The sequence below is a fragment of the Ostrinia furnacalis genome, unplaced genomic scaffold (assembly GCF_004193835.3).
Source record: "Ostrinia furnacalis isolate ACB-3 unplaced genomic scaffold, ASM419383v2 OfSCF3798, whole genome shotgun sequence".
Lineage (NCBI taxonomy): Eukaryota > Metazoa > Arthropoda > Insecta > Lepidoptera > Crambidae > Ostrinia > Ostrinia furnacalis.
In genome coordinates, this window is record NW_021134037.1 from 150914 (window position 1) to 215353 (window position 64440).

General features: G+C 37.3%; 3 protein-coding genes across 3 annotated transcripts; all 3 read left to right on the forward strand.

The window, feature by feature from the left end:
• Nucleotides 1-7810: 7810 nt before the first annotated feature.
• LOC114358237 (aristaless-related homeobox protein-like) lies at nucleotides 7811-16086 on the forward strand. Its single transcript, XM_028312129.1, has 4 exons — nucleotides 7811-7816; nucleotides 10713-10800; nucleotides 15023-15167; nucleotides 15820-16086. The coding sequence occupies exons 1-4, from the start codon at nucleotides 7811-7813 to the stop codon at nucleotides 16010-16012; spliced, it is 432 nt and encodes a 143-aa protein (XP_028167930.1). The 3' UTR covers nucleotides 16013-16086.
• An 18672-nt stretch (nucleotides 16087-34758) lies between these two features.
• On the forward strand, nucleotides 34759-37762 carry LOC114358238 (uncharacterized). The gene is made up of 4 exons (XM_028312130.1): nucleotides 34759-34816; nucleotides 35656-35758; nucleotides 36821-37029; nucleotides 37596-37762. The coding sequence occupies exons 1-4, from the start codon at nucleotides 34759-34761 to the stop codon at nucleotides 37760-37762; spliced, it is 537 nt and encodes a 178-aa protein (XP_028167931.1).
• Nucleotides 37763-37878: 116 nt separating this feature from the next.
• On the forward strand, nucleotides 37879-40537 carry LOC114358239 (uncharacterized). Its single transcript, XM_028312131.1, has 4 exons — nucleotides 37879-37927; nucleotides 38204-38306; nucleotides 38677-38885; nucleotides 40371-40537. The coding sequence occupies exons 1-4, from the start codon at nucleotides 37879-37881 to the stop codon at nucleotides 40535-40537; spliced, it is 528 nt and encodes a 175-aa protein (XP_028167932.1).
• The last annotated feature ends 23903 nt before the right edge of the window (nucleotides 40538-64440 follow it).

The window sequence follows — 64440 nt, forward strand, 5'->3', positions numbered from 1 at the left end:
CGCTACACAATAACAGAAAGGTGCATACGTAATTTGGACTTACAATAACAGCAAGGTGCGCACGTAATATGGAATTTAATGGGATAAAATATATAGATCATAGAATCGCGCTACTCTAAGGACGGGTCGCGCTAGTCTAAGACCGAGTCGCGCTACACAATAACAGCAAGGTGCACAGGCATTATGGACTTTAATGGGATAAATATAGAGCATAGAATCGCGCTACTCTAAGGACGGGTCGCGCTAGTTTAAGACCGAGTCGCGCTACACAATAACAGCAAGGTGCACACGTAATATGGACTTTAATGGGATAAATATAGGTCTTAAAATTGCGCTACACCAATACCAAGTAGCGCTACACAATAACAGCAAAGTGCATACGTAATGGACTTTGTGCGAACAGCATAGAGCACAGATTAGCGCGTGCATAGCATGTGTTCGATTATACATTAGAACTGATAATTGTGTATGTGTGGAATCGAATACAGTCTAGTCCTAGTCTAAAAAGAACAAGTATTTTTTTTGTATTACAATATTTAGATCATTCTGCAGAAAAGTGCATAATAAAATCGCAACGCAATCAATAAAATGTAAGCATAATTAAGATTGTTTAAAACTTTTTAAAGAACCAACAGTCACGAGATCTCCAAGCTCTGTAAAATAAAAAAATAATTAAATTGACAACATTATAGAAATAGATTTAGTAACATTGCTTTTGGAATCAAAAGAAAAATGAGAAATTCAATAATATCGATTTAAACCTTCGCCAAACAAATCGCTTGACAACGCACTATAGCACCACGTTCTGCCTAATCGCTGTAGCGTTGGCGTTCTGCCACATCTCTGTAACGTAACTTTAAAGTTCTGCCATCATGAAATAGCACTTTCTCACACTGCACCGCGCTCCTCATTATAACGAATCCCGCGCGTATACGCGTTTTCAGTGTGTTGTGCCGCGCGTGTTTTCTATACAAACTGAGGTACTTGCATATAATTATTAAATCTGTCGTCCCGCGTACCGCGGCGGAGCGCGGTGCAGTGTGATAATCGCCTAACTCTTGAAGATGTATTGATAATTATAGCGCTTATTCGAAACGTTCTGTTTGGACAAGGTTTTAATATAGAAAATATTATTAAAATTAGAATCAAATAACGGATAGGTGGTAGGATGAAAATTGGTGTGCGTATTAAAATAAGATGTGTGCCTTACTATTCTGCATTATTTTTCTGTTTATTTATAATGAATTGATAATTTTAAACTGCTTTCTTTTTTAATAATCACTTCTTTCGAAAGATAAGAAATATAATATTTTGTTACCAAAAAATACAGTTTGATTTTTTGTCGATGCTTGGAACGAATTGTGTGGAGTTTATAATAATTATGTACTTACCTAGTTAAGGATTTGTAAAATAACGCTGACTTAATCATTCCTTTAAACAAAGATTTGTTATTAAACATTCCTACTTAATCATTCCATTCCTTGCATAACTATATTTTATCCAATTGTACTTATTTTGTTTTAAATAATTTTATTCTTATGATATTTCTAGTTTTTAAAGTTTACATAGTTTATTATTTACAAAATTTACCATCAAAGCGCACTGTCTGTAAATATTTACTTAAATTAATGTAAATAGTGTATATTAAAGTAATAGAATTCACCATATGTAAGCAATTTACGATAAGTTACATTCATAAAATTTTACAGAATGTCAAGGTTGAGTAACTTTATTGTTGTGAAAAATATATATTTTGACAGTGAATTATTATTTCAAGAACGCTGACATTCTGTATAATGATGACGTAGTTAATATTATTTATTTATTGAAATAGATGTAGTAGTTTGCAATAACTTATCAGTGTACTAAAATAATAAACATGTGATGAATTTAAAAAAGAATATTATTTTTCTTCCCCTTCCTATAGTTTTCCTTTTTTTTTAATCAGATACTCATAAAACTTTTGAAAGAACTTTTACACGTCCCAGTATTAACCCTACCACTGCTTCGGGACAATAAATGGGCCAGTGCTGAGAAGAAGCAGCGCAAGAAACGAACGCCAGTATTCACAAACATTACTATGAGGTCTCACAGCGCGTGTGGACACACAGGGTGACACATGAACCAATCACAGAGCTCTATTCAACGCTGTGTGTTCGATTTGCTGCTTTACTTAATGATAGATCGCCCGGAGTCCTGCCAGCAGGACTTAAAGTACTTCCGGTAGGACGCAAAATTAAAAGATCACAGTTTCGTAAGTATACATTGTACAAATTTCAAATTTACACGAAAAAATAGAGTGTTTCTCTCTCTTTCACCCAATAGTGCCCAAGATCGAAAAACGCGACTAACCGTTAGTCGGAGCCCGATGGCGCACGAGCATACACGGGGGCAGCGCGTTCGCGCTCGCGCGACACATTTTGACGCGCCGGGCGTGGAGTCGGCAACATTTTGGCGATAATATTATAATGAATGTGAAGTATTCCAGCCTAATCAAACATTTATAATTTATTTCTTGTTTTTGTTTTTAATTTGTAGTGTATTTGTAAGTGATAGGTGTAATTTCTAATACAAAGTGACGTACCAAAGTAATTAATTTAAAGTTCCTTATTATAGTTCCTATTAGTTAAGTTGAAAGAAGATAAACAAGTTTATAATATATTAAGAAAAGTAAAATACTGGTTAAACAAAATGATTCTACGACATGACTTTTTATTTAATAAACACTAACCAAGTGTTTACTACTTCTGGTGAGGATGAGTTCAAATTTGAAGGTCACCGTACTGCTGGAAGGACCAGCAAGCAAACACGTACAAATTGCGTACTGCGGGCAGGACTTGCGATAATCTTCTGGCAGGACGTTTAGAACAAAAAAAAAAGGAGGTTGAACAGAAATCATGAAGATGAAACACTATCGAGAAAATGTTTGCGCACATGAAATTTAAAGGTGGACTTGCTGGGAGCCTGCCTGACGTTTTCAGGGAGACCGTTCCAAAGACGAATGGAATGTAGAAGAAAAGAGTTGGAAAGAAAACCAGTACGGTGAGAAGGAGTGGAAAGAAGAAGCGTATTAGAGGAACGAAGTTGACGAGAGTGAGTTGAACTGAGGAGCGTATATTGGGATTTTAGGTAAGAAGGAGAATTTGGATTGTTTAAGATTGAAAAAAGTGTTAAAAGGATTCTGACTTTTCGTCGAAAAGGTATAGGTAACCATTGAAGCTTAGACCGGAATGAGGAAATGTGGTAACACCTATACAGGGTGTTAGGTAAATGGGTATATGAGCCGACATTAGCCCATGTTAACATGGTCAGATAAATGGTATGGTGAAGTCAGAAAATTGATATCTTCATTTTAATTATTTTAATTTTCATACAAATCGGATTTTATAAAATTTATTTTGTATGAAAATTTAAAAAATTAAAATGATGATATTTAATTTCTGACTTCACCATACCATTTATATGACCATGTTAACATGGGCTAGTGTTGGCTCATATACCCATTTACCTAACACCCTGTATAAATAAAAATGAATTGATGTTCGTTAGTCTGATTAAAACTCGAGAACGGCTGGGCCGATTGAGCTGAATTTGGTTTTAAAATGTTTGTCGTAGTCCAGGGTAGGTCTAAACGGTGAGCAAATACGCGCGCGATATTGTTTTTCTGTGATAGACAAAATTCCACGCGAGCGAAGCCGCGGGCGGAAAGCTAGTTTTATATACAAATCATACTCATTGGTTGTTAACTATAACTATTGGACATAATAAATAAAGGCAAAGACTTTAAATTTGGACAGTGAAACTATCTTGAAAACAGTGACTTTTATTACCTAAGGTCAATCGTTAGTTCTGCATGGGTTACCTAGTACGTGAGTGCGACAAAGGTTACATCGAATTTTGTTTCTTCGAAAACCTTTCTGCGAAGTTCTGTACCTTTAACAATCGAGGATATTTCATACGGAATCGCAATCTGTAGTAGTATCCCAATCAGTGTTTTCTACCAAAACCTCTCAACACTCCCATCTCTCTTGCTCCCGCTACAATCATCTCACGCGTAAAAGAGACATGTAGAGTCGAAACAGAATACGTTTTGCGTAGTAAACCCTGGAAGATTAAATTTGCTCCTCTCTCGATAGCTCCACAAAGAACTTAAGTGTTTGAAGGAAGATTAATTTCGCTGAAATTTTGGGTAGTAATCCGCTGGGTGAAATTTTTGTGTATGCTATAAAGTGCGTAGTCGGATTATCATTTGGGGGTGGCAGATGGGACTAAGCCCCGTTATGAAGCGACACTTAAGTACGGTTTTACACTCAAGAATAGGTTTGAATACAGTAATTGAACGTAATATTAAAGTTCAACTAAACACAGGTTTCAATTCTACTTCTATAATATTATACATGCGAAAGTTTGTGAGGATGTAACATTTGCATCTGTTTCAACAATAATATTGTTTAAACCGATAAGGTGGACCGACGACCTCATAAGGTAGCGGGAAGGTGCTGGATGCAGGCCGCCACCAACCGGCCATTGTGGAAATCATTGGGGGAGGCATATGTTCAGCAATGGACGTCCTATGGCTGAAAATGATGATGATGATAATTAATTGTTAAAACACCAGAACTATACAGGGTGGAAACGATAAGTGATCTCACTCGATTATTTCTAAACTATACAAGATATCCAAAAACTGATTACTGATCCTGAAAGTGCTTCACGAGCTCTATTCAACGGTACATTACACATTAATAAGTTATAAAATAAACTGTATCTATCTGAAAATTCAATGTTTCCAGCTTCCATACATTTAGTACTGCCACAGTCATGACACTCATGTCTTGATAATAATATTATAGCAAGTAAAGCCTAAAACCAATGTTTTCCATGAATAATTTTATTTATTTGTTTATTTATTTATTTACATACACACACATTTACTATTGTTACAGGCTAACCCAATATAATAGTAGTGCCAATATTTTACCATAATTCAAATAATAATAATTAGATTACCTACATCATACATTTTCAGAATAAAATAAAAATAAATAGAATAAGAATATTAGAATGCCATTTACGAGTTAGTTTTAAGTGTTTATAATTTAAAATAAAAAAAATACACTTCTAATATTGTGTGGCTGGCATAGTGGCAAACATTTAGTATGGAGGCTGAAAACATTGAATTATTTTCGAATAGATCCAGTTAATTTTGTAACCTATTACTAATATCGTTTGAAAGAGCTCGTGAAGCACTTTCAGGATCAGTAATAAATTTTTCGATATCTTGTATAGTTTAGAAATAATCGAGTGAGATCACTTATCGTTTCCACCCTGTATACATATAGGCTATTAGCTACATTACAAGTTTGAAAACAGTGTCATCAAGGAATTCATTATTTCTGTGAAAAACTGAATTTCACGACTCTGCGGAAAAAAGCTGGTAAGTAAAAAAAATAAATTTTTTTTGACTTAGGAAATTTTTAAAAGAACTCAAGGACTATTAAATCCAAGAAAAAAAGCTTAAAAAAAGCGACTAAACAATAATTTGAACTAAAAGATCCAACTATGAAACACCATACCTACCACAAGAAAAGTAGGTAAAACAGCAGCGAATAGGAAAGTGCGTTGGAAAATACCAACTCATTGGATAAAGGGACCGTGTACAGAGCAGAGCGGAGCTATCTTGGCTATCTTGCTCTTTATGCTGGTGCTATTAAGGGTCAGAATAGCTGTGCTCTTGTGCCGGTTGTATCGAAACCTTAATTCAATTATCGACTGGGCGTGTTGGGAGGCGTTGGGAGGGACTCCAAGGTCGGTCACTTATGTTCTGGAGTAATTGGATAAGTGGTTTACATTGGGTCGAGTTTTCATGCTTTTTTTTCATTTAGGTACCTATAGTTCTTGCTACTCACAAAGGCGAGTGAGGTTTACTTTTATGTGTACGTGTACATGCACATAATGATAGTGTAATCAAAACTTTTGTAAAGAACAGTAGCGAGCCGCCACACATGTAAAGCTCACTCGTCTTCGTGGATTGCAACAACTATAGGAATTTTTGATACCTAATTGATATAGCGACATTGTGAATCATACATAGTGTAGTTCACCACTAATTTTAATTGAGTCATCTTAACCCTTAACTGGTATCGTGGGGGCCGCGCGGCCCCTCACGCATGACGTTTTCTTTGATTTCTAAGAAGCTACGCATCGTGGGCAGTCAAAATTTTTGGTATTCTCATTTCGGCGCTACTCGCGTCTGGTGCAGGCGTTTCAGCACTGTATCATTCACCAGGACGAAGATATGCACGTGTTGGGGTCCGCGCGGCCCCCACAATACCAGTTACGTTAGTTTTTTTTTCATGGCAATTTTTATTTGTTTTTTGTTTTCTTGCAGTATTGATGGCTTATTAGTGATAAAACAATAGAAGATACCTAGAACGAAGTTTTTGATTCCAAATTAGTGATTAGTAGCATGTCAGAAGAAGGATATAGTGATAATAAAATTATAGGCCATTGTGAAGACCCAATAACCAATATTCGGTCGATAATGAGGATATTGATTCTGATTTTCAAGTTTTTTCTTCAGAGAGTGAAAATGAAGATGTTGTAGGACCTAGTCAATCCAGCTACTATGAAAAAATAAATACAAGTGGTCTGAAAATCCACCAGCACCTGCTAATGTTTGTCAACATAATATTTATGTTTTTATTTTTATAAAATGCTTATTATTTTTATTAAACATTACATTAAAACTTTATTTATTATTAAGTTCACATTATTATGGATTCATTAAAATAATAATATTTATGATTATAGCTTTCTAAACGTAGGTTTCATAGATATTTGTAACGTTAAAAAAATATTACGTAAAAAGTTGTTACTATTATGTAATGTCTTGAAGTAAGAAGATTAATTACAATAAAAACTAAATGATTACATAGAAAAAGCCTGATATATATCATTTATGAGCATTTATTCAAGTATATAGGTAAAACATGCTTGCTAGAAGCAAACATAGTATGGGGGCCGCGCGGCCCCCACGATACCAGTTACGTTTGTCCAATTTACGATACCAGTTAAGGGTTAATATGAGCTGTCAAAATGCGACTCTCGCGTCCATTCTGTACGCCAAAGATGTCATATGACGTCACAAATTGTCGTGTCGGGTTTGTACTGTAATCACTTAAATTCTTAAGTAATTGGATAAATACTTTACACTTTCGAGTTTTCATGTTATTTTTTTCGTTGAGGTACCTGCGTCCAGCGCCTTCCTGCTTTATGAGATCGTTGGTTCACACCTTGTGGGTGGACATCCTACGCTGAGCTTTCCGGTACGTGGCCTCTACTCCAGAACCTTGCTGCCTTATCGGCCGTCAGTTCTGCATACTGCCCTGTCCATTGCCACTCCGTCGTGCTACGTCAGCGACTATAGTTCGTTTAAGTAAAGAGCTTTATTAAGGTTAAATTTATAAATAAAGGGGTTAAACATCGCTCCACAGAACCCTAAACCGAAGCACAAATCAATACAGTCGCTAAGCGCTCCACTCGAACGCTTCGACATGCATTACGCGCCATTATTCGATGAAAATCTTTTAAGATGAATAAAACTCTATCGAAAAACGCGTCAAGCATTCGCCAATTACACTCTCCAAGACATTTCCTCTACAATGAACGGCAATCCCCCCCGATTTCCCATTTGCCACCCTAGGGGGGCATCTGGGAACAATAAGTAACAGTTTAAGAAGATTACGGGGGCTGTATGGCGTTAAGGAGATCGGCGAAACAGTATTAAGGCTGGAGTTTGATGCGGACAATGCTGGTCAGTTGGATAGCTTTGAAGTTGTATTACATTATGGATTGTATTTAGGTATGTAGTGGAAAGATTGGCAAGGTATTTTAGAGTTGAACTACTTAAGAGCAACTTTTGCCCGCGGCTGCGCCCGCATGAAATTTAGTTTGTCACAAATTGTTATAAATCTCAACCTGTATGTTATCTATCTAAATATATTAGACTTATTACTATACCGTTTATGTGAATGATGAAACTTTAGTTACATTAAAATCCGTCCAGTAATTTTTGGATGATAGATCAACAAAAGGCATCCGTCCTCACAAACCTTCACGTTTATATTATTAGTAAGATTAGATTCTATAAGGGTTTCCCTTGCGATGATTTCTATAAATCGCTTGTTTGCTATTCTGACGTATAAAAGAGTAAAATCTATCCATTTATCACAAACTATCTGTTGATTATGACCATGTTACCTAGATATTCAGATTAAGCTTGGTTGCACACATAATAATTTCTAAACTCACCCTGTATAAGCAGTTTAATCTCTTATTAAGTTCCTAACCGGTTTAGCCCACCCCGCCCACTACCCGCCTACGGTTAACTAAGTTACCAAGTTAAACTTAACTTGTTTACTTGCTGGGGAACATGACCAAGATTAAAGGTAATATTGNGGAGGCCTGCCCACGCTACGTCTTCCGGCTCGTAGTCGCCACTCAAGAACTTAGGTAGTAGGAATCAATCTTCTACTTTGAACTTGAGAAGGGTAAGCGGAAACATGGCGGTCAACTCCTCAGATTACAAAAGTACAAAAATGTCCAGAAGCAGCATACGAAAAGATGCAAAATGGGCCCTCTCAAATCACAATGGGAAGGTTTGGCAGCACAGCACCTAGAATGGCGGGAGATTGTGTTGTGTAGAGGCGAGTCCGCGAATTTAAGGAGCAGCGCACAACTGAACTCGACGCAAAACGCGATGATATAAATCCCGTCCATCTGCCGCCATTCACTATAATTATGTTGGCGGCGGGTACTCTCAATGTGCGAGGAGTTTGCCGCGAAGATGGGCTATGTAAGCCATCTTCGGGCGCACCAGCGCCGCTAAGATAGCTAAGTCACCATGACCGAAATCGGTCGGATGAATCATCGTCATCAGTAGGAATCAAAGGCAGGCATAGCTGCAAGTCTCGGATCAAGTCCAATGCTTGATCTTATTTTTTGATTGAATTATGGATTTTTTGGATTATCCGTGTCAATGGGTTTAAATAAACCGGTTTGTCATGTAGCAAAGGTCTGAGATTTTTCTTATCAGTTCACATTCATGTATTACCGGACCTTATAAGCGGAGAACACTTTGAGGGAGGTACTTTGTTGCCTTCCAGAGGTTGTGGTTCCCATTTGCATTCCGAGACATATTTGCCAATCTCTGTGTGAGTGATTCGCTTAAAGTATAGTCCAATCGTGTGGGTTGTCTGCCAGACGAAGGCGGGTATTTTTTTCTTGACAGCTAGAGGGACCGGCGCCTCTCGCGATCAATTATTTACTAGACCAAGCAGCAACTGGAATAATGTACTTAATTAACTGTTACTACTGCGAAAAAATTATGACAACCACATAATTTACATTAACTCAGACAGTCAGGCCGCGCTGATGGCCTTAAACTCCAACTTAATCACCTCAAAGTTGGTAGAAAACTGCATGAGTCGACTGAATACCCTAGAACGTAACAGAGTAACGCTGAGATGGGTTCCAGGCCCAAGTCACGTGGGAATCGTGGGCAATAAAAATGCCGACGAACTCGCCAGAGCGGGAGCGGAGAGAACACAATATGGTCCAGAACCCTTTTGTGGCATTCCCAAAAGTCTCGCTCGAATGACCCTGGAGAACATCTATTTAAACAAATTCTTTAAGGCATGGTCAGACACGCCAGGATTAACTCATTCCAAAGCTCTCATAAAAGCCTATGACCCAAAATGCTCTAAGCAGATCATAGGACTGAGTAGGATCAAAATGCGCATCTTAGTTCGACCCCTAACTGGACACTGCAGCTTAAACAAGCACTTGTCCATTATGGGGCTGTCCGAATCAAGAACGTGCAGGATGTGCCAAGAGGCAGATGAAACGCCACTACACATTCTCACGGACTGCGGTCCTTTGATGCGCAAGCGGAGCTTACACCTGGGCAAACACATCCTAAGCCCACAAGATGTAAAACATATCGCCCCCCAAAACATACTGCAATTCCTAATGGATGCAGGACTCGGAGGCGAACTGTAAGGAAAATAGCGCCGATCACAATAGATCGGTACCGGTCGCAGTGATACTAGGACTTTATTGAAATAGAATAGCCGCTCAACTCAATAAAAAAATAGTTCTTCTGCGTTCGAAACACAAATTAGTACAGTATAGAAGAGGAATAAATTGCAAATAGTTGGTACAGTATCAGTATCGGCGCGCCGACAGCTGGTCGTCGGCGGCGGCGGCGTGAAAAAATTCGCGGCGGCGGCGGCGCGCCGGCGTGGCGCCCACCTCTAAATTAAATGCATTAATGATGTAAGAAATATTTTTACATAATAAAACTTCCCTTGATTTACGGTTTCAATTTATCATATTATTAAGTTCAGGCTTACGTAGCAAGTTTTAAGCTTTTACAAATGTGACTGTACAATATTTGCGTCAGTTTTTCTTCAAAAAATATCTTAAAAGACTATTCCCACCTCTCGTTCTCACCGCTGCACCTCCTGTGTAGCCAGGATCTACAGCTTGACCGCCAATAAAAACCAAACTAGCGAAGGTAAAGATTTTCCCACGGGGAGCTAAAAATTGAACTGAAAATCATATGATTCTTGCAAGCAGTCTTTTAAAAAGCACTTGATAAGGAGGTTATTTTGCCAAAGCACGATTACTAACAACAATTTCTTTTGCAGGTGTGGTTCCAAAACCGACGGGCAAAATGGCGCAAGCGGGAAAAGGCTTTAGGCAGGGACCACGCTCCCTTCATGCACCATGACCATGGTAAGATGCCCTTTTATGGACGTAGCACTTGTCAATCCGGAAAGGGATCGTAACCGTATCAACTCGAGGCGATCAGTATTCTTTGTATGAAACTCCATACTGCAACGCACACTTATCCGCACCGTAACGTAAACGCCTCGCCTCGCGGTTGACAGCTCGCGAAAGGCGATACGGTGTTGATCCCTTTCCGAGTTGATAAGTCTGATATGACCTTTACACGTTTAAGCTATCATCATTATACAGGGTGGAATTTTGTAATGCCACCTGTAGGGAAAGTACTCTTAATACTGTAGATAGAAAATTTTACTCGAAGGAAACATTCCTTTATTTTTGAAAAGAAATAGAACTGCATTCAAAGAATTCTAAAAATTTGTTTGCCACACCCGGGAATCCAACTACTAAAATTTGTTAAAAATTACACCCTGTATTTTTATTGCATTGATCGTTAGGGTTTAGTATAAGAATGAAATCTCTCTAACAAACTTGATAAATCAAATGAAAGGAAAACCATGAAATCTTGAGTTATTTTCATTATGTACAGAAAATTGTATGGTAGTATATGATGGATAGTAGAGAATTTTCTAAAAAAATTCAAAAATCTTTGAATGTAGTTCTCTTTCTTTTCAAAAATAAAGGAATGTTTTCTTTCAGTAAAATTTTCTATCTACAGTATTAAGAGTACTTTCCCTCCAGGTGGCATTACAAAATTCCACCCTGTATATTTTATTTAGCCTCCACTTCAGAAGCACGATACCCTCTCTAATTTAGTTGAGGCTAATGCAGGATTTCTGCGCTGCTAAAGCAGAATGCACATCAAACAGAGAACGGGCAGCAGCGCTCACTAAATTATTAGTCTTTTAAACTGCGATTTCCAACCCGCCTGCCAAGCGTGGAGATTATGGCAAAACCCTCCACTATAGTGGAGGAGGCTCATAGTCCAGTGGACTGTTAAGGGCTGTTGATGATGATGATGAATGCAGGATTTGGCGTACACTACCCATGCTGACAAGACTCGTTAGGGAGGACTGATGTTCGCTTATTTGTCACTTATGCCCGTTTTCCCAATGAAAATAAAATTCCTGTTATAAGTTACCATAGTACTACTTAAAAGTTATTGATTGGTGGTGAAAATGGGCATTAGTCGCCTTTTCCCACACCTGTGGGAAAAGTTAGGTGGAGTAACTAGTCCTACTCTAGGCTAAACAATGCTATTTTTTATTAATTTCCTTGTGGTGTCTTTTCAATGGAATTGACTTAGTTTTGACGGGTTGAATTTCATCACGATCATGTAATGTCTAGCTTACTCGTTATAGTAACCACAAAAAAAGTGATTTCAGACGAAGCGTTTCCATTTAAACCAAAAATAAAATAAGTTTCGTAATAACTTACTCCCACTAAAACAATTAAAGGCTGTCGCTAACTATACGTCATTAGTGATATCCCACAAAAATCACGTCACCTATCGTATAATTACAGTGACACAAAATACTTTTAACGTGTTTAGTTCGCCGTTATTGGTGTTATTTTGAGCGTTCATAAATATCGGATTATACGTTATAATATTTGGAGTAGAGATGGGACGTTCGGATTTCGGTATCACCTAAACTGCTTTTTATAGCACTTTGATTTAAAAAGATCGTGTGTTCTGAACTCGAGTTTGTGTCGCCGACTGTTTGTCTTAAAAGGACATTAATTACACTTTAGTATTATAGCAATTTATCATTATAAAAATAAGTAAATTTAAAATTAAAATTCGCCCTTAAATAAACGTGGATGGTGTATTACTTCTCTTTTAGTTCAAGCAGAGACTTATTTATGTAGAGAATTGTATCTAAGGGTGATTTAGTAAGCTCAAAAAATATAAAAACTACAAAATTTATAAATACAATTTATGTCTTGCTGGTAGTTTATGACCATTTTTATGGAATTCGGTCACAAATAGACCTTTGTCCCATCACTACCATCTAATTCGTTTCTCCTGTAACGGAGGTGGTAATGAAACACGGCGGTGTTTACCGGTCATTACCGGTTATTACCGGTTATTTACCGATCGGTATCGCATCAAAATGTGCGTATATCATTGCGCTTTTAGGGCTACCGCCTTTTGTTTATTCTATGTTTATTTTTTAACAGGAAACGTATTTTAGGAAAAGAAACCTCTTTAAATACCCTCTATTAATTAGAGAGAGCCATGTTCCTGCAATGGAGACTAAACATAGGTACTTACGGGACTATTCCCACCTCTCGTTCCCACCGCTGCAACTCCTGTGTAACCAGGATCTAAACATACAATGTAGTTACTTAGTTCGTAATAATCTGAATTTGCATGATGAATTAGTAATATATTTTCTCATTAAAAAAGGTTTTCTTGTATGTCTTCCATTTTTACCCAAATATCTTTTTGACAGAGATAAATCCACTTAATATTCGGGCCAGTTCCTACAGACCATTTAATAAAATAAACGCAATTATGAATCAATTTCGAAGCAGCCCTAACCAACTACTATTGTAGACACCACGTGACAATATCGATAGTTAATAATCACCCTAATAGCGCTAATCGGCCGGCACCCTAGCGCTTAACGATGTCGCGCCTTGTCACAACGATTGGGGGTAGTTTATTTTTATTTTGGGGTTATTAAAATTACATTAAAAGTGTTTGTTAAAGGTTTTGATTGAATATGGGCCGTGAGTCATGATGATATTTCAAAAAGAAGTAATATAAAATTGAAATTTAATTAGATGACAATTTTATTATAATTTCTAGCAACCCGTCCTTGGTATTATCTGGTGTAACGTAGATATTTAGCTTATTAAATGCATTAATTGGAGGATTCAAGGGGTTGAATCTCTCTATCTTATTATTGAAAACCAGATGAAATCCGTTGCGTAGTTTAAAAGGTAAGCGTACAGAAAAACGGAGCGATATCTTAGATTTCAACAAAGATACCCAACGCTAAAAATGCCCGTCATTTTGAAGTATAAGTTACCTATGTGTATTATTAGGTTGTGTAACTTGATGAACTCTACAAATAGGCCTTTAAAAGCCTTTATTCAGAAAATAAATGACTTTTATGACTCATTAACTAGTTTTTCATCGGTTTGAATAAGAAATTATCACCCATCCTTCATACGCCCGTATTCACAAACGATGCTTGTTTATGTGAAGCAGAAAATCGAGCGCACGGCGTTGAATAGAGCTCTGTGATTGTTCATGCGTCACCCTGTGCGTCCACGCGCACTGTGAGACCTCATAGTAATGTTTGTGAATAAAACTCATTTATTTTTGCAAATAGGCTTTTAAAAAGCACTTTTACACGTCCCTATATTAACCCTACCACTGCTTCGGGACAATTAATGGGCCAGTGCTGAGAATAATACGGGCGTAAGTTAATTTCCCCCCAAAAGTGCTAAGTATCATTCACCCCAGCAGGTGTCTACATTGACAACTGTAACCGATACTGCGAACAATCGCTCGTTGTGCTATACCACCTGCGCGCGCACCTTTACAGACCTAACGTTTGTTTGGCTAGAATTACCCTTTAAACTAACATTTTGAACTTTACTTGGCGTTAGTGATGGGCCAACACGGGTGAAAGAAACTTGAGTCTAGAAATTTTAGTAAAATTTACGTTATTTAGGTAGCTATTATTCACCGTCCCGTTTGTCTGCAATCTTTATTTAGTTAAGTAGAGGATTGATTGAAACAGATAAGTGATATTATCTGTCTTTTTACCCTTTATTAAGAGATCTTTTAAAGGCAAGCATAGTCATTATCACCACAGGAGCACGACCTACTATAGTCTATGGGCAACTAGAGGATTTCGCCTTAACTACTTTCGCTGTCCAGACGAACTGGGGAGGCTGGTGTTCGCATGTTTGTCCTTTACGCGCCTTTTACGACATACTTGGGAAGAGTGGTGATCCTATTCTACTCTGCTGGACCAACATGACTAAAAGTGCTTTCCTCAATGCTTAAAGAAATTATTTGTAGTATGTGTATTTAAAAAAAACCTAAGGTTCTCGAGTGGCGACCATGGGCCGAAAGACCTACCACAAGGTGGTCCGACGGTCTAGTGAAGGTTGCAGGAAGAGCCTGGATGCGGGCAGCGCAGGACCGCTCGTTATGGAAATCCTTGGGGAGGCCTTTGTCAGTGGACGTCATTTGGTTGAAATAAACGAAAGTTCCAGGACAATTTTCAAATAGCCCCTTTTGTTACAGTGGTCGGCGAGTGGGGAGGCGGTGGCCCCCCCGGGGGGGAGTGGTGGGCCCTGGGCCTGGGGGCAGGGCTGGGGGCTCTCGGGGTCCCCGCGCCCTTGTGGCATGAGGCTGAGCCGGCTGCTGCTTTCAGAGCGTTACTGCATAGGTAAGAACACTTTTTAGTACCATAGGAATTTTCTTGTAATGAAAAAAAAAAGATGCCTACAAGGTGGACAGATGACATCGTAAAGGTAGCAGGGAAGCGCTGGACGCAGGCCGCTACCAATCGATTAACGTGGAAAGCATTGGGGGAGGCCTATGTTCAGCAGTGGACGTCCTATGGCTGAAATGATGATGAAAAAAAAATATTTTTGTTATAATAATAACCGAAAGTTTTGAGGAAATTAAAAATATTTTGGTAACATTTACACAAGGGTTTTCCAGATTGGGATGACTTTAAATCTTGACTTTATAGAGACATACTCAGTGGCGTAACTATAGGGTGGCAGGGCTGGCAAAATGCCACGGCCGGCCCACGATTCGAAGGGCCCCAGACTCTAATCGCACCCATAACCCTAGATACGTCAAGGGCCCCATGCACAGAATTTGCTACCTCGGATGGTATTATAGTTACGCCACTGGACATACACAAGGCGGATAAGCAATAATAACCATGTCAGACAGAGCGAACATTCGTTTTTTTTTGTTCTCAAATTTTTAATTTTGAAGCATAAAAATCTGGTTCTACATTGTAATAGAGAATTATAATATCGACTAACGTAAAAATCTGGTATTCTAAATATTTTTCTTACCCCCAGGTACGTCCTAGCCCTCCCCCCTCCAGCGCTGCGCCCCCCAGAACCAGAACCAGCGGCCTCCCCCCCTTCCCCTCCGTCACCATCGTCGTCACTAGCGCGTCTCGCCAGCGCCGAGGCGCTACGGCTGCGCGCTCACGACGCGCTACTCCAAGACCGGGTCACGCTACACAGTAACAGCAAGGTGCACACGTAATATGGACTTTAGTCGGATAAATATAGATCATAGAATCGTGCTACTCTAAGATCGAGTCGCGCTAGTCTAAGACCGAGTCGCGCTAGTCTAAGACCGGGTCGCGCTACACAGTAACAGCAAGGTGCACACGTAATATGGACTTTATGTAAGGAGCTTAGAGCGTAGAATCGCGCTACACATAACAGCAAGGAAATTGACTTTAATGGAATAAATATTTAATAGAATCGCACTAATCCAAGACCGACTGGCGCTACATAATAACAGAAATGTAAATGGACTTCAATGGAATAAATATAGATCATAGAATCACGCTACTCTAAGACCGGGTCGGGCTACACAATAACAGAAAGGTGCATACGTAATTTGGACTTACAATAACAGCAAGGTGCACACGTAATATGGACTTTAATGGGATAAATATAGATCATAGAATCGTGCGTGACATTCCTTTCTCTGCAAGCGAGGTGAACATGGTAAATGGAATAAATATAGAACATAGAATCGCGGTATTCTAAGACCGAGTCGCGCTAGTCTAAGACCGAGTCGCACTACACAATAACAGCAAGGTGCACACGTAATATGGACTTTAGTGGGATAAATATAGATCATAAAATCGCGCTACACAATAACAGTAAGGAAATTGACTTTAATGGAATTTTAGAGCATAGAATCGCGCTACACAATAAAAGCAAGGAAATTGACTTTAATGAGATAAATATAGATCACAGAATTGCGCAACTCCAATTTATGGTTGCGCTACACAATAACAGCAAGGTGCACACGTAATTTGGACTTTAATGGGATAAATATAGATCATAGAATCGTGCACTTTAAAACCGAGTCGCGCTACTCCAAGACCTGGTCGCGCTACACAATAACAGCAAAGTGCATACGTAATGGACTCTGTGCGAACAGCATAGAGCTCAGATTAGCGCGTGCATAGATTGTGTTCGATTATACATTAGCTGACTTGTGTATTGTGGATTCAAATACTGAAGTCTAGTCCTAGTCTAAAAACCACAAATATTTTTTTTGTATTACAATATTTAGATCATTCTGCATCAGAAAAGTGCATAATAAAATCGCAACACAATCAATAAAATGTAACCATATTTAATTTTGCTTAAAACTTTTTAAGGAACCAACAGTCACGATTCACCCAAGCTCTGTAAAATAAAAAACAAATTGAACTGTCAACATTATAGAAATAGATTTAGTACATTGATTTTGGAAACAAAACAATAATGAGAAATTCAATAATATTGACTCAAATCTTTGCCAAACAGATCGCTTGATAACGCACACGTTCTGCCTTATCGCTATAGCGTTGGCGTTCTGCCATATCTCTGTAACGTAACGTAACGTAACTGTAACGTTCTGCCACCATGAAATAGCACTTTCTCACACTGCACCGCGCTCTGATGCGGTCCGCGTGGCGACATTATAACGAATCCCGCGCGTAAACGCGTTTTATCAGAGTGTTGTGCCGCGCGTGTTTTCTATACAAACTAAGGTACTTGCATATAATGATTAAATCTGTCGTCCTCGTCCCGCGTACCGCGGCGGAGCGCGGTGCAGTGTGATAATCGCCTAACTCTTGAAGATGTATTGATAATTATAGCGCTTATTCGAAACGCGTTCTGTTTGGACAAGGTTTTAATATAGAAAAGATTATTAATAATTAGAATCAAATAACGGATAAGTGGTAGGATGAAAATTGGTGTGCGTATTAAAATAAGATGTGTGCCTTACTATTCTGCATTATTTTTCTGTTTATTTAAAATGAATTGATAATTTTAAACTGCTTTCTTTTTTAATAATCACTTCTTTCGAAAGATAAGAAATATAACATTTTGTTACCAAAACACAGTTTGATTTTTTTTCATGCTTGGATCGAATTGTATGGAGTTATTATAATAATATAACTTAGTTAAGAATATGATAAATTAATGATCTATCTGATTTATAAATACATTCCTTTATTAAAAAAATAAATATGACTATTTAATCATTCCATTTGCATTCCTTGCATAACTATATGTTATCCACTTATTTTGTTTTAAATAATTTTATTCTTATGATATTTCTAGTTTTTAAAGTTTACATAGTTTATTATTTACAAAAAATACCATCAAAGCGCACTGTCTGTAAATATTTACTTAAATTAATGTAAATAGTGTATATTATAGTCATAGAATTCACCATATGTAAGCAATTTACGATAAGTTACATTCATAAAATTTTACAGAATGTCAAGGTTGAGTAACTTTATTATTGTGAAAAATATATTTTAACAGTGAATTATTATTTCAAGAACGTTGACATTCTGTATAATGATGACGTAGTTAATATTATTTATTTATTGAAATAGATGTAGTAGTTTGCAATAAGTTATCAGTGTAGTAAAATAATAAACATGTGATGAATTTAAAAAGGAATATTATTTTTCTTCCCCTTCCTATAGTTTTCCTTTTTTTTTTAATCAGATACTCATAAAACTTTTGAAAGAACTTTTACACGTCCCAGTATTAACCCTACCACTGCTTCGGGACAATAAATGGGCCAGTGCTGAGAAGAAGCAGCGCAAGAAACTCAGTTACTATCAGCCTCTTTTTTAAGGGCTATATTTCACCGGGACACCATGGCGGCGCAACCACTCGCCGGCTACCAACAAAACGTATACAGCTCCATAGAGAGTTACTCACTGGTGTCCGTTTGGTTGCGCAAAGCTCGATACATTTTGTTTGTAGCGGCGACTGGTTGCGCCGCCATGGTGTCCCGGTGAAATAGAGCCCAAGGGTTTACAAAATCTTTAAGTTTACAGAATTATAAATATTGATGCGAGCTAAGCAAAATTGAAGAAACCCTTAATAGCAGCTTTAAAATCTTCAATCACACGCAATGAAATCGCTTATGGCACTCGTTTCGCTTGCGAAATACCGATTCTTGTTCCTCTTACCGATTCGTATTGAATCGCTTAAGTTTCTAAAGTTTGTACTTGTAGCAACCCTTGTTTTAATGTTTTACGCCCGTATTCACAAACATTACTATGAGGTCTCACAGTGCGCGTGGACGCACAGGGTGACACACGAACCAATCACAGAGCTCTATTCAACGCTGTGCGTTCGATTTGCTGCTTGACTTAAGCAAGCATCGTTTGTGAATAAGGGCGTGAGAAACCAATATGCAGAACTAAATACATAATTTTGGTCTGACTCGTATTTCCAATGAGCTTTCTACAAAAAGCTTGCAAGCTTCCATCTCTCTCACTCCCACTACAATCATCTCACGCGTAAAAGAGACATGTAGAGTCGAAACAGAATACGTTTTGCATAGTAAACCCCATGAAGATTAAATTTGCTCCTCTCTCGATAGCTCCACAAAGAACTTAAGTGTTTGAAGGAAGATTAATTTCGCTGAAATTTTAGGTAGTAATCCAGTGGGTGAAATTTTTGTGTATGCTATAAACTGCGTAGTCGGATTATGATTTGGGGGTGGCAGATGGGACTAAGCCCCGTTATGAAGCGACACTTAAGTACGGCTTTACACTCAAGAATAGGTTTCAATACAGTAATTGAACGTAATATTAAAGTTCAACGAAACACAGGTGTCAATCCTACTTCCATAATATTATAGATGCGAAAGTTTGTGAGGATGTAATGTTAGTTACTCTATCTATAAATTAATTGTTTATATATCAGAACAACGTAAAGACTTTATGACGATGATTAACTAAAATTTGAAACATAATCATTCATCCAATTATGTAAAAATATTGTAAATAATTTAAAAGAATACAATAGTACGTAAGTTAAAATTTTGTGCAATAAATGTAAGTGTACATAAAGTATATATGAACGGTATTTAAATTTATGTATATATTAAAACAAAAAAAAAACAATAAAAGGAAAAAACAAAAAATACAATAATATACCTAAAAAAAAAATGTTAAGTTCATTTTTAAATTTAAAACCTTGTACATAAATAAATAAATAAAAAATAAAAAAACCTCTAAAGTATGGAGACTACAAGTTTGCTCGTAGACATTAGCGAGAAACTACCACCACTTGCTCTTAAAAAAAAATACATTATTGATTTAATATTCAACAAATTGTTTTGTCTGTAACCGAACTCCGGCAATTTCAGCCGGAGATTAAAAAAAAAATAAAAATAAATAAGCTCTTTTTTTTGCGGGGTCCAATAATGCAGGATCCCGCAAAATTGGATTGTTGTGTGTTTGAAAGTCAAATTACAAATTAGAAGTAGAACGCATTGTTTTTGCAAAAACGTTATTAAAATCGTATCCTAGTTACTAAAGAGGTTCTTGCAAGAAACTGGATCCCTCCATGGAAACAAACCCTAAGTATTTTTTTCTGTGACAAACCGAAGGTAAGTAGGTAATAATAAAAAAAATTCGATTCTCATTCAACAATTTTTCGACCATGTGCCAGGCATTTTATGCTGATGTTTTTTGATTTATAGGCAATTTTAAAACAAGGACTATTGAATCTAAGAAAAGTATTAAATTTTTAAAAAATACTTTATACATTACTTTTCCCAACTATGAAACGCCGTACCTACCACAAGAAAAGTAGGTAAAACAGCAGCGAATAGGAAAGTGCGTTGGAAAATACCAACTCATTGGATAAAGGGACCGTGTACAGTGCGGAGCGGAGCTATCTTGGCTGTTCTTTATGCTGATGCTATTAAGGGTCGGAATAGCTGTGCTCTTGTGCCGGTTGTATCGAAACCTTAATTCAATTATCGACTGGGCGTGTTGGGAGGCGTTGGGAGGGACTCCAAGGTCGGTCACTTATGTTTTGGAGTAATTGGATAAGTGGTTTACATTGGGTCGAGTTTTCATGCTTTTTTTTCCATTTAGGTATAGTACTTGCAACTCACGAAGGCGAGTGAGCTTTACTTTTGTGTGTACGTGTACATGCACATAATGATAGTGTAATCAAAACTTTTGTAAAACGAAGAGTAGCGAGCCACTACACATGTAAAGCTCACTCACCTTCGTGGATTACAACAACTATAGGAGTTTTTGATACCTAATCGATATAGCAACATTATGATTCGTTTAACATAGTGTAGTTCACCGCTAGTTAATTGAGTCATCTTATGAGCTGTCAAAATGCGACTCTCGTGTCCATTTTGTACGCCAAAGATGTTCTATGCGTCACAAATTGTCGGGTCTGTACTGTAGTCACTTAAATTCAAGTACTTTACATTGTTTCGAGTTTACATGTATAATTTCGTTTTTCGTTGAGGTACCTGCGTACAGCGCCTTCCTGCTACCTTTATGAGATCGTCGGTCCACCTTGTGGGTGGACGTCCTACGCTGAGCTTTCCGGTACGTGGCCTCTACTCCAGAACCTTGCTGCCCTATCGGCCGTCAGCTCTGCATATTGCCCTGTCCATTGCCACTCCGTCGTGCTACGTCAGCGACTATAGTTCGTTTAAGTATAGAGCTTTATTAAGGTTAAATTTATAAATAAAGGGGTTAAATATCGCTCCACAGAACCCTAAACCGAAGCACAAATCAATACAGTCGCTAAGCGCTCCACTTGAACGCTTCGACATGCATTACGCGCCATTATTCGATGAAAATCTTTTAAGATGAATAAAACTCTATCGAAAAACGCGTCAAGCATTCGCCAATTACACTCTCCAAGACATTTCCTCTACAATGAACGGCAATCCCCCCCGTTTTCCCATTTGCCACCCTAGGGGGGCATCTGGGAACAATAAGTAACAGTTTAAGAAGATTACGGGGGCTGTATGGCGTTAAGGAGATCGGCGAAACAGTATTAAGGCTGGAGTTTGATGCGGACAATGCTGGTCAGTTGGATAGCTTTGAAGTTCTATTACATTATGGATTGATATTTAGGTATGTAGTGGAAAGATTGACAAGGTAACATTTTAGGATTGAACTATTTAAGACTAGTTTTTTCTCGCGATTTTGTCCACATGATATTTAGTTTGTCACAGATAATAATATTATTGTCAATCTAACCTGTAGGTTTGTAATTAAATTACTACACTGTTTATGTGGATGAAAGAATCTTAGTTCCAACAAAAGCAGTTCAGTAATTTTTGCGTGAAAGAGTAACAAACGTGCATCCATCAACACAAACTTTAACATTCAAATTCAAATTCTTTATTGCTCCAATGTTGGTATACATTAGTTTCTGTTGCGACGATTTTTATAGTAAATTGTTTGTTTGCTATTCTGACGTATGAAGTGTTAGGCTGAGTTGCACCATCTTACTTTAACTTTGACAAACGTCAAAAATCTGTCAAACTACATACAAAAAGCCCCGGTTATTGTAATTGTTACGGTTAAAATAAGGTGGTGCAACTGAGCCTTAATGTTTTTGTGTAAAAAATAAAATCAATCTATTTATCACAAACTGTTTATTATGACCATGTTACCTAGATATTCAGATTAAGCTTGGTTGCACACATAATAATTTCTCAACTCACCCTGTATAAGCAGTTTAATCTCTTATTAAGTTCCTAACCGGTTTAGCCCACCCACCGCCCACTACCCGCCCACGGTTAACTAAGTTACCAAGTTAAACTTAACTTGTTTACTTGCTCGGGAACATGACCAAGATTAAAGGTAATATTACTTACGTGGCTAGCCAGCGTGGGGAATGTAGGCCGAATAATATATTTGCTTCTGGTAGTGGTAATTACAGAAGCTCAAGGTTGCACAGCGTGCTATGGAGAGGGCTATGCTCGGTGTTTCTTTGCGAGATCGAATCAGAAATGACGAAATCCGTAAACAAACTAAAGTCGCTGACATAGCCCGACGGATTAGCAAGCTGAAGTAGCAATGGGCAGGGCACATTATAGTACGCAGAACTGACGGCCGATGGGGCGGCAAGGTTCTGGAGTGGAGGCCGCGTACCGGAAAACGCAGCGTGTGATGTCCACCCACAAGGTGGACCGACGACATCATAAAGATAAAGCCGACATCAACCGGGCAACATGGAAAGAATTGAGGGAGGCCTATGTTCAGCAGTGGACGTCCTATGGCTGAAATGATGACGACGATGATGATGAAATTAGAGGGCCGTGCTACTTAGTTGAGACTAGATGATTTGGTGATGATGATGAATACCAAATCTGAAGGTCTTCCAAGTTCGTTCGTTCGTTTCAGCCGAAAGACGTCCACTGCTGGACAAAGGCCTCCCCCAAGGATTTCCACAAATACCGGTCCTGCGCCGCTTGCTTCCAAGTTCATGCTCATAATATTACAAATGCTAAGGTAATTACCCCTGTTTTCTTTTTGTTACTTCTTAACCAATCGCACTTTATTTTGTTGCAGAGCAAGATTTTTATAGCGCAAAAATAAATTGAAAGATCATGTTCTCACCGAAAATACTTAATTAGTAGAACTTTCAAATTGTTTTTACCAATACGGGGAAGTTCTTGGCCTGTTGCATCTGATAGAAAGTCATAATCAGGCCAAGGGCTGATCTCACCATGAGCCCTCGATCATAGAGGAACTGTTTTAGGTAAAAGACTTTATTATCATAACAAAACTAGTTTATTTAAAATTAGGCGACTGTTACATGGGGCATGTAATGGGGCAGCAAGGTTCTTCAAGGCAAGTGGAGGCCACGTACTGGAAAACGCAGCGTGGGACGTCCACCCACAAGGTGGACCAACGACCTGAATAATAGCAGGAAGGCGCTGGATGCAGGCCGCTACCAACCGTGCGATGTGGAAGTCATTGGGGGAGCCCTATGTTCACGTTCAGCCGTGGACGTCCTATGGCTGAAATGATGTATGTTACATTATTTGATTACTACACTAATATAATAGTCTGGTATTTATTTTTATGGCGATTGACAATTTGGTGATTTTGTGAACGAGATTCGAACTCTGAACCAATCACGCTATCATTTCCAATCCTTTCCATCCATAAGACACAAAATCTGTATTAAATCCAAATAACAAATATCAATTTAAACTGCAACCTGATCTTATAATTGCGGACGCACAATAGCTCCCGTCCGGAGCTGAACCCGGCATTGTCTCGCTGTCACGGACAGGACCCATTGTTTAGTGGTTTAATAGCACGCTAATGAGATAGGGTAGGAAAGGGTGATTAGCTTTCGTAATTAATTTTTAGCATTGATATTTACTGTAAAACTTTTAGCTTATAATTCTGGTAAAGGCGATTTTTTTTCTTACTATAAGAAATGTACGTCCCTTTTAAGTTTTAGGACCTTAAAAACTGCAAAAAAAATAATTAATTAAAGCTTATTACTGTCCTGTAGTCTGAGACTATAACAACAATAATATTATTATTAAAGTCCTTTTGCCTCGTGCGCGTGTTCCCCTTAAAAACCGGGATAAAAACTGTTCTAAGTTTTNTACATTAATTTCCTTATTTCATTCTTTGTATCGAAATTTCCAAATGATTCAATAACAATATAGGTGATTCTAGGGTGATTCTAGTTGATTAAGGGTCACTGTTCTAACCTAACCTAACCTACTATTGTGAAAACCATGATCATGTGCCTTATGCTTTGATTTGTGGGTAACGGTGGGTAAGTATGTGAAGTGTCAGTTTGACCAAACAAATTATTTGGGATATATAATATTTGGCAACATAAAACATTTGCTGTATAAACATTTGCCAAGTAAAATTTGGCCAAATGATAATTTGACCAAATTAATTAGTTGCGAAAAGTACAGTTGCTAAAAGTTCATTTGGGAAATGAAACTTTGGCGATAAGTTGTTTGCGAAGTGAAATTTGGCGTAAAGTAATTTGGCCAAACGGAAGGATACCGGTAATATTACTTACTTGGCTGGCCAGCGTGGGGAATGTAGGCCGACTAATAGATTTGAATCTGGTAAATTAGCGGGCCGTGCTACTTAGTTGAGACTAGATGATTTGATGATGATGATGATGAATACCAAATCTCAAGGTCTTTTATGTATTGTTTTTACTATACTTCTTAGTGAAGTTCTTGGCCTGTATCTCACTTGATAGACAGTGATAATCAGGCTAAGGGCTGAGCTCACCCTGAGTCCTCGATCATAGAGGAACTGATTTAGGTTTAAAGACTTTATTTATTATGGTACAGCAACAGAATACAAATTATTTTTATCATAAAAAATAGTTCATTTAAAATTAGACGAATGTTACATTATTTGATTACTACACTACAATAGAATATTATGGTGTATTTTTAATGCGATTGTCATTTGGGATTTTGTGGTAGGTGTATAGAATAACTGTTGATTGAACTATGGTATGGCTGTAATAGCCCTTTATGTTTCGAACCTGAAACCAATCACATTTCCAGTCATTCACTCTAGAAGATTGTAATATTCAATGGGGATTCTTGAATGGCTCAAACTTGGAGTGCAAGTGTTGATGAAGCCCAAACAACTGCACGCAGGAAGATTTAATGAATGCTACTGACAACGCCACTCTTGTGGCGGAGTTTTGGGCTGACACTGTATAGGTTTGTTGTCGACACGACAAGAAGAAGACTATATCAGAAGATACACAAAATAATAGTGAATCCGCCATCTGTATTAAATCCAAATAACAAATATCAATTTAAACTGCAACCTGATCTTATAATTGCGGACGCACAATAGCTCCCGTCCGGAGCTGAACCCGGCATTGTCTCGCTGTCACGGACAGGACCCATTGTTTAGTGGTTTAATAGCACGCTAATGAGATAGGGTAGGAAAGGGTGATTAGCTTTCGTAATTAATTTTTAGCATTGATATTTACTGTAAAACTTTTGCTTATAATTCTGGTAAAGGCGATTTTTAGCTTGAAAATTTTTTTTACTTGTCGAGGAGGAGGGAGGAGTTGAATTCTCGTAAAGTTTATTTTATTGGATTTTGGTTTAACAAATAAACAGAATTTAAGAAAGTGACCTAGGTAAACCGAGGAGAGTGACATTGGAAACCTATTAACCATCAGCGAGCTCGCAAAAGCGCGCATTTGTAAGCTCGAGAATTGAACTAAAAACGCACACTTTAACGGAATTCGTAAGCGGTTAATAAGTTCCAAAATGTCACAACTCTCCTCTCTCCCTTACTATAAGAATTGTACGTCCCTTTTAAGTTTTAGGACCTTAAAAACTGCAAAAAAAAAATTAATTAAAGCTTATTACTGTCCTGTAATCTGAGACTATAACAACAATAATATTATTATTAAAGTCCTTTTGCCTCGTGCGCGTGTTCCCCTTAAAAACCGGGATAAAAATTGTTTTAAGTTTTTTCCTGAGTCTTATGCTGTCTCTAAACTAATCCATTCTGTATTTTTGCGTGAAAGAGTAACAAACATCCTCACAAACGTACACATTTACAATATTAGTAGGATTACCTATCCATGTTGTTTAACGAAGGACTGCATCAAAAGCTAGCCTAAAGCCATATTTATCAGCTAACCAATAACCGGGAACCGATCAAATTATCTCCGGCTTATGACCGGATACCGGGATCAATACGGGCAATAAAACCGGGATGTTTGAACTACCCGCGCGGCAGCAATTTAGATGATATTAAGTTTATACAGCGATTTGTACCCTTACACCGCGGCGGTGGCCCCGAGCGGTGTGGCAGAGAGAGGGAGAAACGCTGGTTTTGTTGATCTATCTNAACTATTTCATTTTTTTACTAATTTTATTGGCGATTTGGTAGGTGTGTCGATGTTTCCTCCCCAGCCCTTCTGACCATGGCCCCGATTGCGCTAAAAAATTTTCAGCTGCAACGCGACTGGACGACGAACGAAACACAGCTTTTTGACAAATCCGTATCGCGGTATCATTTTGACAGCTAGTTAAAACGGAAGCTGAAACGTAAACGGAACCAGTTGCGTAAACGTAAACGGAACGTAAAAGCTGACCGAAAGCAACTTAACTTTTTAAACGCAAGTTAAACGCTTCACGAACATTATTTTGCTCTGTTTTAGTAATTTTAGTTTGAGAGAAAGAAATAAAAAAGTATTTATTCGATGAAAGTTTCAAAATTAAGGTGTTCGGACTTTTAATGGAAATAATAATAAATACTCTTTATTGCACACCAAAGAACAGAACAGAAAGAAAAGGAACACACATAAATCTGTTGTTTCGTCTTTGTTAATGCGTGAACTTTATCGTGATACCGAATTTCACTGATTGCACATCAGCTGGAATGAAAATGGAGCGGAGATAAAGTGCGAATGAATTGGAACACTACAAATTAGCGCAATCTGGGGCCAGTGCATGTGGGGAGTGTAAGCAAAAGCCATTTGCCTCTGGTGATTTAAAGGGTAGTCCTCCTGCAACGGAGACTACATGACATTGATTCAAATATTACAGCGGTAATAGCGTTGGCCCATGACACAATACAACACTGTCGGATTTTTTCACATTCACATCTTTGCCGCACATTTCAAACGCAGCGTCTATCCGCCGCGTTTTCCACCGCCACTGTGCGCTGCTACCATCGGCGTCCGTTATTATTGGGTCAATTGATCCCCACCCCCTCTCGATATTACTTCCCTGGTCGCTTACCGGGATTATCGAGCTTCCGATTCCGACAGAAGTTGTCTATGTAATTAAAAATGTCCAAGCTTTTTGCGATTTGTAACGCAAGTCATTTGTGATGACACTTTTAGGAGTTAATTCGTTACCTAATAAATGTACATTTACTTCGCCCGTGTGGATTTTGATAGAGATGCGTTAAATGATATTAACTTTATGCCGAGTTGCATCACCTTAACTTTAACCGTAACTATAACCGGGGTTTTTTGTATGGAGTTTGACAGACTTTGGACATTTGTTATAAGTTAGGTATATAGTAAGATGGTGCAACCCAGGGTTAGTGAAGTTCAATCAAAATAACAACTTTATTTTTGTTGGTAAGTAACATTGAAGCTTGGACGAACTTCGTCCAAGCATTGAAGTCATATTCGTTGATCTGGCATAACACCGTAAAGTTCGAACAAAATCAGTCGCATAGGTTTTAGTGTGTAACTGTATAATATTACATAGTAATAAAGTAAAGTTAAATTACTTTAATCAATGAAACATTTTTTTTTATTAGTATGACCCACCGAAATTCAGACGAAGCCGCGGTCATAACCTAGTTTACTCTATAAATTAAATTCCAATTACCATGATAAAGGGTTTAATTCGATCCAAATATTCCGAATCGACCCGAATATTCTCACGAGTCAATATTCACTGGTTTGGCGATAATGCGCGAATATTCGCCGGTCCAATGAGCATTCGGTTGTGAAAGGCATACGTGGGAAAGGGGGTTTTGTTGATGATTGCGAATTAGTCATTATTAAGAGTTTATTGGAGTAAGTAAACATTATTGTAGTGTGTCTTTACGGTGCTTGTAAAGCTAGTGGAGTCTGCGTTTATTTTTACTGCGAAAATACTCAGCAACTCTGGTATTAATAAACTTAAAAATACATCAAGCAAGGTGCTAAAGGTGGAATAGGATATTTCCCTTGAAATTATTAGTTACAAGCTTCCCTGCGTGTATTTCGTTATTTAAAACACAATATTAGATTAGAACACAACTGGAATCAGATGATTCTGAAGTTAACTCCAAAATAAAATTCACCAAAGCCATATGTTGAGTGTGTTTATTTTATTTAGAAACAGAAAAGAATAATGTAACATATTTATAAACTACCATAAGCTATTATTTTAATCATATTTGAATATTTTAAGTTGTAGTTGTTTATTTGACTCAAAAGAATCGTCATTTTCCATACAAAATCTATGGGTTTTTGGAAGGGACACGCGTTTTTTTTTGATAGACTGAAATTCTCAGAGGTGAAGCTGCGGCTAAAAGTTAGTTAAAAATAACCATCAAATAAAAACATTATTACCTAAAAGTTATATTATTAAGCAACGATGACGACAATTACCCTATTAAGCTCTTCAAAGCTCGTCTGATAACAGCCAATATTCCCTTATCAGCACTCGAAGCCCGAAGCTCTGGGCCACGTGCCAAACAAGTGTTGGTATTACTAATCAATTCACAATTATTATTGTATTTGTATAATACACCTGCATATTGATTTGAAAGTGGTAGGCAAATAGGGGAGACCGGGGTAAAGCCGTATAGCTAAGAATAAATACCCATAGAATAGAAACAAAGAAAACTACGTATTTGTAATTTACTTCTTTATTAAAGGTTCTCATTAGCTAGAAAAATCATCAATGAAATAACACTTAAATTTAACAGAAATATTATTTTTTAAACAAAAACAAAACCTCTAGTATTTCCGGTTTTGACCCGGGTACTGGACAAAACCGTATACATATATACGATATCCTCAGATGATGAAAATACGGGTTTGAAATGCCCTAATCCTTTGTTTGTAGAAAGATTTTCACCAGATGACCTGAACTTATTTACGCGGTTTTGCAAAGTAGAGTTTGGGATGCCATATGTAGTCGACGCTTTTAAATATCCCATTCCTCCTTCGATAACACTTTTCACAGCTTTTTTCATTGTTTCGGCATCCCAGCTTTTTCAAATTTGTAAATTCAGCCAATTGCGCGGCAAATTTGTAAATTCTGTAAACAAAGTCAAAACCGTATATTGGCCGATTTTACCCCGTACGCTTTTACCCCTATGCACACAGTAAAGACATTTATCAAATACTGCACACACACACACGATACTTGCCGGTAAAAATATTGCAACAAATTCGTAAATACACACAATTCAATATAAAATAAAGCACACTTACTTGTTACTTATATTCATTTCACTATTTAAACTCCTATTTTCCAAAAAAATAGATCAAACAACCAAAAAAACAAATACATTTTTATAATGAGTTAACGTTCGTGCCTGCAGCAGCAAGTGTCTGTTGACAGATTGATCATATTGGTTACTAGCTGTGAGTAGTAAATGCGCGGCATATTTCGAAATAATAACGGAGAAATCTATACAGTACGGTTTTACCCCGGTATACGGTTTTGTACAGGTCTCCCCTAGTTATTTTTCGGTAGAATGGACGGCTTGTCGGTTTTGTTTAGCTCTGTGGTTTAGTGGTAAGACCACCTGCTTCAGACGCAGAGGTCTCGGGTTCGATTCCCAGTGGGGGCATATTTTTCTGTTCGGTTTGGTTGGTGGTAGGGCTTGTCCTAAGTCCGCCTGGCTAGCTACCACCATCTTACCTAAGTCTGTCGCCATTACAACAATGTGAACAGCATTGTTGTGTTCCGGCAGTTGGAGTTCCTCCGTGGTTGAGGATTCCGGGTGAAGCTCTCGCTACCACCTTCGGCCTTGATCGTCACTTACCATCAGGTGAGATAGAGGCCAAGAGCTTCCTCGATGTGGATAAAAAAAGGTCGGTTTTAAGTTTTTTTTAAGTATAAAACGTCCACCCACATGGTGAACCGACGACCTCATAAAGGTAGCAGGAAGGCGTTGGATGCAGGCCGTTACCAACCGAGCGATATGAAAATCATTGGGGAAGGCCTATGTTCAGCAGTGGACGTCCTATGTTTGAGATGATGATGGTAGTTTAAAGTGCCTCCCATTATTGGAATCACAGTTTTCAATCAATCAAGTTTAACTAACCTGCCTACAAATCAAAACATTTTTCTTGTTCATATTGGTTAACGTGTCCACAATACACCAAAGATAATGTATTAATATTACATCAACAGATTTTAAGCTCTTAATAAGCCAATATCATTACAGCCAAAAAGCTACTCAAACAAATATTATTAAAATCGCATAATCATAAAAAATAACATTAAATATTTACCCTCCAGAGGGTTAATATTTATTTTGCCACAGCCCCTTATTATAGACCTATTAAATATAATGATGTTACAATCATTTTACCAATTTATGATGGAAAATCGCACCTTATTCCGTCTACTTAAGATGCAACCATGTAAAGCTGGATGTGCAGTCATCTTTACTTTTGTATTATAAGTTTTTGTAGTACAATAAGCCGGTGGGCGGTCTTGCACATTTAATGCTGGGTGTGCAGTGTGGTTTGGTTTCATTCAATAGCGAAACATTGAATGTGTTTTGCTGGATGTGACACGGTAGTTAAATTGGAATATAGCTTCTAGAGTCTACAATTTAGACAAAGTAACATTCGTCATGAAATAAGTGAAGTGATCTCGTATCGATATTTATTACATACAGCAAGTAAATGTAAAATATCATACTTAATCTTAAACTACATAGTTAAATTAATATAATTTATATTACAAAACAAATACATTTAAAATCCTAAGGGTGAGTTGCATGGAGTTTGACAGATTTTTGACGTATGTTATTAAAATAAGATGGTGCAACTTAGCCTTAAACTTTTATTTATTTAAAGAACGAAAGACAGAAAATGACGTTTTTGGTGTTAATTTATTTCACTGACCTGCAATACTACGTGGATTGAAATTAGAGTCAAATGAAATGAAATAAGTGAGTAGGTAGGTTTTATTAATTATTAATAAAACCTACCTACTCACTTATTTCATTTCATTTGACTCTAGGTAAACAGGTATTATGTAAAACGAAATTCGTGAGAAGATACAAAAATATACAAGCACTTCTTGTTACTTTAAGTCGGTGTGCCATCTTAATTGTAACATCTGAAAGTCCGCAGATCGATTCAATCGAGGCCATTACAAACCTTTTGACACACTCGCACAATTCCGCACTTCCGACCGCTTTGTCGCGTTCAGGGTTGTCAAAATTGGTAACAGTACCGGTACGAATCTAAATATATTAACTCAAAGGTGACTGACTGACATAGTGATCTATCAATGCACAGCCCAAACCACTGAACTGATCGGGCTGAAATTTGGCATGCAGGTAGATGTTATATGACATAGGCATCCGCTAAGAAAGGATTTTACGAAACTCCACCCCTAAGGGGGTAAAACGGGATCCACGCGTACGAAGTCGCGGGCGGCCGCTAGTTAAGAAATAATATTACCAAGTCTCTATGCAGTTAGGAAACTCTTAATATGAAGAATATGTATTTTTGATGAGTTGTTAAATGAAGCTGATTTTTTACTTATGATAGAGTTACAAATAGAACTGTAACACTAGTGTGGTTTAAAGGTAGCTAGCAATTTAGGTACATGAACGTTAAAGTCCCATCAGAATATATTTTTTAAGAGTTTACCACACAGCATGTATTTATTTACCTCTTTTTAAACGCAACACTTTTGATTAACTAATAAAATAAATTATAGAAGAAGATGTGCTATACTTAATTTATTTGCTAAAATTACGGTATGTGTCTTTAGCAAATATATTAAGTATAGCACAGCGGGTGATTTTAATTTGATGTCCAAAAAAATCCTATTGAAACTTAATAAAAGTTTAAAAAAGTAATTTGATTTAAGTTTGCAAATACGTAACTTGCCAGCCCTACAAACCTGCAACTTTTTACCTCCATTCTTAAACGTGTAATAGAAACCTTATTTGGTGTCATTTCGTAAGCTCTGTGGTGTAAGCCCGCCATTATGTGATTGATACCATGCTTTATACCATAATGTGCGTGAAACGGAAACGGTACGAGATACGGATCAAAATATACCATAAATGGGTCACATTACAAAGGATATAACATTGTAATTTTGTAAAGAGGTATTTAATTGCTTGTGTATTATATGTTTGGGCGATAAAAAATACTGTAGGTATGTTTATACGGTTAAAAAAGTATATGGAATTAGTTACCTATATTGAAGACATAAATCTAGGCTTTATACATTTTTGTTCGGTCAAAATTTTCTCTACAATATAGTACCTTATAGAAGTAGCGTTATGATAGCACTGATATTACCTAAGAAGTCTCTAAGTATCCATACCGAAATTTTAACACATTTCATGGATCAAGTTATGAAATATATTTCTTACTTATAACCTACTTATATTCAGTTTTAATGTATTTATGATAATAAGCACAGTAAGGTAAAACATGACCTTAGTAATACATATTTGACTTGGATTTGTAACAACTCCTCAAAAATTAACTTCGAAACTTGAGTCACGAGCACGACCTAAATCATATTACTATCTCAACCTCTTTGTTACTGCCAAAAAAACTCAATTACTTAGCGCTTTGTTAAGCAATTTCAAGAAATTCCCAGACTAAACAGTAGCAGACCATTGTGGTTCTAATCCTGACCACCCAGAACGCTTTCATTTTTAATCTTAAACTCCAAAAGCTTAATTTCAACCTTAAGTTCATATAACTAAAGCTCACTAACAGGTAGGATCGTAATTCCATTCTAGGATACACGATTGAGTGATTTCACTCGGAACTTTAGTAAATATTTATCAATTAACGAGTATTCATGACAAATTGTCGAGCTTTTAAAAGCTTTGAAGTTCCGGCAAGCGGTGACTTCAAGCGAAGGGATAATGAATGTGTTGTTGTATGGGATTGAAATTGTATGGGAGTAGGAAATACTTCCTTCAAGAAATACACCTGGGTGAAATTTTTATTTAGAATTAACTCGTTCCCATGATCATTTCAATCTATACTAATATTATAAAGAGCAGAGATTTGTATGTTTGTGTATTGAAGAGGCTCCGAAACGACTGGATCGATTTGATGAATTCTTTCATAATTAGAATCCTAATTTTGGAAGTTGTCAACCAACTCTGTATTAAAAGAAAAATCGTTACTATAGTTTAAACTAGGGAATCTATTTCTTTAAGATAGGCACATAAAATAGGCACATTCCTGACTTCGGCGCTGGGGGTGAAATATTTTTTATTTTGTAAATAGTTTTATCACTTTTAAATATTTAGATACGCATGATTTAAAAGGTAAAATAAAAAAGTCTATGTTGGCACATAATCAAGTAATTAATGAAGTGACTTGAAAAGTTGACGGTCAAAGGATATTAAAAATCTAGGGAAATTGTAGTTTGTATTTAGCTCATTGAAGTATAGTGTCAAATACCCAATTATGCGCAATACCTCAAATTGAACAAGGCAAATCTGCCTGCCTGAAAGGCTAAAAAGAAATTATATTTCAATGCAAATAAACAGCTTAACAGAATTGCAGACTGGTTTAATCTCTACCGTAACGATACGGGCCCGATACGCAAACGTTGTTAATTGGCGACCGAAGATACAGGGTGTGCAATTTCAAAAACTTTTAAATTCATTTTTTATTATTATGTAATCCCTTATCAGGGCACTTATACACGTCATAATATAACTTGCCTAACCTATAATAATATGTTGTCATAAAATGGTAGTAGGGTAGTGGTATTTTTACCCAATTCTTCAAGAAGAGCTTGTTTTTGAGGCGTTTTTTTCTTCATGCTCTGTAGTCTAACGTTAATGCACAATGAAATTATGATCACATTGGATAATTTAATGTAAAATGTAACTAAGAATAATATTCTACTCTTATGGCATGGCAAGCGTAGCGTAGGATGTCTACCTACAAAGTAGACAGATGACCTCATAAAGGAAGGAGCTGGATGCAATCGACCAACCTTGAAATTAGTGGAGTATGTTCAGTAGTGGACGTCTTGTGATAGCACGTTACATCAGTCTACATTTTTCGCATCGCATCTAATTCAATAACAAAAAGATGCCAAAGTTCATCTATAAAATTCCGTTCAAGACCGACCCTGTATTTCCCAGGTCAGTGTAAGCCAATCCAAATAATTGGTATGCGCCGATCAATTAGCCACTCATACACTACATGCAGTGGAGCGTTTGGAACCAACTGGGGTGCTTTAGCACAGTGATGGCTACTGCAATAATATTGCTGTCCGGCTTAGTATCGGTGTTGGCTTATGGCGATGGTACGTGTTTTTTAATTTAATTTTAATTGGGTAGAAACACTATTGACCATAATTTGAAAAGATTCATTGATCTTCTCAACTTTAAGACGTCTCTCCAAATACTTCTATGATGAAATTACATTTCCACAATGAATTATTTTTAGGAAAACCCAAGAAAATACAGTTAACTCGAAAATTCAAGTTAAAGTAACTTTGAAATAAACACTAAATTACATTAATTTGGTGAAAAGAAGACGTCTTATTTTGTATTCGTAATGAAATCAAATTCAAACTCTTTATTTAATAGGGATGTTTGCTGAGTAAAAAAGCAAGAGTTTTAAATAGTCCGTCAGTTAGCTTATCAAAAACTAATCGACACATATTTTTCGCTTTTTAAAACTAATGAAAATGTAAAGAGATAAAGCATGCCAAAGTTATAAGAAAAGGCCCGTGACGTCAGTGAGTGCGTAAAAGTGTAGCACTTTGTGACGTCGCGCGGAACTTCAACGCACTATTACTTTGTAATTATTTGTTTGATTGACAATTAAAAATATACGTGTCCAATATTTTTTTTATATTTAAATTGACGGACTAAAAAATTTTTTTAGGAAACTAGCCTATTGTTTGATCTAAGGGGTCATCAAAATTTCACTACTGGTGACTATTATTCCTTCACGGAGAAACTATTGAAAAAGTTGTACTAAATACCTATTCCTATGATATAGTGATCGATCAGAATAGCATATTAATATTATACATAGTTAATTTAAAAATTTAAGCACCTTTTTATAGAAATCTCAGAAGACGATAGTTGTTATTGGTTAATTAGACAATACTATGTTATTATTTGTTCCTAATAGACTCAAGGTCTCGAACCAGAGGAGCACCTTTGCCAGGCACGCTGAGTTCCGTGGGAGGGTCCGGAGAGGAGTCCCCTCCGGTATATCGGCCGGGATCGCAAGCGTAAGTAAATGACGGAGACATCCCGCTTTTTGCAGGATCCCGTTTAGTAGTATTAGAGGCCGGTCGGTCTATTCTCACAAATAAAACACTGGATACTCATCTTTCACATTATATTGCCTTAATTTAGATACAATACATCACTTAGCACAAAAGCGCGGGGAGTCATCTCCGCGCGTCCCTCTATTCTGACGTTTGATTCTCGTGTGACATTGACGTATATTGTCAATGTCACAATGACAGCAACTCATTGGCCACAACTATACCGTTATTTTAACGTTTTAGATTTTTCATAATTAACAGTAGTAATACGTGTTTTAATATTAACATTCACATGAACCGTTTGCAGAGTCCCGCAAGAAACCGATCCGATTGAATTTGGAATTTGAATTACAAATACACACTTGTGTCACACAACCTTCCAATTTTGCGGAATTCATTGATGCAAGATTGCCGTGGGAAAGGGCCTTTAGTTCTTTACTAGCTGACCCGGCGAACTTTGTTCCGCCTTAATGGCAATAAATAAGCAGACTTTTTTTTAGTTTCGAACGGGATAAAAAGTATCCTATGTCCTTCTCCTGGCTCTAAACTACCTCCCTGACAATTTTCAGCTAAATCGGTTGAGCCGTTCTTGAGTTATAAGTGGAGTAACTAACACGACTTTCTTTTATATATATAGATTACATACACGTCTAGCGCATAGCTAAGTCAGTGCCTGAGGTAAGGGAGCGGCACTGTCATGACAGAAAAAACAAGCCTGAAGCACACTTGAAGTAACGCTTGCGTTCGACGTCAAAAAACATCTTCCCATGGCGGTACACTGCCTCAGTTATGAGCCAGATCAGTATGTAGGCCTTTTTCAGGGTACCCAATGCACATAGTTTGTCTGTCCTATCACCACTTTAAGACAACTTATCGGCTGTTGCTGAGAAGAAAAGGTGGTTTTCATTTCTAAATCTTAATTATATTATTACATTGTTATTATTGCCAAACTCCTAAGCTGCTGGCATTATTTTAGTCACTGTTTAATCCCGTTTCTTCAACAAAACGAGTCCACTTTTCCAGGTACGTGGTCTCCCAATTCGTGAAGCCGAAGCCGCCTCACCAGTACTGGGAGGAAGAGACCTCCTTGACCCTGGTGCCTGAGAACAAGAACTGCCTACTATGTGAGGCCCAGGACTCTGGGGCGTGCAGGGCCATGCCATCTTGCGTGTACTGCGAGCCGACTGTCACTGCTTTGTGTGAGAGGAGCACCCCTTGCTTGAGATGTACTGGTAAGATAATATACTACGAGTATTTCTGCTGAATCTTAAACTTTCCAATATCGGAATTGAATCGTTCGTCCGTTTCAGCCAAACGACGTCCACTGCTGGACAAAGGCCTATCCCAAGAATTTCTATAACGACCGGTCCTGCACTGCCCACATCCAGGTTCTTTCAGCGACCTTCACCAGATCGTCGGTCCACCTAGAGGGGGCCTACCCACGCTACGTCTTCCAGCCCGTAGTCGCCACTCGGAATTATATCAGAAACTAGAGCAATTGTTTCTTCCAATGGTGCTGTTGTGTCTTTATGAAACTTACGAGTAGGTACATACAAAACGACTCTTTGGAATATGCTTCTTTAACATGTGGATTTTAAAAAAGACAACGAACACAAGTGGTTAGATGGTGGAGCTGATGAAAGAAGTATAGAGAGAGCTTGTAATCTTGCTCCTGCAGAATCAGACTTGAATGATAATGATGATAAAAAAGTTGAAAAGAGAGCTCGTGATCGTGCTAAGTCATCTTTAGTCGTCTTTTAGTGTCCCGTGACTTGATCATTACGATCTTTTCCCTTAGTGATCAAGAACCCATTCTTCAAGTGCATCCCCGGCGAAAAGTACATGGACGAGTGCGATTCGTGCCGCTGTACTGACGGCCACAGTGGCTGGTGCACCAACCAGTTCTGCGAGTTCCGCGCACTGCACATCTACGCGGCCAAGCTTTCTGATGGAGAGTTCTACTGAAAATACTTTATTAAATTCTAGAACATTCTTGTGTATTATTTTGTTATTTCTGATAGCAAAAGACTTTCCTCCATTGCTGCACACAGCGGCTCGTTTTAGCCTAAAGACGTCCACTAATGGAAACCCCCCCCCCCCTCCCCAGGGATTTCCACAAAGACTGGTCCTGTNTATTTTTTTAAATTTTCATACAAAATAAATTTTATAAAATCCGATTTGTATGAAAATTAAAATAATTAAAATGAAGAAATAAATTTTCTCACTTCACCATACCATTTATATGCTCATGTTAACATGGGCTAGTGTCGGCTCATATACCCATTTACCTAACACCCTGTATACATAGTAATTTAAAAATTTAAGCACCTTTTTACCGAAATCTCAGAAGACGATAGTTGTTATTGGTTAATTAGACAATACTATGTTATTATTTGTTCCTAATAGACTCGCGGTCCCGAACCAGAGGAGCACCTTTGCCAGGCACGCTGAGCTCCGTGGGAGGGTCCGGAGAGGAGTCCCCTCCGGTGTATCGGCCGGGATCACAAGCGTAAGTAAATGTTTTCATTCAAATAAACTCTTTATTGCAGGTAGCGCATAGCTGAGTAAGTGTCTGAGGTGACAGCGCATATGAAGTCTGAAGCACATCTGAAGTCTTACTGGCGTTTGACGTCACTAAAACTTCCAGTTCCGCTCTCATGCCTTATATACTGACGCCACGCCTCAGCTAGGCACAAGACTCTTTTCAGGGCATTTATATGCGTCCCAATATAGCTTGATCTACCATAATTTCGGGACGACCATATCAGCTTCCTCTCTCTCGTACTAGTACATTATTAATTATTGTCAAACTACTTAGATGTCGGCGTTTATTAACTTTTTCGTCCCGTTTCTTCAACAAAACGAGTCCACTTTTCCAGGTACGTGGTCTCCCAATTCGTGAAGCCGAAGCCACCTCACCAGTACTGGGAGGAAGAAACCTCCTTGACCCTGGTGCCTGAGAACAAGAACTGCCTGCTGTGTGAGGCCCAGGATTCTGGGGCGTGCAGAGCCATGCCATCTTGCGTGTACTGCGAGCCGACTGTCACTGCTTTGTGTGAGAGGAGCACCCCTTGCTTGAGATGTACTGGTAAGATAATACAGGGTGGAAACGTTAAGTGATCTCACTCGATTATTTCTAAACTATACAAGATATTGAAAAACTGGTTACTGATCCTGAAAGTGATTCATGAGCTCTTTCAAACGGTACCAATAATAGGTTACAGAATAATCTGTATCTATCTGAAAGTTCAATGTTTCCAGCTTCCATACTAAATGTATGCCAGAGACACATTATTAGAAGTGTATTTTTATTTTATTTTATAACTAGCGGCCGCCCGCGACTTCGTACGCGTGGCCCCGTTTTACCCTTAGGGGTGAAGTTTCGAGTTTTTTAGGGTTTACCCGGAAATTATTCAAACTTTTCTCGCTGTAAAAACCATCCTTGAACTTCAACAAACATTTAAAAAAAAGAATTGGTAAAATTGGTCCAGGCTTTGTTGAGTTATGCGCTTACCAACACATTTTGCGATTCATTTTTATATTATAGATAAACTTAAAATAAACACGTAAATTGTATTCTTATTTAAAATTATTCATGGAAAACATTGGTTTTAGGCTTTACTTGCTATAATATTGTCAAGAGACGAGTGTCATGACTGTGGTAGTACTAAATGTATGGAAGAAGGAAACATTGAATTTTTGGATAGATCCAGTTTATTATGTAACCTATTATTGATACCATTGGATAGAGCTTGTGAAGCACTTTTAGAATCAGTAATCAGTTTTACGATATCATGTGTAGTTTTTAAAATAATGTGACTTTACCAAATGTATGGAAGCTGGAAACATTGAATTTTCGGATAGATCCAGTTTATTCTGTAACCTATCATTAATACCGTTTGATAGAGCTCATGAAGCACTTACGGGATCAGTAACTAGTTTATTGATATCATGTATAGTTTAGAAGTAATCCAGTGAGATCACTTATCGTTTCCACCCTGTATACTACGAGTATTTCTGCTGAATCTTAAACTTTCCAATATCGGAATTGAATCGTTCGTTCGTTTCAGCCAAACGACGTCCACTGCTGGACAAAGGCCTCTCCCAAGGATTTCCATAACGACCGGTCCTGCACTGCCCACATCCAGGTTCTTTCAGCGACCTTCACCAGATCGTCGGTTCACCTAGAGGGGTTCACCCACGCTACGTCTTCCAGCCCGTAGTCGCCACTCGGAGTTATATCAGAAACTAGAGTAATTGTTTCTTCCAATTTCCAATGGTGCTGTTGTGTCTTTATGAAACTTACGAGTAGGTACATACAAAACGACTCTTTGGAATATGCTTCTTTAACATGTGAGATGGATTTTAAAAAAGACAACGAACTCAAGTGGCTAGATGGTGGAGCTGATGAAAGAAGTATAGAGAGAGCTTGTAATCTTGCACGTGGAGACTAAAAGACTTAATACGAGAATGTTAATGATGAAAAAGGTAAAAATAGAGCTCATGCTGTTGCAGTCGTCTTTATTCGTCTTTTAGTGTCCCGTGACTTGATCATTACGTTCTTTTCCCTTAGTGATCAAGAACCCTTTCTTCAAGTGCATCCCAGGTGAAAAATACATGGACGAGTGCGATTCGTGCCGCTGTACTGATGGCCACAGTGGCTGGTGCACCAACCAGTTCTGCGAGTTCCGCGCACTGCACATCTACGCAGCCAAGCTTTCTGATGGAGAGTTCTACTGAAAATACTTTATTAAATTCTAGAACATTCTTGTGTATTATTTTGTTATTTCTGATAGCAAAAGACTTTCCTCCTTTGCTGCACACAGCGGCTCGTTTTAGCCTAAAGACGTCCACTAATGGACAACCCCCCTCCCCCCCCCCCAGGGATTTCCACAAAGACCGGTCCTGCGCCGCCCGCATCTAGGCACCTTCCGCGACCTTCACCAGATCATCGGTCCACCTAGTGGCGCCCATCAGCTCTGCGAGCTACTGATAATACTTCGATTAAACTGTAGAACATTCTGGTGTCTTATTTCTGAAAGCAAGACTTTCCTACTTTGCTGCACACAGCGGCTGGTGTACCAGCCAGTTCTGCGAGCTCCACTCGCTTCACATCTAGGCGTCTTATCTACCTGTAACCAATTCTGGCAATTATTTTCTTTCACTTTTTCCTCATGACCTTGTTTCAAGTTTACTTCATGGGCTTGTCAGTCTCTCTTTCATTAGATTACAGATTTAATGTTTATTTTTAACATTTAAAATTACTCGTATATTACCACCGTCATTAGTTCCTCCTNTGCATATTTTTAATGCGCTATTTTTACAGACTAATATTGCATGAAAAACTTTGCACAAGATAAAACTTTATCTAAATCCACGAAACCATAATTACATCGTTATCAATCCAGCCCAATAAAGCTCAGATAAACCATTGGCCATAATAAATTTAATATAGCCTATAATGGCCCAATAAAAATATAGTACGCCATAATCGATCATTTGTATGGGAAATCACACCTGACGCGATAAAAGGTGTAGCTGACACTGTCATAGGAAATTTATGATTTTGTAACGTGATAATGGGGTTCGTATCAGAAATATTATCGGTATTAATGGCGTTTTAAGTATCGGTTATGTGTAATTTGAAGGGGCGGTGTGTAGACAATTAGGCAGTGTCTAGGTAAAACTCGATATTTACGGTCAGTTAAGCTGATCAGTTATAGGCCTCATAAATAAGCTTAAAGTTTCACAGCGTACTATGGAGAGGGCTATGCTCGGTGTTTCTTTCGAACGAATACAAAATGAGGAGATCCGTAAACGAACTAAAGTCGCTGACATAGCCCGACGGATTGGCAAGCTGAAGTGGCAATGGGCAGGGCACAGTACGCAGAACTGACCACCGGAAAGCGCAGGTGGGCCGATGACATAAACGTTGCAGGAAGGCGCTGGATGCAAGCCCCTACCAACCGGCGTTTGTGGAAGTCATTGGAGGAGGCCTATGTTCAGCAGTGGACGTCCTATGGCTGAAATGATGATAAAGCTGATCAATACGTCCAAAAAACTGACTGAATTTAATAAAAATTTTGCGTACACGTAAAAAAATTGTGTGAGCGTCGGTTCAACTCATCAGTTTAACCTGACTTTGTGTCCAGCCTAAAGGATAGATTAAATCATTATCAACCAGATTAAATCATTTTAAAATGATCATATAATTTTTTCATCTGACAATATCGTTCATCCTCATAATACCTAATGTACAGTCAGCGTCAAATTTTTCATGACACCGAAATTAGCCAAAAAATTCGCAATACGTCTTCGTTACAATTGGAATAAGGTTTGTTTTGTCAACTTTTTGGCCGCTTTGGGTGTCACGAACTATTTGACGCTGACGTACACACGACAGCACATCAGGTTACCCATTTTTGTTGCAAACTCGCCCCTATTTCAACTGCACAAGAACCCACAGTGGTTATGTTGACGTGCCGTCGTCCGTACAAAAAGGACAATGCTCACCGCTCCATTGGCTTCCTAAAGCGACATCTATGGGCAATAAAATGCGCATTACATCTTTAAATGATGTGAAAATGTACAAATAGCCCACTAACCGCATTCACACGAAGAAAAAACTAATCTTACTAAAGGTGTCGTGATGAAATGTGAGAAGTTGGAATTTGTGTCTTGGTTCCGTATGTTTTATAGCTTTAACATCATCATTATTATCAGTACAGTTTTAAACGTCCCTAGAGAAATTAGAGTTTGATTATCTCAATCGAGAGGTCCTAGATTTTTCCAGATAGGAACATCTCGATTATTATTTCATACTTACAACTGTATAAACATACTCATAAGATCCTGAGGTTTGCATCATTATTCTTTCGCGTTTCATCTTCTTTTCATCATCATCAGGTCATTTAAGTTTCATAACAAGTATCAGTACCTTCATAGATAAATGTAGGTAATGTTTTGATTGTGGTAGTTCAATTATCTTTATACACGAGTAAATTAGTTGATTTGAAACCTTATCGAATTTATTAAAATGAACTGCGAAAAGTTTCTTTTAATTAGGTAGATCGAATTTACATAAATCTTGGAATAATAATTGTCTAGAAATTAATGATTATTGCGATCACAAAGAACCCAACTGAAGGATCTCCAAAAGTGCGCATCATAAAAAATCAATACAGATATCACCCGCTGCGCTTCCAAAAATGCCTCAATAGTGTCAATAGCTCAAACGGTTCCAAAATGGAAGAATTTAATTCCAGAACGGAACGTCAATGATTGTCACTCGTATTAATATCGAGTTACCAGACCGTGCGCGACTTTATTTGCCTTTTTTGCGAGTGTATAACGATTTGTGTGCTCGCTGTGATACGAATGTATTGGGGATTTTTACGCCCAGACCAATACAAATTGATGGATTATGTACATAACAATACAAATGTACGTAATAGATCGAGCCGTAGTTATGTAGAGCCTTAAATTGTTATAAAGTGGGTGGCTATTTCTCATCGTCACTGTTCTCATCGTCACCTTCGTGGCGAATTTTATTTCTAACTTATTTCAACTTTTTGTAAACAAAAATTGTAGCGCTTGATGTGAAGATTGTATTCTCAGTAAATCAGTTAAATAGTGAGTCTCGTTTGGAAGATTTAACGTTTTGAATTTTTTGATGCCACGAAAGTGATTCTGTACTTCACAGCAATATTTTTTTCAAACTTTACTACTGTAAATGACTCTTATAAAACATATATTTTGTCTTATTTTCATAGATAAATAGCAATAACATAATATAAATAGGCACCTACTTAAATACAAGATAAATTTTTACCGATTAGGTCACCTACTAAGTTACAAGATTCTACGCAATTGGTTTTAAGGGTGACACTGGTGGCATTCTGAAATGCTAAAGAAGCAAAAAACGGATTATTAGTACCTAAATAAAAATAACTCTAACTGATTTATCAGTCCCTCAGCAAAAATATATTTNCCACTGCCTCCCGCCTGTACAGTGGCAATGGGCAGGGCACAGTACGCAGAACTGACCACCGGAAAACGCAGCGTAGGACGTCCACCCACAAGGTGGGCCGATGACATAAAGGTAGCAGGATGGCGCTGGATGCATGCCGCTACCATCCGGCCTTTGTGGAAGTCATTGGTGGAGGCCTATGTTCAGCAGTGGACGTCCTATGGCTGAAATGATGATGAGGCTGATCAGTACGTCCAAAAAACTGACTGAATTTTAAATTTAAGATTTCGCGTACAGTTTAGTTTGACTGACTTTATGTGTCCTAAAGGTGAGTATAGACTAGACTATAGCATTGACTTGTAACAGAACAACCTGACTAAAACATTTTAAAATGATCATACCTACCTAATTGTGTTTTTCTTTAATCTGACAATATCGTTCATCCTCATAATACCTAATGTACAGTCAGCGTCAAATTTTTCATGACACCGAAATTAGCCAAAAAGTTCGCCACACGTCTTTGTTACAATTGAAATAAGGTTGAGTTGTCAACTTTTTGGCCACTTTGGGTGTCACGAACTATTTGACGCTGACGTACACACGACAGCACATCAGGTTACCCATTTTTGTTGCAAACTCGCCCCTATTACAACTGCACAAGAACCCACAGTGGTTATGTTGACGTGCCGTCGTCCATACAAAAAGGACAATGCTCACCGCTACATTGGCTTCCTAAAGCGACATCTATGGGCAATAAAATGCGCATTACATCTTTAAATGACGTGAAAATGTAAAAATAGCCCACTAACCGCATTCACACGAAGAAAAAACTAATCTTACTAAAGGTGTCGTGATGACAAGTGTGAAGTTGGAATTTGTTTCTTGGTTCCGTATGTTTTAAAGCTTTAACATCATCATTATTATCAGTACAGTTTTAAACGTCCCTAGAGAAATTAGAGTTTGATTATCTCAATCGAGAGGTCCTAGGTTTTTCCAGATAGGACATCTCGATTAATATTTCATACTTACACCTGTATACATATACACGCTTATAAGATCCTGAGGTTCGCATCTTTGTTATTTCGCGTTTCATCTTCGTTTTCATCATCATTATGTCATTGTAGAGTTTCATAACAAGTATCAGTACCTTCATAGATAGAATGTATCAGGACAAATGTAATATTTATTGCTCTATTGACATTATTTTTTTGCTTGACTTTGAAACCTTATCGAATGTATTAAAATGAACTCCGAAATGTTTTTATTAACTAGGTAGGTATGTCGAATTTAAATAAATCTTGGAATAATAAGTGTCTAGATAGCATACATTAATGATTATTGCGATCACAAAGAACCCAACTGAAGGATCTCGAAAAGTGCGCATCATAAAAAATCAATACAGATATCACCCGCTGCGCTTCCAAAAATGGCTCAATAGCTCAAACGGTTCCAAAATGGAAGAATTCAATTCCAGATTGGAACGTCAATGATTGTCACTCGTATTAATATCGAGTTACCAGACCGTGCGCGACTTTATTTGCCTTTTTTGCGAGTGTATTGCGATTTGTGTGCTCGCTGTGATACGAATGTATTGGGCATTTTTACGCCCAGACCAATACAAATTGATGGATTATGTACATAACTGTACATAATAGATCGAGCCGTAGTTGTGTAGAGCCTTAAATTGTTATAAAGTGGGTATGCTTATATTTGCGGGTAATGGGTAATTATGTTATCGTGGTATACACAATTTAACTGTGTATAGCACGATCTATATTACTAGATCGTGCTATACACAGTTAAATTGTGTAGAACATACCTAGTTTACAGACCCAGTGAAATAATTAATAGTGGGTATTAATTTCATTAATTTGCATAATGAGTATTAACAAAGATTATGACCCCTCGCGAAAAACTAGCCATAAGGATACTGGTAACTCATCAATTTTGACCCCAATATCGTAACTACAATACTAGCCCACACGATTAAGCTTCAACTGCGATGCATATAGTACCTAGGTATCAACCATTTGTATGATGGAAATTCGATCAACCTACTAAATCGACTAGTAAAGGGTTAGAGCGGCAAAAGTTTCTAGGCGTCAAATAGCAAATAACGCTACCTCAAAACCACATGCTGTCTATAAAAACAAACCCACGTATAATAGATTGTGTAGAATTTCGTTATTTACTGGTCTCTTCTCCGCTTAACTCCAATAGAAACAGTTATTCAGAGATGCATCTCCGCTTCGGTTTGTCTCCGCACATCTCGCCTCATCTCCATTTTTGAAAGTTACGACCACAGGGGTGCCAAAACATCGTAGGTATCGTATGAAAATGATAACATACAACGCGTGTACACAAGCGTTATGTTATCACGCTTTGAGTCATTTTTAGAACATGCGTGCTCACAGATGTTTTACTGTCAGACAATATCGTCTCTATTAACATGACATAAGGTATCACAATGTCAAGCTTCAAGTGCCGTCTTGTAGCCCGTAATTTAGTGGGAATCTATTGAAAAGCAACAGAACAAGACCCGTATTTGAGTGTACAATTATATTATTTAAAATATCACTCGACATTGACTGAAATGTATCATTTAGACGAATTTTGTATGCAAACACATAAATAAATGACACAATGCGTTTCGCGACGCAACGCAGCGTCATAATATGCATGCGCTGACCAATTCCATTTCAAGTCTATTTTGAACCTTACGAAGTTACAAAAAGAATTACATTACTTTATCACTCAAAAACCAATTTAATGCGAAATCGGTATACAAGCTGAATTGGACTGTAACACGATCGATGTAAACGCTATATTCGTCACAACACAACGCCACCAGAACCGAAAATACAAATTACTAGAAATACGAAAGCACCAATCGATACGAAATCCAAAAGACGGGAATAACTTCCAGGGTAAGTAGTTCGTCTAATTTTGATTCGAGGTAGCTCCGAAGTAGTTTCGAGGCAGTTTCGAGGTGGTTACGAGATGCGTGCGAGTGTGGCGGCAGCTGAAACGGCACTGAAACGCTGAAAACGTGGTGTGTGCGCGCGCGGCGATGCGTGACGTCACTGACGGGCCGGTTGAACCGAGAGCGGTTTAAGTTTAACGGATGATTAAGAGATACTAGTTGAAGCACATGGATTTGCTTTTGGGAAGTTTTTCTGAGAGTCGATTTCACAAACAAATGAGTTGCAGTTATCAGAACTTGATACACTTTTAGATATCGGACTTTAAAAATGGATTTTGAGTTAAAAATGGCTTGAAATGATCTGTATCGTAGGGCTATTTTAGCACTTGGCTTCTGCGTCACCAGTTTTTCATTAGCTTGAAAGAATATAGGTACTTAATGTTGACCTAGACTCATGAAATTAGGCAAAAGAGAATTCTTATAGCAGATCGTAGGTATCGGTACTAACTAGTAACTGAAAGTGAAGAAGATGTAAACAAATGGAAACATAATCTTCAGTGTGCGAATCCAAATCGAATTATAAATATTATTTAGAGTCCTAATTCGTAGCAGATCAAAAGCCTACTACGATATTCGTAGCACATACACAATAACCTTATTATGATTGTATTTGTAACGCCTCTACGTTTTAGTAATTATCTAGTTGTTGCAATTTACGAAGGCGAGTGAGCTTTACATGTGTGGTGGCTCGCTACAGTGTACCTACCATGAGTTTACGTTAGGTGTACTCGCTAGCGAGTACGTCAAAAATCTCTATGAAGATTTTGTTTCTTGAAAGTAGCCGCTAGGGGCGCTGCACAATATGTCATACAATTAATGTCATTTTTTTACGCAGTCGCTAGCGAGCACACCTAACGTAAACTCATGGTAAGCACACAGTTCGTTTTTCAAAAGTTTTGATAGACATTACACTATCGTTATGTGCATGTACACGTACATACAAGTAAAGCTCATTCGCCTTCGTGAGTTGCAAGAACTATAGTAAGTTGAATTCTCTCGATCCGGGAGGCCAGGGATCAATTTGCAGGCAGGACACAAACCAATGCGTTTTGCGTCGATCAGATTTAATCATCATTAAATCAGTCATTAATTAACCCATAACACAAGCATATTAATTGCTTACTTTGGGGCTAGATGGCGCTGTGTGAGATTGTCCAAAGATATTTATATTTATTTATTTATTATAATTAACACCTACACTGAAAAAAAATGTTTGATTATTGCTAACACAAAAAAGTGACTTGCGAACTAAAGGTTAGAGGATGAAATGCTGTTTAAATGAGACAAACTATTTTATAGTGAGCTAAACTTGGTTTGGTTATTGACTTGGTCATCGCATGAAAACACGTGTAAATTAAATTGTTTAGTGCGATGGCCAGGTCAATATATTTATGTAAAACGTTAAAGATTTCCTGGCCTGGACTTGGTATTAATTATGTGGTATTACATGCATCTCACAACTTTTTACCGTAGAACAACTGAGTTGCGAGACTTTTGGTTTTTTTGACAAGTATTTGTTTTTGATGGGATAGACTTTTCTTGCTACTAAACATTTTTTTCAGTGTATGGCGGCTTATAGAGGTTTACACCACTGCTATGAACTCAGTCGTTACCATCCAAACTACAGAAGAAGAAGAAGGATAAAGACCCTGTAAGGACACTCTGGCTAATATAAAATTTTTAATGTCCAATAATATAATTAACTAATCTCCAGTTAAAATCTCTTAATCAGCACGTCCTTAACTGTAATCGGATCAACCGGCCTCCAAAGAACATTACATCCACATATTTTTACAGCATCGCACGTGGGGTTTGCCCACGCGCATGCCAACATAACTTGACCTACTCCCCCCCTCCTCCGTCAATATATTCTCTTAGGTGGTATAGGGAATTGTATGGTCGTTAAGAGCTCAAGCAATAATGGTGATTGTTTTGGCATCTGGCGGTCGTAGTAAAGACTCGTACGCACCTTTTTCGGGTTTCGGTGAACTTTCAGCGGCTCGCGGTGTTGTAGAGGAGTGTGTTCAGATTATACAATGGAGTGATGAGTAAATACTACGAATACGCAACATTAAAGTTTATGTTGCCATTCAACGTGATAAACTGAAAGACTTTTTCAGTAGCAGTAAAGGTTCAGTGCTGAAGTGGGACCTTTAGCACAGAATATTTTTTTTTTTTAAAGATTATTAGTAATTTGTTATTACACAAATTACTAATATTCCCGTTAGCCCCTCGTACTAAGCTAAATATGCTTGTGTCACGAGTGAGCTCACCACAATAGTCGAGCGGCGGCGGGGACCGAACCCGCGTTCCCCGGATCACGAGTCGGCCAGTCCGACCCCTTCAACGTTCGGCTATCGTGGCTATCATCAATAATAAGTACTACGTNCCGAATATAACACTGTGATTGGTTCCTGGTGTTCGGTTTAACGGCAATCTTGTATTATTACTAAAAATTTTAGGCACCTAAAATCGTGTGACCAATGTGTTTCGCTTTCTCAATTCAAAATAATTATAAGAAGACATTTTTTTGACTATTGTGTGAAAAGTATATTTAATTACGATGATTTTAGTATATGCTACACACAAATTGAATGAAAATTGTGAATGTAGTAACCAAATGTTTCATTGCAACCGAAGGTGTGACACGATGAGAACGCGAAAAGTGACCCCGTTTTTTATCGTTTCATGTGATTTTTTCGTATTATTTTTGTTTCTATTACGATAAAATTTATTTTGTATGTAGCTAAATAGATATTTTATCATCTGATTTCAAAGGTATTGTTCTAACTTATACCGTTTATGAACTATTATTGTGTGACCATCAAATTTGAGTGTAAATGAGAAGTACCCGGGTATGCTTATATTTGCGGGTAATGGGTAATTATGTTATCGTGGTATACACAATTTAACTGTGTATAGCACGATCTAGTTATAGAACATACCTAGTTTACAGACCCAGTGAAATAATAGTAGGTATTAATTTCATTAGTTTGCATAATGAGTATTAACAAATATTATTATGACCCCTCGCGAAAAAACTAGTCGTAAGGATACTGGCAACTCATCAATTTTGACCCCAATATCGTAACTACAATACTAGCCCACACGATTAAGCTTCAACTGCGATGCATAAAGTACCTAGGTATGAACCATTTGTATATTAATGGTAAGCACTGTTGTATTATTTTAATGTAATTATGTAAGCTCAAGATAGTCTTAACAGTAAACCCTAGTGGGTTTTTTTTTGCTATCGATATAAATGATGTACTGTATTTTTTTCAATGATAAATATGAAAATTCAAATTCGAACAATCTACTCGACCGACTAGTAAAGGATTAGAGCGGGAAAACCGTCCCTTCTAGGCGTCAAATAGCAAATAACGCTACCTAAAAACCACATCTGTCTATAAAAACAAACCCGCGTCTAATAAATTGTGTAGAATTTTGTTATTTACTGGTATTTTCTCCGCTCAACACCAATAGAAACAGATATTCAGAGATGTATCTGCCGCTTCTGTGGAAATAGTTAACTTGTTTGCTATACCGTTCGTCTCCGCACATTTCGCCTCATCTCCATTTTTGTGAAAGTTACGACCACAGGGGTGCCAAAACATCTTAGGTATTGTATGAAAATGATAACATACAACGCGTGTACACACACAAGCGTTATGTTATCACGCATTGAGTAATTTTTAGAACACGCGTGCTCACAGATGTTTTACTGTCAGACAATATCGCCTCTATTACAATGAAATAAGGCATCACAATGTCAAGCTTAAAGTGCCGTCTTGTAGCCCGTAATTTAGTGGGAATCTATTGAAAAGCAACAGAACAAGACCCGTATTTGAGTGTACAATTATATTATTTAAAATATCACTCGACATTGACTGAAATGTATCATTTTAGAAGAATTTTGTATGCAAACACATAAATAAATGACACAATGCGTTTCGCGTTTCGCAACGCAGCGCAGCGTCATAATCATACGCTGGTCAATTTCATTTCAAGTCTATTTTGAACCTTACGAAGTTACAAAAATAATTACATTACTTTATCACTCAAAAACCAATTCAATACGAAATCGGCATACAAGCTGAATTGGACTGTAACACGATCGATGTAAACGCTATATTCGTCACAACACAACGCCACCAGAACCGAAAATACAAATTACTAGAAATACGAAAGCACCAATCGATACGAAATCCAAAAGACGGGAATAACTTCCAGGGTACGTAGTTCGTCTAATTTTGATTCGAGGTAGCTTCGAAGTAGTTTCGAGGCAGTTTCGAGGTGGTTAAGAGATGCGTGCGAGTGTGGCGGCAGCTGAAACGGCACTGAAACGCTGAAAACGTGGTGTGTGCGCGCGCGGCGATACGTGACGTCACTGACGGGCCGGTTGTACCGAACGCGGTTAAGTTTAACGGATGATTAAGCATACTAGTTGAAGCACATGGCTATGCTTGTGTCAAAAGTAGTTATGTTGTTCTGAAGAAAACATAAATTATTCCAAGTTGTAACAATACCAGTATAAATAGCTAGACTACAATATTTTTAACGTGATTTTGATATAACGTTAAATTATTAACCATCCAAAACAAAAATGGAAGTCAAGTTCAAATATCAAGAAATGCGTGGTTGTCATCATTAATTTTTATAACTTCTCTCTTTATTTATTTATTTATTTATTATTAGGCATACACAACAAGTAACAATCACAAATAATATATAAAGAAAAATTAAAAGAGCCCTTTCTCACAGTTTTATAATACAATAAACTGAAGTGAAAACGATGATTGTATAGCAAATTAGTGGAGTTGAGAGATCGTTAAAGCGATTAGATTAGATTACATTAGTCGTGGGTTCGATATCTGCCGTTCGATTTTTTCAAGTTGTTTATTTAAAATTGAGTTATGAGATATCGGCTAATAACAAGTATGGAAGTTTCGGGGCACGAGCTGCTTATCCGATATTCATTTAATTATTTATTAACCTAGAAGTCATGTACCAAGTAGTTTTAATTTTAAATATTGTTTTTAAACATACAGCCGAACTACTTTCTCATAGCAAATCAACAGCCTGCTACGATATTCGTAGCACAAAATACTCCAAGATTGTAACGCCTCCGCGGTCTATTGATTAATGTCTGGTTCCGAAAGTCCTGGGATCGATTTAAGGCTTAGAGAATAGAGCTTTATACTATTTTTGTGAATTCCGTAGAAGAAAAAAGCAGATACATATAGAAAAAGTCCTAACATGGCCTAATCATTAAATATTTAAAACTTCTAGGCACTACATAAATTGAAATTGAAATTGAAAAAATTTATTGTCAGACCGGGGTCCATAATCGTGTTAGTAACAATTTTCACTTAGCCTATGTTAGTAAGATACAAATAATGAAATATGAAGCCGCTTACATAGCACTGGAGACGTGCAATAAAGCGAACTAATGCATTGGTACACACATTATTTGGTATGAGGATGCCGTCACTCAATACAAAATATTAACGCCCGTATTCTCAAACATTACTATGAGGTCTCACAGTGCGCGTGGACGCACAGGCTGACACACGAACCAATCACAGAGCTCTATTCAACGTTGTGCGTTCCATTTGCTGCTTCACTAAAGCAAGCATCGTTTGTGAATACGGGTGTAACCCCCTATTACAAAATGTTAAACTTGCGTTGACCACTAGTATGGAAATATCATCTTAAACCAGTGTTCATGGCGTGTTTAACTTAGTTTAGTTAACAATAAAACAAAAAAGGTTAACTTTTTTGTTCTATTTTACTAATACCTAGTTAACATTTGTTAATCAGCAAGTCCTTAACTGAAATCGGATCAACTGGCCCTCCAAAGAACATTACACCCACATATTTTTACAGCATCGCACGTGGGGTTTGCCCACGCGCATGCCAACTTAACTTGACCTACTCCCCCCCTCCTCCGTCAATATATTCTCTTAGGTGGTATAGGGAATTGTATGGTCGTTAAGAGCTCAAGCAATAATGGTGATTGTTTTGACATCTGGCGGTCGTAGTAAAGACTCGTACGCACCTTTTTCGGGTTTCGGTGAACTTTCAGCGGCTCGCGGTGTTGTAGAGGAGTGTGTTCAGATTATACAATGGAGTGATGAGTAATACTACAAATACGCATCATTATAGTTTATGTTGTCATTCAACGTGATAAACTGACAGACATTTTCAGTAGCAGTAAAGGTTCAGTGCTGAAGTGAGACCTACTGAGTGATTTGAAGTCAATATTTGGTAGTTATTATCACATTCAACCAGTCGAGCTATTTAGTCGACTCCTACAAACTGACTGGAGGGCTCCAATTGTGCTAGGAGGGCTGACACTAGGCCCAAATGACAATGTGTTCCATAAAATTGAATGCTGATTTTTTTCTCGCATTCTTCTCATGTATGTCACAGTTATAATATCCAGAAGTGTAGGTGTAATGTGTAATCTTTTCTCAAAGGTTTTAAACCTTTGTTTGTCAGTCACCTGTCATCCACTTTACAATAGAGGGAAGTGAAGTCGAACCTTAATTTTATTTCGAACTCCTCCTGTACGTTCTTCTGATTAATTTCTGTCATTCGAGACAGTTTAACTTTCCCCCGGGACAAACTTGACCTTCATTGGTTGGGTTTTTATGGCAGTCAAGCTGTAGATCCTGGCTACACAGGAGTTGCAGTGGTGGGAACGAGAGGTGGGAATAGTCCCGTGTCCAGAAGTGTAGGCCCAATCCTGCCTTTGGTATAGAAGATTTGATCGTTTTCCCGCAGTGGAAACTAAATGATGAACGTGATTATGGTGATGATGATCCACAAGAGATCTGAAAAAATATAAACGATAGCATTGCAGTTTGTCCAGGGTGAATATAAAAAAAATCTAGAATCACTCAAGCTATTGAAGTAAAAGTCTTAAATTTTGACTTAAAGTTACTGAAAGAGTAATTAACGTTTTCACCATCAATCCCTAATTTTTAAGTGAACCCTATGGCAACACAACAGGAAGTTTGTTTTCATAGGTGTCACTTAAAAATTAGGGGTTGATGGTACCCGTTTTCAATAATAAAACGGACATAAGAGTCTTAAAGCTTTTGGGCCTTAGTCTAAGCCTTAGTAATAAAAGTTACACCCTAGTTAAACTCCAGATTAAGTTGTCATTTAGTATGGAAATGTCATGTTAATCCAGAGTTCATCCTAGGTGTAACTTTTTATTAATAACGGGGTTTGACTTTAAGTTACTGAAAAGGGTGATTATGCGAATAAAATGTTTGCTCCATTTAACAAAAACTCTTCCTCCTCTACCAGACCGCGAGCACACATCACTCTCTCACCAAATAAGCCAGTCCGCGCAATCTGCAACAGTCTATAAATAAGCTGTTCGTTCTACTTCACAATAGCCAACCTTAACTACCGCTGATAGAGCTTGTTTTCCTTTGAACCTACAGAAAATTTTCTTACCTGTAGTTATTACTAGCTAGCATTTGGCTCGCGGCTGTGCTCGCTTTTGGTTTATTATAAAAATAGTAGTTTATTGTGAGATATTGCTAATATTTTTTTGCTTCTGTGCAAATGCAACCATATTAATAGTTTAATGCTTATTGTTAGAATATTGAAAGATTCTTCTGATTAATTTCGTTGCGGGTCCAATGACAGTTTAACTTTCTCCCGAGACAAACTTGACTTTCACTGGTTGGGTTTTTATGGCAGTCAAGCTGTAGATCCTGGCTACACAGGAGATGCAGCGGTGGGAACGAGAGGTGGGAATAGTCCCGTATTGTTAGAATATAAGATAAATAGTAGGTAATTGATAAGGTTGATAAAAATATCACTTAGTTAAATTACAAAACCACACCGAGTTTGAAGTATGGGCGCTAGTTAATAAATGTGCGTGCTCAACTGACCATCAAAAATTTTAACTCCTCTTGTCAATTTTAACATGTCTCTTAAATTAAGAAACTTTCAAGCAGACATGAATCAAGTAGAAACCACCAAATTATATTGCATTCTAAACTCTGAACACTTGGTACCAAATATGTACTATCATACTAAATACTGCATTGAAACTTTAAATAACTCTACATATTACACCAAACGAAAACCCACCTTATTCTAAAAACAATGGAGTGCAAATCCATTTAACACCTTACAGACAATTTGTGCTGTTTTTGAAAGAAAACTCGTCCCTTCTCCTGAAATGGCAACGCGGTGCAGTCTTTTCGTCTCGCTCTTACACATACAAAACTCGTATTCTTTCTCTGTCTAATTTTGTTGGCACGTGGACGTTTTGGTCAATAGAATATTTTCAGTCCGTCTTGTGTAATGTTGTGTTTACGTTTAAAAGTATAATATTGTCAACGATATGAGGATAATTATAGCTTATGATTCGTTTTAGTACTATGCAGTGAGTCAGAAGTACATAAGAACACCAGAGTCCAGACTATACATTACCTAAAATAGCTCCTGTAAGGCCCAATTTGCACCTAGGCGGAGCGGAGAAGTATTCATCATCATCATCATCATCATTTCAGCCATAGGACGTCCACTGCTGAACATAGGCCTCCCCCAATGACTTCCACATCGCACGGTTGGTAGCGGCCTGCATCCAGCGCTTTCCCGCTACCTTTATCAGGAGAAGTAATTGGGCTGTCAAATTGTTTTATAGAATTTAGAGGAGAAATGAAAATAATGAAATCTAATTGGTTATTCAAAACACTTCTTCGCTTCGCTCCGTTCTGCTCCGCTCTTTCCCACAGAGACATCCAGTTTTTTTGCAGGTAAATACTGTTTTTTGCAGGATCCGGCAAAACTGTATTGCCTTGAGAATGGGCCTTAAGATGCACAGGATAGCTCGCTGTACGGTTGTCTGTATAACAGTGCACAACAGTGTACAGGCTATTACTTATTCTGTGGTACAGGCTGCTATTCTTGGCAATAATCTCTTATCACTGAACAGACACTGAATCAGCTGTTCATGACGAATGCTTCAGTCATCGATGATATTTTTGTATGCAACCAAATATGGGTATGGAGGTGAACTTTTTTTGTGTAAGTAACATATACAATGAAAAAACCGGCCAAGTGCGAGTCGGACTCGCTCACCGAGGGTTCCGTACAAACCTGCAAGGTTTACAAAGTTCGTTCATTACGACAACAGAGTCATAGCTATGGTATTTTTATTGCAAAATGAAATTCATAAGTTTATATTTATTAAAAAACCGGCCAAGTGCGAGTCGGACTCGCGCACCGAGGCTTCCGTACAAACCTGCAAGGTTTACAAAGTTCGTTCATTACGACAATCGAGTCATAACTATGGTATTTTTATTGCAAAATGAAATTCATAACATTACAATGGGGAAAGATGGAGGAGCATAAATTTAAGACGGATTAACTTAGAAGTTTGATTTTTTTACTTCTTAAAGGGACAATAGATCTAGGTATTTGGTATAAATTTCAATTTGATACCTTTATTCGTTCGTGAGAAATAAGGTAGTAAGTTTCATTTTATTAAAATATTTTTATTATATTATATAACTAAAAAAATGTAATTTTCGCAATTTTTCCTATATTTGCATTATATGACAATGCTTTATGCCAAATTTCAAGATTCTGAGTTTACGGGAAGTATCCTGTAGGTTTTGATTCCTTTGCGAGTGTCGAAAATTTGTTGAAAATATCGANTTCCGTTTTTTCCTTTTGAGGTACGGAACCCTAAAAATATATATTTTGTAATGTAACTAAAAATTTAAGGTTTTCGGAATTTTTCCTTCATGTGTGCTATAAAACGTTGCTTCATGCCAAATTTCAAGATTCTAGGTCGACTGGAAGTACCCTTTAGGTTTTGATTCCCTTGCGAGTAGGGTAAACCGTATAGCTATTGCCCACTTAAAGATTTCAAACACATTGAGATGAAAAATTAAAGAAAGTATTTTAATTATCGACCATTTATGACTTTTATCTTATAACTCAATAAACTATTAAACAGAATATTAACAGTTTTTAGTTAAAACTTACGTAACTTAGAAAATATTGAAATAAATTTAAAATCCTCCAAAAAGTACAGTCATTGCCCAATACTTACACTAATTGCCCACATCAAAGCACAGTAATTGCCCAGTATCTTAAAACCAAATAATCAATTTTAAAATGACAAAATAGGCTTTAAATATACAAAACAAAACATTAAACTAAAATTCTAGTAGTACAGTCTTCAAAATTTCAAAATAAATTGCGTTTGGCCTTATTAACATATTATCAAATATTTCTTGAGCTGATGTTGATGAGTCAGAATCGGTAGAGACAGAATCATTTACTTCAAAACGCAAAAATTTGAATTTTGTAAGTAAATTTTACATGTATTTATTTTTTATCTTCTTTGATATCAGTTCAAGTGGTTGCTCAGAATGTTCAATTAGCAGTTGGTTATTCTTCCCTAAAGTTGTATCTATTTCCTTACAATTTAACATTTTCACTAGTAGATTTAACGTAGGATTTTTATTTTTTGTATTTGCGTTTGAATTTTTATCAATTTTTTCAAGTCAAACCATATTTTTCAGCAATTTATCTTGTAGATAAATTGTTGGATACATCTTCGATCGCTTTTTGCAAATTTTTCATGCTATATTGAACTTTTGGAGTCTTTGGCATACAGAAAATGAAACATTAAAAGCCATTTCAATATTTATGCCTGTAAATTGCAAAACAAGTCTAACAATGAGCAACTTAAACACTGCTACTGCATGGTGGCAACACTCTAATAATAATTGCCCTGGGCAATAACTATACATTAACATATGGCAATAACTGAAATGATGGTGGGCAATAACTAAAAATATACAGATTTACGTGCAGTGATTACCCACCGTTAAAATGACCGTTAGAAATCAAATTTTATCAGTTATTTTCATTGATAATGGAGAAAACACTTNAAGCACCCTGTAGGTTTTGATTCCCTTGCAAGTGTCGAAAATTTGCGGCATAAACGGCTGTATCTTTTGATTGCGTTGGCTTAGAAGTTTGATTTTTTCACAGCTTCAAGGGACAGTAGACCTGAGTAATTGATATAAATTTCAGCTTCATACCTCCACGCGTTCCTGAGAAAAAGGGTCTTGACAGACGGACGGACGGACAACAAAGTGATCCTATAAGGGTTCCGTTTTTTCCTTTTGAGGTACGGAACCCTAAAAATGGTTTTTCAGGTGGAAAGTCCTGAAAACTTTATAGCAAAATAAAGGCTATATTTACAGGAGCTTTAAGCTTCAAGGAACGCTGCAGAGCACGGTTTACTGTATTATGACTTATTGTCGGCCGTTTGGTGTAGTGGTTCAGAGCGGACTACTATGCCGAGAGGTCCCGGGTTTGATTGCCGGCCGGGCAGAAATTGAAATGATGAATTTTAATTTCTGTGACGGATCTGGGTGTGACTATGTATAATATTTATGTATTTAAAAGAAATAGACTAAGAGCTAGTGAACGCCAGACCTACGTCATTTTATAAAAGCTGAAAGTTTGTCAGCGTATGCTCCCAATATAGGATATGATGTTGGTGAATTATGAAGTTTGGGTCGTGGTGGTTTTGGGAGCTACCCTAAAAAAACTGTCTTTCAAGTAGTTGGAACTGTCAAAACTGTCTGGCTGTTGGGGAAAATACTTCTAATTATTGTCCAAATATTATACATAAAAATCAGATTTAATGGTATAGTATAGTATTTAGGTAGTATACCCGTTAAGCTAGCACTCATAACACAAGCATTAAGTTGCTTACTTTGGGGCTAGCTGGCGCTGTGTGAAATTGTCCAAAGATTTATTTATTTATTTTATTATTTATCTCCATGACATGCGTGAAAAAGTGACGTGTGGCTGGAAGAAAAAATAGGAGACAGTCATCGTGTACGAAGAGAGTTGTTCAAATGATATAGTATTTACTTGTTACTCGATGCACGTTCAAATTAAACTTGTTTTTTGACGTCACACAGATTAACACCACATTTTTGTGCAATAGTCTTTTTATACATTTCTATGATTTCGACGATCTGGTGAAGGTCGCGGGAGGTGCCTGGATGCGGGCGGCGCAGGACCGGTGGTTTTGTAAATCCTTGGGGGACATCTTTGTCCAGCGGTGGACGTCATTTGGCTGAAACGAACTAAGGAACATTTCTAAGTCAACCTTTCGTTCAATTACCAATAATCCGATATGAACCATATTTTATAAAACTGTAGACCTACCGCCACGTTTATCATCATAAAACCAATTTTAATCAGCCATCAATTAAAAATTCAGCGGGTTTGATATTTAGACTTATAAATGACCTGTCTATATGCCTTCTACGACCAATTAATAATGTTTTGGCAAAGACAATAGCATAACTTTCGTCCGTATATCAACGTTGACGGTTCTTTATCCAATGCAATTAATTATTGGTACTCTACTAATATTTATTATTATAACCATCATTTGCTTGCTTTGTTTTCAGGTCATATATGTACAATGAATAGCGGAAAGCGCAGCGTAGGACGTGCACCTCATAAAGGTAGCAGGAAGGCGCTGGACGCAGGCCGCTACCAACCGGCCATTGTGGAAATCATTGGGGGAGGCCTATGTTCAGCAGTGGACATCCTATGGCTGAAATGATGATGATGTAATGTTTTGCCTGTAACTGTACAACTGTAACTATAATGTTTTGTTTACGGGAGCAGGACGTCGGCTACCTACGAAAGGTCTTCTAATTTATTCTTTATCGCTATGTTGATATACAAAGTGTGTTTATTTTTTCCCATTCAAAAAGTTACTGTAAGTATTTGAGCTGAAAAATAACTCCTTTTCAAATCAAACAGAGTTTATTACACGCTGTATCTCTGAAACAATGTCTCGCCTAAATAATAGCACAATTATGACGGACACTTCATCACTCAGTTCATCGTAAAGCATGATGAACAAATGCCAAGCAGGTGTCTGGTTGGCGCGCTTTTTATAGAGCGCATCTATCAAATACCAACGCATTTTTACTGCAAAATAGTATATAATACAATTATAGTAAGATACTATACTGTTTAGATTAAATAATGTGATGAAATTTCAATTTGAATTTGAATAGATGCTATTTTTATAGAGCGCATCTATCAAATACCAACAGTTAGTAGCAACTCGCTGTGCTTTCCAGTCTAGCTTTAGTCTAATGTGTTAATGTCTAAAGAATTGATAGCTAGGAGTATGTACTATCTAATTTGTATTTGATTGATATTGTGAGTTTACTGGTAATAGTGATTCTATTAAACTTTCGCAAAATCGCAAGAAAAATTACCGTTTTTTATACATATTGGCTATTTGTCACCTGCCAAATAGCTTTTTGTGAGGTTTTTACAACTCCAATTACGTATCAAATTGGGCCGATTCTATGATTTTTATGCAAAGTATCTTATACTACCCGAAAGTAATATTACAAAAATTAGTTACGTTTTAGACAACCTAACATATTCCTGATTTTCTAGCTTCGCTATATATTTTCGCTATAGTTTCGGGCTCAGTGTGTCAGTAAGTCAACAGCGTGGGAAACTTTAAATATACACCGTGCGTAATAACCGGTATAGTGATACGGTACGTAACACATTCCTGACATTTGTGGACTGGAATTGTTTTATAACTACTTCTTAAACAGTGAATAAAAGTTCCTTTACTTTGCTCCCCTCCTAGTTGTCTGGAAGAAATATCTTTGTAGTTTGTAGTGATAAAACCCACGCAATATATGATAACAAATTAGTATTGAAAGATGGTTTTTAACTCTCGTCTCATTTCTGATGATGTGAAAATTCATTATTTAACTTTCGGATTTTATTTTATTATAGTCATAGTTTTATATACTCTTCAACAGGACCATTCCACTTCTCTTTCCCACCGCGCCGCAACTCCTGTGTAGCCAGGATCTACAGCTTGACTGCCATTAAAACCTAACCAGTGAAAGTCAAGTTTGTCCCGGGGGAAAGTTAAACCGTCATTGGACCCGCAACGAAATTAATCAGAAGAACATAGGAGGAGTTCGAAGGAGAGATGATTATAGTCCAAGAGAACATTTCTCGGATTTTTTGAATAGACGCTATAGCTGAGTTGGTCCAGCTGATTTCAAGGTTTAGTATACATAAATACTAGGGATGTTATGGATATCCGTAACCGTAACCGAAACTATTGGATTTCCGAAATAAAAAAAACAACCGTAACCGAAACCGATTCAAAAGTTTCGGATAGTCTCGGATAAAGGCGGAGTCTAAATCTTGATATTTTTTCATATTTGTTACTTGTCTGGCATTCCCTGGCACCATCTAGGGGAGAGTTCGGTATATTGTACCGCCGGGTAAATTGTACCACCCTCATATTTCGTAAAGTATTTATTAAATGTCTGTAATTGCAACACTCAGCGATACACAACTAAAATCAATTAATATCGGCCATGTGGTTTTTGCCGTGACAACAAACACGTGTGTTTTATTTTGAAAAGTATTTTTTCATTGTTTTCAAGTAACTTTTGACAATACATGTTTATTTTGTAATTTTGTTAAATTTAATCACAGGGTGTTTCTAATATATTATTTAGAAGCGTAAATTAGTGTGGATTACAATTATTTGAAACATTTTTCGGTATTTATAAGCTATATTTTTTACCGATTTTTTAAAAGCACTATCACCTAGTCGGCTAAATTGTACCACATCAAGTTGATGGAACTTTACCAAAGGATTTTGAATTTTTTTTTAGTAAATCATATTTTGAAGTTATAATAGCATAGTTATGTTTGACTAACAATAAATGAAAGCAAAAGACTGGCAAAGTAGATTAGGTACAAGTGTGCGTTACGATAATTGGAATTACAAAACTTGTACTCAAAATCGTGATAACGTGTAAAACAATATCGATTGTCTATGTTATTAACTACTGTTCCTTTTCGTTTCCTAATTTGTTAAGAATGTATCCTATAATATTTCGCCATAGTTTTTTTATAGGCTTGAAATTTATTGAAATCCAATTTAGTAACCCTGTGGTACAAATTATCGAACCGGTTGGCTAAATTGGACCGAAGCTCTGAACTCGTACTTTGTTGATTTGTGCTAAATATACAACAATCATGTTAATTAATACTTATGAAATAGTAAGTTGAATAATGTATATTTTATTATATACCATGAACATTAGCAAAAACAAAAGAACACTATGTGTAAAATGGGATTGAAAAAAACTGGTCCAAATTAGCGGACTCTCCCTTAATATCCCCACCTATTTTACCTTTATCTATACTAATATTATAAAGAGGAAAACTTTGTTTGTTTGGTTGTAATGAATAGGCTCAAAAATTACTGGACCGTTTTTAAAAAATCTTTCACCATTCGAAAGCTACATTATCCACGAGTAACATAGGCTAAATTTTATTTTGGAAAAAAATAGGGTTCCGTAAAATATGTAGATAATGTAGTCCACGCGCGCGAAGCCGCGGGCGGAAAGCTAGTAGTACATAAAGTGGCTATATGGGTCGCGCAGAGTCTTGCTATTTGAATTTTACAATTTTAAAATTCTAATATCACCTAACGTTCTAACGTCACCGAATTTATCCGAAACTTTCGGATAATCAGAAATGATTTCATATCTGTAACCGTAACCGGTATAATATTATTCTAATATCCGTAACCGTATTCATAACCGAAACTTCATATCCTTATCATCCCTGATAAATACTACAAGAAATCAGTTAACGACAGTCTACTAAAGCCAGACTACACGTTTCCCAAATTATTTCATCCCAATTCGTCCCTTTAAGAAAACAATCGTTATTTGTCAACCCAGCTCTGTTTGCTATAGTCTGTGGGAACGAAAGGGTGAGGTTATTACATAGATTTGATTTCACAATGTTTTTTTTGTCTGGTGACTTAATTATTTTCATTAAATGCATATGAATGGCATCTATCGTATGGTTAAGACTGATTAAAATAGAATAGAATCACCAAGTCCCTACCAAGTAGGTTCCTGTGGTAGAAGAATAAAGCAGGAAGATCGTGATTTTGTTAGGCCAAACGTTGTGAATATTTAAGATGTGAGATTCAGACATTTATGCCTTGACACCTTTTGAATTTTACTATTGCTACGCCCTTAAAGTGTTTCACTTTTTTACATTGTGTATATCAATTACGTATTGAATTATTGCTCTGTCATTCACTCACATGTCACATCTTCCACACTGCTTCGCTATCGCAGAAAATTACCCAGTAAACTGCTGGAAATAAATCAAATGTATTTAAAACGCTTCAAACATTTACATTGCAATTTTAAATGCATTTTTATGTGAAACACTTGTTTGCCTATGTAAACAAATCCGTAGCATTTTGTAGTATTCCGTAGATTGAGAGTGCATGTGCTACGAATCGCTACGAAATATCTCTTTATGATCTTTATCTTTCTAAAATGGCTTCAAAACTAAATCAAATTGTCCAAAACGTCACCAATTAACGTCAAATAAACTGCCAATTACAAATCCGGCCAAATAAATCGCCCATGTCAATTTGTGCCAAATAAACCCAATAAATTCGTTATCCAAATCTGTCAGTCTGAAATCTCAAAGGAGCAACAATGACCAATTACGGCGGTGGTGGGGGCGAATCAACAATAAAGGACAAATTAAGTGTGCCCGCGCGGCTGAAGCCAGGATTAACGACGTGTGCGCAGCGTGCACTGCGGGACAGGGAAAGTGGGCACACGTTTTTAAGATATCTGTTTTATTTCTTCTTCTTTAAAATTATTTTTTTATAATATTTGTCTGTAAGAGGTAAGTTTTAGAGATGAAACGGATATCCGGCAACTATCCGGTAGGCCGGATATCCGGCCTAAATTTACTATCCGGCCGGATACCGGATAGTAGCTCACTATCCGGCCGGATACCGGATATTAGAAAACTACGAAAATTTCCTATAATAAAATGAAATACATTAATCTTTGAGTTAAATATCAATAAAATGGCTTATAATAATGACGGTTTTTATTAGGGTTCCGTAGCCAAATGGCAAAAAACGGAACCCTTATAGATTCGTCATGTCTGTCTGTCTGTCCGTCCGTATCTCACAGCCATTTTTTTCCGAAACTATAAGAGCTATACTGTTGAAACTTGGTAGGTAGATGTATTCTGTGAACCGCATTAAGATTTTGATGCAAAAATAAAAAAATAATAATAAATATTGGGGGCTCCCCACTACACCATACTTAGAACTGAAACTCAATAATTTTTTCATCAAACACATACGTGTGGGGTATCTATGGATAGGTCTTCAAAAATTATATTATTATCGAGGTTTCTACAATATTTTTTCTTTTAACCGAATAGTTTGCGCGACAGACGCTTCCAAAGTGGAAAAAAGTTGTTCCCCCCCTCTAACTTCTAAAATAAGAAAATGAAAAATCTAAAAAAAAACATATGATGTACATTACTATAAAAACTACCAACGAAAATTGTTTTTTATTCGTCCAAGATAGGCACAAAAATTACTGGACCGTTTTTAAAAAATCTTTCACCATTCGAAGCCGCGGGCGGAAAGCTAGTAGTACATAAAGTGGCTATATGGGTCGCGCAGTCTTGCTATTTGAATTTTACAATTTTAAAATTCTAATATCACCTAACGTTCTAACGTCACCGAATTTATCCGAAACTTTC

Bases quoted from the DNA above. Each gene is read 5' to 3' on its own strand.
- LOC114358237 (XM_028312129.1), top strand. The intron at 10,801-15,022 runs GTAAGATGCCCT...CTTTTGTTACAG, and splicing joins CTTCATGCACCATGACCATG to TGGTCGGCGAGTGGGGAGGC. The intron at 15,168-15,819 runs GTAAGAACACTT...TCTTACCCCCAG, and splicing joins TTCAGAGCGTTACTGCATAG to GTACGTCCTAGCCCTCCCCC.
- LOC114358238 (XM_028312130.1), top strand. From the start codon at position 34,759: ATGGCTACTGCAATAATATTGCTGTCCGGCTTAGTATCGGTGTTGGCT. The intron at 35,759-36,820 runs GTAAGTAAATGA...CCACTTTTCCAG, and splicing joins TATCGGCCGGGATCGCAAGC to GTACGTGGTCTCCCAATTCG. The intron at 37,030-37,595 runs GTAAGATAATAT...CTTTTCCCTTAG, and splicing joins CCCTTGCTTGAGATGTACTG to TGATCAAGAACCCATTCTTC.
- LOC114358239 (XM_028312131.1), top strand. From the start codon at position 37,879: ATGGAAACCCCCCCCCCCCTCCCCAGGGATTTCCACAAAGACTGGTCC. The intron at 38,307-38,676 runs GTAAGTAAATGT...CCACTTTTCCAG, and splicing joins TATCGGCCGGGATCACAAGC to GTACGTGGTCTCCCAATTCG. The intron at 38,886-40,370 runs GTAAGATAATAC...CTTTTCCCTTAG, and splicing joins CCCTTGCTTGAGATGTACTG to TGATCAAGAACCCTTTCTTC.